We start from the raw sequence: 72089 nt of genomic DNA, 5'->3' as shown, positions 1-72089 counted from the left end.
TAAGTTTGGTGTGGGTTTTTCTTCTGTTTGCCTCTTCTTGGGCAGATTTAGTGGGTCTCATGGTGGGTGTCTTTTATGTCCCAGTTGTTGTTACTAGTCAACTTTCAGTGGACACTGAGAGCAAAATTGCAACATTATGTTATAATACTTTTATTGCATCAAATGGTTGTTTTATGCAACAGAATAGAGGGTTCTTGGAACTATTGTGTCTGTGTGTTCTACTGAGGATGGGCCTCTGGGAGAAAACACTGACAGGAGATTTACAATGTCTTTTGGGTGATTAAACCTAAAGAGACTGCATTCCAGAGCATGAGTTAATGTTTCTGTTCTATATGGTACCAGGGAGAGATGACCCCAGGGCCAGACCCTGGTCTCTACACAGAGTACTGTTTTTACAGCAGATAGTCTCTGCTGAGAATTTATAAGTATCTTTCATACAAATCTTAACCTTGTGACCCGTTCTATACATCTGTTGTTGGTCATGTAGGTTAAAAGGGGTGTGTCTTGGCTGTAAAAGACCTTTGTACTTTTGTATCGTGGCTCTCAACGAATCATCTGGGGGTGATTCGTCGACCAGCCATCATTTATCGTAGAGCACTCAATTGATTCACTTGTGTATGTGTACGTTGTATTGACCTGCTCCCTTATAAGTGAATAAAGATTGATTTTAAGAATAACTCTGACTTGTGTCATAAGTTTGTCTCCTCATTTGATATTAAAGAAATTAACCACCACATTTGGCGATGGGAATGTGAATCTTGACTTGGTGACCGCTCCTGACGACCTGGGTAAAGGGTGCATGAGGGATCCCTCAAACTTGGGATCTCAGGGAAACCACACAGACCATTTATGATAGTACGGTGCACCTGTAATTGTTTTAAACCTGTAATTGTTTTAAACCTGGACCCCATTTTAGAAGTATTGAAATATGTACATGTATGAGTTACATTATCCTAGGAACTAACCATGAGATAGAAATGTGAAGATATTCCTGCAGGTTAAAATATTGTTGAAAAACAACTAATTGATTAGGTATGTTTGGGAATAGCATTGTGTGACTGTGATATGAGAGTTGTGTGACTGTGGTATGAGAGTTGTGTGACTGTGGATATGAGAGTTGTGTGACTGAGTCTTAATCTGATGTTTGGATAGTAACATAGAGATCTATAGTTCCTCACAGAGATTTATAGTTCCTCCTAGAGATCTATTGTTCCTCACAGAGATCTATAGTTCCTCACAGAGATCTATAGTTCCTCACAGAGATCTATAGTTCCTCACAGAGATCTATAGTTCCTCCTAGAGATCTATAGTTCCTCCTAGAGATCTATAGTTCCTCACAGAGATCTATAGTTCCTCCTAGAGATCTATAGTTCCTCCTAGAGATCTGTAGTTCCTCACAGAGATCTATAGTTCCTCACAGATATCTATAGTTCCTCCTAGAGATCTATAGTTCCTCCTAGAGATCTATAGTTCCTCACAGAGATCTGTAGTTCCTCCTAGAGGTCTGTAGTTCCTCACAGAGATCTGTAGTTCCTCCTAGAGGTCTGTAGTTCCTCACAGAGATCTATAGTTCCTCACAGACATCTATAGTTCCTCCTAGAGATCTATAGTTCCTCCTAGAGATCTATAGTTCCTCACAGAGATCTATAGTTCCTCCTAGAGATCTATAGTTCCTCCTAGAGATCTATAGTTCCTCCTAGAGATCTATAGTTCCTCCTAGAGATCTATAGTTCCTCACAGAGATCTATTGTTCCACACAGAGATCTATAGTTCCTCACAGAGATCTGTAGTTCCTCCTAGAGGTCTGTAGTTCCTCACAGAGATCTGTAGTTCCTCCTAGAGGTCTGTAGTTCCTCACAGAGATCTATAGTTCCTCACAGAGATCTATAGTTCCTCCTAGAGATCTATAGTTCCTCACAGAGGTCTGTAGTTCCTCACAGAGATCTATAGTTCATCCTAGAGGTCTATAGTTCCTCCTAGAGGTCTATAGTTCCTCCTAGAGGTCTATAGTTCCTCCTAGAGATCTATAGTTCCTCACAGAGATCTATAGTTCCTCCTAGAGATCTATAGTTCCTCACAGAGATCTATAGTTCCTCCTAGAGATCTATAGTTCCTCTCAGAGATCTATAGTTCCTCTCAGAGATCTATAGTTCCTCACAGAGATCTGTAGTTCCTCACAGAGGTCTGTAGTTCCTCACAGAGATCTGTAGTTCCTCCTAGAGGTCTATCGTTCCTCACAGAGGTCTGTAGTTCCTCACAGAGATCTATAGTTCCTCCTAGAGGTCTATAGTTCCTCCTAGAGATCTATAGTTCCTCCTAGAGGTCTATAGTTCCTCCTAGAGGTCTATAGTTCCTCCTAGAGATCTATAGTTCCTCACAGAGATCTATAGTTCCTCCTAGAGATCTATAGTTCCCCCTAGAGGTCTATAGTTCCTCCTAGAGGTCTATAGTTCCTCACAGAGATCTATAGTTCCTCTCAGAGATCTATAGAAACTTCCGGGTTTGGAGCGAGTAGTCGTGCTGCACTTCGCTCCGCAGGTAATATTACATTTCACTACATTACAACGGTTTGATTTGTTTGATCTGAGCAATTTTAGCTAGCTACATAGCTGTCTTTGCTGTCGTTGTATCAAAGATAGTGGTGTAGTTTAGAGAAATTTTCGAGGTTAGCTAGCCAGCTATTTTCGTCCGCCGCGACACCGTTTTCCAAACCTAGTCATCACCACAGCCACTGCTAGCTAGCCTACATTATCAATAGCAGCACTGTAGAAACTAAATAAATTACAACGGAACGATTTGATTAGTGTAGTGTTAGCTAGCTACATAGTTGTCTTTGCTGTCTTTGTATCAAAGATAATTGTGTAGTTTACCGCCAACTTTAGAGAAATTATCGAGGTTAGCTAGCCAGCTCGCAGCGGCGCCGTTTTCCTAACAGTCAACTCCACAGCCACCGCTAGTTAGCCAACTTTACCAATAGCAGCACTGTAGCACTGCAGAAACTAATACATTACAACGGAACGATTTGATTAGTGTAGTGTTAGCTAGCTACATAGCTGTCTTTGCTGTCTTTGTGTAGTTTAGAGTAATTTTCGAGGTTAGCTAGCCAGCTATTTTCGTCCGCCGCGACGCTGTTTTCTAAACCTAGTCAAACTTAGTCAACACCACTGCTAGCTAGCCAACTTTACCGACTAGCAGCACTGTAGAAACTCAATACATTACAAAGGAACGTCTTGATTAGTGTTACGTTAGCTAGCTACATAGTTGCCTTTGTATCATGATAAAGGTGTAGTACAGATAAACTATCGAGGTTACCTAGTCCCTGTGCGCACAACCCACATGGAGTTCCAGGTCTCCGGCAGCCTCTGGAACTGCCGGTCTGTGGCCAACAAGGCAGAGTTCATCTCAGCCTATGCTACGCTCCAGTCCCTCGACTTCTTGGCGCTGACGGAAACATGGATTACCACAGAAAACACTGCTACTCCTACTGCTCTCTCCTCGTCTGACCACGTGTTCTCGCATACCCCGAGAGCATCTGGCCAGCGGGGGGTGGCACTGGAATCCTCATCTCTCCCAAGTGGACATTCTCTCTTTCTCCCCTGACCCATCTGTCTATCTCCTCCTTTGAATTCCATGCTGTCACAGTCACTAGCCCATTCAAGCTTAACATCCTTATCATTTATCGCCCTCCAGGTTCCCTTGGAGAGTTCATCAATGAGCTTGACGCCTTGATAAGTTCCTTTCCTGAGGATGGCTCACCCCTCACAGTTATGGGTGACTTTAACCTCCCCATGTCAACCTTTGACTCATTCCTCTCTGCCTCCTTCTTTCCACTCCTCTCTTCTTTTGACCTCACCCTCTCACCCTCTCACCCTCCCCCCTACTCACAAGGCAGGCAATACGCTTGACCTCATCTTTACTAGATGCTGTTCTTCCACTAATCTCATTGCAACTCCCCTCCAAGTCTCCGACCACTACCTTGTATCCTTTTCCCTCTCGCTCTCCTCCAACACTTCTCACTCTGCCCCTACTCGGGTGGTATTGCGCCGTCGCAACCTTCGCTCTCTCTCTCCCGCTACTCTCTCCTCTTCCATCCTATCATCTCTTCCCTCTGCTCAATCCTTCTCCAACCTATCTCCTGATTCTGCCTACTCAACCCTCCTCTCCTCCCTTTCTGCATCCTTTGACTCTCTATGTCCCCTATCCTCCCGGCCGGCTCGGTCCTCCCCTCCTGCTCCGTGGCTCGACGACTCAGTGCGAGCTCACAGAACAGGGCTCCGGGCAGCCGAGCGGAAATGGAGGAAAACTAGCCTCCCTGCGGACCTGGCATCCTTTCACTCCCTCCTCTCTACATTTTCTTCCTCTGTTTCTGCTGCTAAAGCCAATTTCTACCACTCTAAATTCCAAGCATCTGCCTCTAACCCGAGGAAGCTCTTTGCTACCTTCTCCTCCCTCCTGAATCCTCCTCCCCCCTCCCCCCTCCTCCTTCTCTGCGGATGACTTCGTCAACCATTTTGAAAAGAAGGTTGACGACATCCGCTCCTCGTTTGTTAAGTCAAACGACACCGCTGGTCCTGCTCACATTGCCCTACCCTGTGCTTTGACCTCTTTCTCCCCTCTCTCTCCAGATGAAATCTTGCGACTTGTGACGGCCGGCCGCCCAACAACCTGCCCGCTTCACCCTATCCCCCCACTCTCCTCCAGACCATTTCCGGAGACCTTCTCCCTTACCTCACCTCGTTCATCAACTCATCCTTGACCACTGGATATGTCCCTTCCATCCTCAAGAGAGCGAGAGTTGCACCCCTTCTCAAAAAACCTACACTCGATCCCTCCGATGTCAACAACTACAGACCAGTATCCCTTCTTTCTTTCCTCTCCAAAACTCTTGAGCGTGCCGTCCTTGGCCAGCTCTCTTGCTATCTCTTTCAGAATGACCTTCTTGATCCAAATCAGTCAGGTTTCAAGTCTGGTCATTCAACTGAGACTGCTCTTCTCTGTGTCACGGAGGCTCTCCGCACTGCTAAAGCTAACTCTCTCTCCTCTGCTCTCATCCTTTTAGACCTATCTGCTGCCTTTGATACTGTGAACCACCAGATCCTCCTCTCCACCCTCTCCGAGTTGGGCATCTCCGGCGCGAACCACTCTTGGATTGCGTCCTACCTGACAGGTCGCTCCTACCAGGTGGCGTGGCGAGAATCTGTCTCCGCACCACGTGCTCTCACCACTGGTGTCCCCCAGGGCTCAGTTCTCGGCCCTCTCCTATTCTCGCTATACACCAAGTCACTTGGCTCTGTCATATCCTCACATAGTCTCTCCCATCATTGCTATGCAGACGACACACAATTAATCTTCTCCTTTCCCCCTTCTGATAACCAGGTGGCGAATCGCATCTCTGCATGTCTGGCAGACAAATCAGTGTGGATGACGGATCACCACCTCAAGCTGAACCTCGGCAAGACGGAGCTGCTTTTCCTCCCGGGGAAGGACTGCCCGTTCCATGATCTCGCCATCACGGTTGACAACTCCATTGTGTCCTCCTCCCAGAGTGCTAAGAACCTTGGCGTGACCCTGGACAACACCCTGTCGTTCTTCGCTAACATCAAGGCGGTGACCCGATCCTGTAGGTTCATGCTCTACAACATTCGTAGAGTACGACCCTGCCTCACACAGGAAGCGGCGCAGGTCCTAATCCAGGCACTTGTCATCTCCCGTCTGGATTACTGCAACTCCCTGTTGGCTGGGCTCCCTGCCTGTGCCATTAGCCTGTTAGGGCTAGGGGGCAGCATTGACATGGCTGGATAAAAAACATACCTGATTTAATCTGGTTACCACTCCTACTCAGTAACTAGAATATGCATATACTTATTACATATGGATAGAAAACACCCTAAATTTTCTAAAACTGTTTGAATGGTGTCTGTGAGTATAACAGAACTCAAATGGCAGGTCAAAACCTGAGAGATTCCTTTACAGGAAGTGGCCTGTCTGACCATTTGTTGAACTTCTTTTCCATCTCTATCATTTACTAAGGATCTCTGCTCTAACGTGACACTTCCCACGTCGTCCGTAGGCGCTCAGAGCCCGGGAAAAAACAGAATGTCGTCATTCCAGCCCCAGGCTGAAACACATTATCGCCTTTCTCAAGTGGCCGATCAAGAGACACTAGCTTATGCGCGTGACCCCGACCGCCCCCGCCTTTGGGATTTTTTCCTCTGTTTGCCGAAAAGGAGATTCCCTGTCGGAATATTATCGCTTTTCTACGAGAAAAATGTCGTAAAAATTGATTTTAAACAGCGGTTGACATGCTTCGAAGTACGGTAATGGAATACTTAGAATTTTATTGTCACGAATTGCGCCAAGCGCGTGACACTTCTTTACTATTTCGGATAGTGTCTGGAACGCACAAACAAAACGCCGCTATTCGGATATAACGATGGATTATTTTGGACCAAACCAACATTTGTTATTGAAGTAGCTGTCCTGGGTGTGTATTCTGACGAAGACAACAAAAGGTAATGAAATTTTTATAATAGTAAATATGATTATGGTGAGTGCTAAACTTGCCGGGTGTCTAAATAGCGAGCCCGTGATGCCTGGGCTATGTACTTAGAATATTGCAAAATGTGCTTTCACCAAAAAGCTATTTTAAAATCGGACATATCGAGTGCATAGAGGAGGTCTGTATCTATAATTCTTAAAATAATTGTTATGCTTTTTGTGAACGTTTATCGTGAGTAATTTAGTAAAATGTTAGCGAATTCCCCGGAAGTTTGCGGGGGGTATGCTAGTTCTGAACGTCACATGCTAATGTAAAAAGCTGTTTTTTGATATAAATATGAACTTGATTGAACAAAACACGCATGTATTGTATAATATAATGTCCTAGGGTTGTCATCTGATGAAGATCATCAAAGGTGAGTGCTGCATTTAGCTGTCTTCTGGGTTTTGGTGACATTATATGCTGGCTTGAAAAATGGGTGTCTGATTATTTCTGGCTTGGTACTCTGCTGACATAATCTAATGTTTTGCTTTCGTTGTAAAGCCTTTTTGAAATCGGACAGTGTGGTTAGATTAACGAGAGTCTTATCTTTAAATGGCTGTAAAATAGTCATATGTTTGAGAAATTGAAGTAATAGGATTTTTAAGGTTTTGAAAATCGCGCCACAGGATAGCAGTGGCTGTTACGTAGGTGGGACGAATTCGTCCCGCCTAGCCTAGAGAGGTTAAACCCCTACAACTCATCCAGAACTCCGCATCCCGTCTGGTGTTCAACCTCCCCAAGTTCTCTCACGTCACCCCGCTCCTCCGCTCACTCCACTGGCTTCCAGTTGAAGCTCGCATCCACTACAAGACCATGGTGCTTGCCTACGGAGCTGTGAGGGGAACGGCACCTCCGTACCTTAAGGCTCTGATCAGTCCCTACACCCTAACGAGGGCACTGCGTTCATCCACCTCTGGCCTGCTGGCCCCCTACCTCTGCGGAAGCACAGTTCCCGCTCAGCCCAGTCAAAACTGTTCGCTGCTCTGGCACCCCAATGGTGGAACAAGCTCCCTCACGACGCCAGGACAGCGGAGTCAATCACCACCTTCCGGAGACACCTGAAACCCCACCTCTTTAAGGAATACCTAGGATAGGATAAAGTAATCCTTCTAACCCCCCCCCCCCCTCCCCTAAAAAGATTTAGATGTTCTATTGTAAAGTGGTTGTTCCACTGGATATCATAAGGTGAATGCACCAATTTGTAAGTCGCTCTGGATAAGAGCATCTGCTAAATGACTTAAATGTAAATGTATAGTTCCTCTCAGAGATCTATAGTTCCTCACAGAGATCTGTATCAAATACAATTTATTTATATAGCCCTTCTTACATCAGCTGATATCTCAAAGTGCTGTACAGAAACCCAGCCTAAAACCCCAAACAGCAAGCAATGCAGGTGTAGAAGCACGGTGGCTAGGAAAAACTCCCTAGAAAGGCCAAAACCCAGAAAGAAACCTAGAGAGGAACCAGGCTATGAGGGGTGGCCAGTCCTCTTCTGGCTGTGCCGGGGTGGAGATTATAACAGAACATGGCCAAGATGTTCAAATGTTCATAAATGACCAGCATGGTCAAATAATAATAATCATAGTAGTTGTCAAGGGTGCAACAAGTCAGCAACTCAAGAGTAAGTGTTATATATTATATGCAACATTTTGCTGCGTGGCAATACTGTGTTGGGATTCTGAAGGGCATTTATGCAAAAGAGGTAGTCTAGACACTGTATTAATACCATTATGCATTTGAATCCCATCTAGAGCTACCATCTAAGATATTAATTTCCCTCCACAAGGGGGCGGACATGTAACGTTTCCAAAATGGGATAGTATTGTACATGTAACGTTTCCAAAATGGGATAGTATTGTCTATGTAACGTTTCCAAAATGGGATAGTATTGTACATGTAACGTTTCCAAAATGGGATAGTATTGTACATGTAACGTTTCCTAAATGGGATAGTATTGTACATGTAACGTTTCCAAAATGGGATAGTATTGTACATGTAACGTTTCCAAAATGGGATAGTATTATCCATGTAACGTTTCCAAAATGAGATAGTATTGTACATGTAACGTTTCCAAAATGGGATAGTATTGTCCATGTAACGTGTCCAAAATGGGATAGTATTGTCCATGTAACGTTCTGCCCCCTTGTGAGTTAATAGTATTGCATGCTGTAGCAGGCTATATAAAGAGGAAGACCTCCATTGACGATTCAGTTCGTTGTAACATCTGGTCTGGACAGGTCACCGTCCTTAGTTAGTTAGTTAGTTAGTTAACGAAGCTAGTTGTACATGTAGATTGGAAACTTACGTTAATGAGTGTAAAGCCATGTTGTCTTTATGGAAACGATATACAATATATGGGAAAGAATATAGTTGAGGAAATAATCCAAACCTAGTTGTGCCTAGTTAGGACATAACGTTAGCTAGCTAGCTAACGGTACTGTACTGTAGCTCATACAACGCCGACGGTCAAACCCGGCTTTCTAATATTTACGTTCATTAACTATAGTAACGTTATGGAAGATATTCACAGAAAACCATCATTGTCTTCGTTATTCATTATTAATATGTTATATTATTATAATACATTATTTCGAGACATATTCAGAGCCAAACATCAACCCAACGTAACTTTTTTAACTGTTGTCGCATCCAAACTTGTCACCATCGTTTTCAGTTGTAATTGCGAAGTTCCCGGAAGAAGTCCAGCAACAACGGAGGTTCCTCGATGAACCCACCTTCTAACAAGTTCTTTGAAGAACCTTTTGGGGCTGTTTTTCATTGACCAAGAACCCTACGGTTCTTAGGGGATCTGAGAACAACTCCAGTTGAACCCTTCATTTTTAGAGTGTAGTCGGCTCTATTTACTCTCAGATTCAAACATGATGAATAGTATCAACGATCAAGTCAGCTGCTGCTGCTCCAGTACAGTATGAGGTGAGACGGTGAACTGATGTTGAACCGGGCAGTCAGCTGCTGCTGCTCCAATACAGTATGAGGTGAGACGGTGAACTGATGTTGAACCGGGCAGTCAGCTGCTGCTGCTCCAATACAGTATGAGGTGAGACGGTGAACTGATGTTGAACCGGGCAGTCAGCTGCTGCTGCTCCAATACAGTATGAGGTGAGACGGTGAGCTGGGCAGTCAGCTGCTGCTGCTCCAATACAGTATGAGGTGAGACGGTGAACTGATGTTGAACTGGGCAGTCAGCTGCTGCTGCTCCAATACAGTATGAGGTGAGACGGTGAACTGATGTTGAACTGGGCAGTCAGCTGCTGCTGCTCCAATACAGTATGAGGTGAGACGGTGAACTGATGTTGAACTGGGCAGTCAGCTGCTGCTGCTCCAATACAGTATGAGGTGAGACGGTGAACTGATGTTGAATCATAATGATTAAGTTAATTAAAATGAATTAGTGAAACTATTAAAAAATAGTATTTGTCATATTAAATATATTACTCTATTGTTATCATATAGAAACATCATGGAATATTATACATCATATTAAATATATTACTCTATTGTTATCATATAGAAACATCATGGAATATTATACATCATATTAAATATATTACTCTATTGTTGTCACGACAGTGACGGATGGTGGCGCCCCTCCTCGGCCGGGCGGGGCTCGGCGGTCGTCGTCGCCGGCCTACTAGCTACCATCGATCCCTTTTTGTTTCACTTTCGTTTGGTTAGGTCTAGGTAGGCACACACCTGTTTTGGGTTAGTCATTAGTAAGGGGGGGTTATTTAGGTTAGCGTAGGATGTATGTGGTTGTACGTGATTGTGTTGCTTGTCCGGGTTTTGTGTGTTCGTAAGAACGTGTATTGAGTTTTTTCCTTCTGCCAGTGGTTTCTTTTATTTGTGTACACCACCGCAGAATCGTTCAGGGCTGCGCCCCTATACCTTGTCGACCACGTACAGTGCTTCAAATAAAGAAGTGTGGTCACGAACTCTCTCTGTCTCCTGCGCCTGACTCTACCTCTCCTGTTGTTCCTCGAGCCAGCCCGTGACAGAAATCACGTACCGTAACTAAATGGAGTCAGCAGGAGCTTCAGCGCCAGCCATGTCCATGGAGGAAACCGTCGACCAACACTCCACCCTGCTCCACCGGCTGGGGAACGCCATGGATCAGGTGTTGGCGCGCCTGGAGAGCTGGGACCGACGCGCTCTCGGCCCCCTGAACTCGGCAGGCCAACAGCCTGCGCCCCCACCAGCACCCACAGCACCCAGTACCAGTGGGGTGAAACTCGCTCCCCCCAGGGAGTACGATGGAACGGCCGCTGGGTGTAAGGGCTTCTTGCTCCAGTTGGAGTTATACCTGGCGACCGTTCGTCCCTCTCCCTCGGGGGAGGAGAGCGTCAGCGTCCTCGTCTCCTGCCTCACGGGTAAGGCCCTGGAATGGGCAAACGCCGTGTGGGACAGTCCGGACTCAGCCAGGGACAACTACCCAGAGTTCACCCGCCGCTTTCGGGCAGTATTCGATCATCCCCCGGAGGGGAGAGCGGCGGGTGAGCGGCTGTTTCACCTGAGGCAGGAGACGAGGAGCGCGCAGGACTTCGCTCTCGAGTTCCGGACCCTGGCCGCGGGAGCAGGGTGGAATGAGAGGGCCCTTATAGATCACTACCGTTGTAGTTTGAGGGAGGACGTCCGCCGGGAATTAGCCTGTCGGGACACGACCCACACACTGGACCAACTGGTGGATCTGTCCATCCGACTGGACAATCTGCTGGCCGCCCGCGGACGTCCGACCCGGGCCCTGCTCATTCCACCCTCCAGCCCTCCTGCTCCCACGCCTATGGAGATAGGGGGGGCAGCAGCCAGGAAGACTGGAGGGGGAGGTCGCTCCTGCACCTCATGTGGTCGCAGAGGGCACACTGTGGACCGGTGCTGGGGAGACTCCCCTAGGAGTCCAGAGGGCAGGCAGAGCGCTCCTTTGACACCTCAGGTGAGTCAGCACCAGCCTCACCCAGAGCCCCCCGTCCGTCACATGTATGTGTCAGTGTCCTTTCCTTGTTTCTCCCCTCACTCCCGGTTTAAGGCGCTAGTCGATTCAGGCGCAGCAGGGAGTTTTATGGACCGTGGGGTCGCGGCTAAGTTAGGGATTCCCCTGGTCCAGTTGGACCAACCCTTCCCCGTGCACGCCCTAGACAGTCGACCACTAGGGTCAGGGCTGGTCAGGGAGGTCACTGTGCCTCTGGTCATGGTAATGCGGGGGGGTCATGAGGAATGGATTAGTCTTTTCCTCATCGATTCCCCAGCATTTCCAGTGGTTCTAGGGATTCCCTGGCTAGCCACTCACAACCCTAAGATTTCGTGGGGACAGAGGGCTCTTAACCTGTTGGGTCTAGGGGGCAGCATTTGCACGTCTGGATAAAAAAAATGTACCCGATTTAATCTGGTTACTAATCCTACCCAGTAACTAGAATATGCATATACTTATTATATATGGATAGAAAACACTCTAAAGTTTCCAAAACTGTTTGAATGGTGTCTGTGAGTATAACAGAACTCATTTGGCAGGCAAAACCCTGAGACATTTTCTGACAGGAAGTGGATACCTGATGTGTTGTATTGACTTTAAAGCTATCCCATTGAAAAACACAGGGGTTTAGGAATATTTTGGCACTTCCTATTGCTTCCACTAGATGTCACCAGCCTTTACAAAGTGTTTTGAGTCTTCTGGAGGGAGATCTGACCGAACAAGAGCCATGGAACGGTGATGTCCCATTAGACACCTGGCGCGCTACTTCATGTTGGGTACCCTCGTTCCAATACGTTATAAAAGGCTATGCATTCGTCCACCTTGAATATTATTCATGTTCTGGTTAAAAAAGGCCCTAATGATTTATGCTATACAACGTTTGACATGTTTGAACGAACGGAAATATATTTTTTCCCCTCGTTCATGACGAGAAGTCCGGCTGGCTTACATCATGTGCTAACGAGACGGAGATTTTTGGACATAAATGATGAGCTTTTTTGAACAAAACTACATTCGTTATGGACCTGTGATACCTGGAAGTGACATCTGATGAAGAGAATCAAAGGTAATGGATTATTTACATAGTATTTTCGATTTTAGATCTCCCCAACATGACGTCTAGTCTGTATCGCAACGCGTATTTTTCTGGGCACAGTGCTCAGATTATTGCAAAGTGTGATTTCCCAGTAAGGTTATTTTTAAATCTGGCAAGTTGATTGCGTTCAAAAGATGTAAATCTATAATTCTTTAAATGACAATATAATATTTTACCAATGTTTTCTAATTTTAATTATTTAATTTGTGACGCTGACTTGACTGCCGGTTATTGGAGGGAAACGATTTCCTCAACATCAATGCCATAGTAAAACGCTGTTTTTGTATATAAATATGAACTTGATAGAACTAAAAATGCATGCATTGTCTAACATAATGTCCTAGGAGTGTCATCTGATGGAGATTGTAAAAGGTTAGTGTATCATTTTAGCTGGTTTTATGGTTTTGGTGACCCTGTCTTTGACTTGACAAAACATTACACACAACTCTTGTAAATGTACTGTCCTAACATACTCTAAATTTATGCTTTCGCCGTAAAACCTTTTTGAAATCGTAAAACGTGGTTAGATTAAGGAGATGTTTATCTTTCAAATGGTGTAACATAGTTGTATTTTTGAAAAATTTGAATTTTGACATTTATTTGGATTCAAATTTGCCGCTCTTGAAATGCACCTGCTGTTGATGGAGTGCACCACAGGTGGCACGCTAGCGTCCCACCTAGCCCCAAGAGGTTAAGGGGTGGTCAAATGAGTGCTCGGGCAGGTGCATAGGAGTTTCCATCGGTGCGACTACGGTGGAGAGTCCAGACCAAGTATCCACCGTGCACATTCCCTCAGAGTATGCCGATTTGGCTATCGCCTTCAGTAAAACGAAGGCGACCCAATTACCACCTCATCGACGAGGAGACTGTGCGATAAACCTCCAGGTGGGCGCTGCCCTTCCTCGTAGTCACGTTTATCCCCTGTCTCAGGAGGAAACAGCGGCTATGGAGACATACGTCACTGAGTCCTTGAGGCAGGGATACATTCGGCCATCTCACTCACCCGTCTCCTCGAGCTTCTTTTTCGTGAAGAAGAAGGAGGGAGGTCTGCGCCCGTACATTGACTATAGAGGTCTAAATGCCATCACAGTGGGTTTCAGTTACCCACTACCTCTCATCGCCTCGGCGATGGAGTCATTTCACGGGGCGCGCTTCTTCACGAAATTGGATCTCAGGAGCGCATATAATCTGGTGCGTATCCGAGGAGGGGACGAGTGGAAAACGGCATTTAGTACCACATCTGGCCATTATGAGTACCTCGTCATGCCGTATGGGTTAAAGAATGCTCCCGCAGTCTTTCAATCCTTTGTGGATGAGATTCTACGGGACCTGCTCGGTCAGGGTGTAGTGGTGTACATCGATGACATTCTGGTCTACTCCACTACACGCGCCGAGCATGTGTCTCTGGTGCGTAAAGTGCTTGGGCGACTGGTGGAGCATGACCTATACGTCAAGGCTGAGAAATGTGAGTTTTCCAAACCAGCCGTCTCTTTCTTGGGGTATCGCATTTCCTCATCAGGGGTAGTGATGGAATGTGACCGCGTTTCAGCCGTGCGTAATTGGCCGACTCCCACCACGGTGAAGGAGGTGCAGCGGTTTTTGGGATTTGCCAATTACTACCGGAGGTTTATCCGGGGCTTTGGTCAGGTGGCGGCTCCCATTACCTCACTGTTGAAGGGGGGCCCGGTGCGGTTGCAGTGGTCCGCGGAGGCGGACAGGGCCTTTAGTCGTCTGAAGGTTTTGTTCACCGACGCTCCGGTGCTGGCGCACCCGGACCCCTCTTTGCCCTTCATAGTGGAGGTGGACGCGTCCGAGGCTGGGGTAGGAGCCGTGCTGTCCCAGCGCTCGGGCGCCCCCCCAAAGCTCCGCCCCTGCGCCTTCTTCTCTAGGAAGTTGAGTCCGGCGGAGCGTAACTATGATGTGGGGGACAGGGAGCTGTTGGCTGTGGTCAGAGCCCTGAAGGTGTGGAGACATTGGCTTGAGGGGGCACGTCACCCTTTTCTCATCTGGACTGACCACCGCAATCTGGAGTACATCCGGGCGGCGAGGAGACTGAACCCGCGTCAAGCCAGGTGGGCGATGTTCTTTACGAGATTTCGGTTTAACATCTCGTATATCCCAGGTTCCCGGAACACTAAGGCCGACGCACTGTCTCGTCTCCATGACGCCGAGGAACGGTCCACCGATCCCACGCCCATACTTCCAGCCTCCTGCCTGGTGGCACCGGTGGTCTGGGAGGTGGACGCGGACATCGAGCGGGCGTTACGGACGGAGCCTACTCCTCCGCAGTGTCCAGTGGGTCGTAAGTACGTTCCGCTCGATGTTCGCGATCGGCTGATTCGGTGGGCTCACACGCTTCCCTCCTCGGGTCACCCAGGGGTTGAGCGGACAGTGCGTGGTCTTAGTGGGAGATACTGGTGGCCCACCTTGGTGAGGGACGTGAGGCACTATGTCTCCTCCTGTTCGGTGTGCGCTCAGAGTAAGGCTCCCAGGCACCTGCCTAGAGGGAAATTACAACCCCTCCCGGTTCCACAACGACCATGGTCCCACCTGGCGGTGGATTTCTTGACCGATCTCCCGCCGTCTCAGGGCAACACTACGATCCTGGTCGTTGTGGACCGGTTTTCTAAGTCCTGCCGTCTGCTTCCGTTACCCGGTCTTCCTACGGCCCTGCAGACCGCAGAAGCCTTATTCACCCACGTCTTCCGGCACTACGGGGTGCCCGAGGATATCGTCTCAGATCGAGGCCCCCAGTTCACGTCCAGAGTGTGGCGGGCGTTTATGGAGCGACTGGGGGTTTCGGTCAGTCTGACCTCGGGGTTTCACCCCGAAAGTAATGGGCAGGTGGAAAGGGTAAACCAGGAGGTGGGCAGGTTCCTGCGGTCCTACTGCCAGGACCGGCCAGGGGAGTGGGCAAGGTTCGTGCCATGGGCCGAAATGGCTCAGAACTCTTTGCGCCACTCCTCCACCAACATATCACCATTCCAATGTGTGTTGGGTTATCAGCCGGTCCTGGGGCCATGGCATCAGAGCCAGACGGAGGCCCCTGCGGTGGAGGAATGGGTTCAGCGCTCAAGGGAGACCTGGAACGCTGTGCAGGAATCCCTGGAACGAACCAGGGTACGACAAAAAGCGAGCGCTGACCGGCACCGCAGCGAGGCCCCGGTGTTCACCCCAGGGGAGAGAGTCTGGCTCTCGACCCGGAACCTGCCCCTCCGCCTGCCCTGCCGGAAGCTGGGTCCGCGGTTTGTGGGGCCATTTAAAGTCCTGAGGAGAATAAACGAGGTGTGTTACAGATTACAACTTCCTTCTTATTATCGCATTAACCCCTCGTTTCATGTGTCTCTCCTCAGGCCGGTGGTAGCTGGTCCGCTGCAGGAAAATGAGGTACGGGAGGTCCCTCCACCCCCCCTGGACATCGGGGGGCCCCCGGCGTACACAGTCCGGTCCATCTTGGACTCCAGACGCCGGGCGAGGGGCCTGCAGTACCTCGTGGACTGGGAGGGGTACGGCCCGGAGGAGAGGTGCTGGGTACCGGTGGAGGACATACTGGACCCAGCGCTCATCCGGGAGTTCCACAGCCTCCATCCGGATCGCCCTGCGCCTCGCCCTCCGGGGCGTCCTCGAGGCCGGCGTCGGCGCGCTGCGGGAGCCGCGCGTCAGGGGGGGAGTACTGTCACGACAGTGACGGATGGTGGCGCCCCTCCTCGGCCGGGCGGGGCTCGGCGGTCGTCGTCGCCGGCCTACTAGCTACCATCGATCCCTTTTTGTTTCACTTTCGTTTGGTTAGGTCTAGGTAGGCACACACCTGTTTTGGGTTAGTCATTAGTAAGGGGGGGTTATTTAGGTTAGCGTAGGATGTATGTGGTTGTACGTGATTGTGTTGCTTGTCCGGGTTTTGTGTGTTCGTAAGAACGTGTATTGAGTTTTTTCCTTCTGCCAGTGGTTTCTTTTATTTGTGTACACCACCGCAGAATCGTTCAGGGCTGCGCCCCTATACCTTGTCGACCACGTACAGTGCTTCAAATAAAGAAGTGTGGTCACGAACTCTCTCTGTCTCCTGCGCCTGACTCTACCTCTCCTGTTGTTCCTCGAGCCAGCCCGTGACAATTGTTATCATATAGAAACATCATGGAATATTATACATCATATTAAATATATTACTCTATTGTTATCATATAGAAACATCATGGAATATTATACATCATATTAAATATATTACTCTATTGTTATCATATAGAAACATGATGGAATATTATACATCATATTAAATATATTACTCTATTGTTATCATATAGAAACATCATGGAATATTATACATCATATTAAATATATTACTCTATTGTTATCATATAGAAACATCATGGAATATTATACATCATATTAAATATATTACTCTATTGTTATCATATAGAAACATCATGGAATATTATACATCATATTAAATATATTACTCTATTGTTATCATATAGAAACATCATGGAATATTATACATCATATTAAATATATTACTCTATTGTTATCATATAGAAACATCATGGAATATTATACATCATATTAAATATATTACTCTATTGTTATCATATAGAAACATCATGGAATATTATACATCATATTAAATATATTACTCTATTGTTATCATATAGAAACATCATGGAATATTATACATCATATTAAATATATTACTCTATTGTTATCATATAGAAACATCATCATCCTTGGTACATCCCTACCCTAAACCCTAACCTTAACCCCTACCTTAACCATTTTAAATGTCAACTTCAACGGGCTAGGGACGTCCCAAGGATGTATCTCTACCTGAAAATACATGATCTAAGTGATTGATAGTTGGTATTCAGCAGTCATAAAGCCTTATTTACTTTTTACATTTTTTACATTTTAGTCATTTAGCAGACGCTCTTATCCAGAGCGACTTACAAATTGGTGCATTCACCTATAATATCCAGTGGAACAACCACTTTACAATAGTGCATCTAAATCTTTTATGGGGGGGGTTAGAAGGATTACTTTATCCTATCCCAGGTGTCTCCGGAAGGTGGTGATTGACTCCGCTGTCCTGGCGTCGTGAGGGAGCTTGTTCCACCATTGGGGTGCCAGAGCAGCGAACAGTTTTGACTGGGCTGAGCGGGAACTGTGCTTCCTCAGAGGTAGGGAGGCGAGCAGGCCAGAGGTGGATGAACGGAGTGCCCTTGTTTGGGTGTAGGGCCTGATCAGAGCCTGAAGGTACGGAGGTGCCGTTCCCCTCACAGCTCCGTAGGCAAGCACCATGGTCTTGTAGCGGATGCGAGCTTCGACTGGAAGCCAGTGGAGAGAGCGGAGGAGCGGGGTGACGTGAGAGAACTTGGGAAGGTTGAACACCAGACGGGCTGCGGCGTTCTGGATGAGTTGTAGGGGTTTAATGGCACAGGCAGGGAGCCCAGCCAACAGCGAGTTGCAGTAATCCAGACGGGAGATGACAAGTGCCTGGATTAGGACCTGCGCCGCTTCCTGTGTGAGGCAGGGTCGTACTCTGCGAATGTTGTAGAGCATGAACCTACAGGATCGGGTCACCGCCTTGATGTTGGTGGAGAACGACAGGGTGTTGTCCAGGGTCACGCCAAGGCTCTTAGCACTCTGGGAGGAGGACACAAGGGAGTTGTCAACCGTGATGGCGAGATCATGGAACGGGCAGTCCTTCCCCGGGAGGAAGAGCAGCTCCGTCTTGCCGAGGTTCAGCTTGAGGTGGTGATCCGTCATCCACACTGATATGTCTGCCAGACATGCAGAGATGCGATTCGCCACCTGGTTGTCAGAAGGGGGAAAGGAGAAGATTAATTGTGTGTCGTCTGCATAGCAATGATATGAGAGACCATGTGAGGATATGACAGAGCCAAGTGACTTGGTGTATAGCGAGAATAGGAGTGGGCCAAGAACAGAGCCCTGGGGGACACCAGTGGTGAGAGCACGTGGTGCGGAGACAGATTCTCGCCACGCCACCTGGTAGGAGCGACCTGTCAGGTAGGACGCAATCCAAGCGTGCGCGGTGCCGGAGATGCCCAGCTCGGAGAGGGTGGAGAGGAGGATCTGATGGTTCACGGTATCAAAGGCAGCAGATAGGTCTAGAAGGATGAGAGCAGAGGAGAGAGAGTTAGCTTTAGCAGTGCGGAGAGCCTCCGTGACACAGAGAAGAGCAGTCTCAGTTCAATGACCAGTCTTGAAACCTGACTGATTAGGATCAAGAAGGTCATTCTGAGAGAGATAGCAAGAGAGCTGGCCAAGCACGGCGCGTTCAAGAGTTTTGGAGAGAAAGGAAAGAAGGGATACTGGCCTGTAGTTGTTGACATCGGAGGGATCGAGTGTAGGTTTTTTCAGAAGGGGTGCAACTCTCGCTCTCTTGAAGACGGAAGGGACGTAGCCAGCGGTCAAGGATGCGTTGATGAGCGAGGTGAGGTAGGGGAGAAGGTCTCCGGAAATGGTCTGGAGAAGAGAGGAGGGGATAGGGTCAAGTGGGCAGGTTGTTGGGCGGCCGGCCGTCACAAGACGCGAGAGTTCATCTGGAGAGAGAGGGGAGAAAGAGGTCAAAGCACAGGGTAGGGCAGTGTGAGCAGGACCAGCAGTGTCGTTTGACTTGTCAACCTTCTTTTCAAAATGGTTGACGAAGTCATCCGCAGAGAGGGAGGAGGGGGGGGAGGGGGAGGAGGATTAAGGAGGGAGGAGAAGGTAGCAAAGAGCTTCCTAGGGTTAGAGGCAGATGCTTGGAGTTTAGAGTGGTAGAAAGTGGCTTTAGCAGCAGAGACAGAAGAGGAAAATGTAGAGAGGAGGGAGTGAAAGGATGCCAGGTCCGCAGGGAGGCGAGTTTTCCTCCATTTCCGCTCGGCTGCCCGGAGCCCTGTTCTGTGAGCTCGCAGTGAGTCGTCGAGCCACGGAGCAGGAGGGGAGGACCGAGCCGGCCTGGAGGATAGGGGACAGAGGAAATCAAAGGATGCAGAGAGGGAGGAGAGGAGGGTTGAGGAGGCAGAATCAGGAGATAGGTTGGAGAAGGTTTGAGCAGAGGGAAGAGATGATAGGATGGAAGAGGAGAGAGTAGCGGGAGAGAGAGAGCGAAGGTTGGGACGGCGCAATACCATCCGAGTAGGGGGAGAGTGAGAAGTGTTGGATGAGAGCGAGAGGGAAAAGGATACAAGGTAGTGGTCGGAGACTTGGAGGGGAGTTGCAATGAGATTAGTGGAAGAACAGCATCTAGTAAAGATGAGGTCAAGCGTATTGCCTGCCTTGTGAGTAGGGGGGGAAGGTGAGAGGGTGAGGTCGAAAGAGGAGAGGAGTGGAAAGAAGGAGGCAGAGAGGAATGAGTCGAAGGTAGACGTGGGGAGGTTAAAGTCACCCAGAACTGTGAGAGGTGAGCCATCCTCAGGAAAGGAACTTATCAAGGCGTCAAGCTCATTGATGAACTCTCCAAGGGAACCTGGAGGGCGATAAATGATAAGGATGTTAAGCTTGAAAGGGCTGGTAACTGTGACAGCATGGAATTCAAATGAGGAGATAGACAGATGGGTCAGGGGAGAAAGAGAGAATGTCCACTTGGGAGAGATGAGGATTCCAGTGCGAGGAGAGAGCAGTAGGAGTAGCAGTGTTATCTGTGGTGATCCATGTTTCCGTCAGCGCCAGGAAGTCTAGGGACTGGAGGGTAGCATAGGCTGAGATGAACTCAGCCTTGTTGGCCGCAGACCGGCAGTTCCAGAGGCTGCCGGAGACCTGGAACTCCACGTGGGTCGTGCGCGCTGGGACCACCAGGTTAGAGCGGCAGCGGCCACGCGGTGTGGAGCGTTTGTATGGCCTGTGCAGAGGAGAGAGAACAGGGATAGGCGGACACATAGTAGACAAGCTACAGAAGAGGCTACGCTAATGCAAATGAGATTGGAGTGACAAGTGGACTACACGTCTCGAATGTTCAGGAAGTTAAGCTTACGTTGCAAAAATGTTATTGACTAAAATGATACAGTACTGCTGGCTGGTGGAGTAGGCTAGCTAGCAGTGGCTGCGTTGTTGACTTTGAACGTGTAGCTGGCTAGGTAACCTCGGTAGTTTCAGTACTACACCTTGTCATGATACAAAGCAACTTTGTAGCTAGCTAGCTAACATAACACTAATCAAGACGTTCCTTGTAGTGTATTTAGTTTCAACAATGCTGCTCGTCGGTAATAGTTGGCTAGCTAACCTCGATGGCTGGCTAGCTAACAATTATCAATTAACAATTATCAAGCTATGACAAAGACAACTAGGTAGCTCGCTAGGTAACACTGCACTAGTCAAATCGTTCCGTTGTGAAGTATTAGTAACTACAGCGCTGCTAGTCGGTAACGGATGGCTATCTGGCAGTGGGTTAATGATGACTAGGTGTGTTGAGTAAGTCTGGCGCCGCGTCGCGGCTGGCTAGCACACCTCGATAATACTCAAACTCAAGCTACACAATTATCTTAGATACAGAGACAGCACAGACAACTATGTAGCTGGCTAACTAACACTAACACCACACTAATCAAGTCGTTGCGTTGTAATGTAATAGTTTCTGCGGTGCTGTTAGTCGGTAGAAGTTGGCTAGCTAACAGTGATGACTAGCTAGCTAGCAGCTAGCAGTGTTGACTACGTTAGGAGGACGAAGATAGCTAGCCTCGATAATTACTCAGTTACTCTAAACTACACAATTATCTTTGATACAAAGACGGCTATGTAGCTAGCTAAGAAGAATTGCTCAGATCAAACAAATCAAGCCGTTGTAATGTAGCGAAGTGGAATATTACCTGTGGAGCGAAGCGTGGTGCGACTGCTCGCTCCAAACCGGAACCAACAATCAGACCGGAACCAACAATGTTTAGACATTAAAGTAGCCTTCCCTGTAGCTCAGTTGGTAGAGCATGGTGTTTGCAACACCAGGGTTGTGGGTTCGATTCCCACGGGGGGCCAGCACAGAAAAAAAAAAAAAAAAGAAAAAAAAAAATAATGTATGAAATGAAATGTATGCATTCACTACTGTAAGTCGCTCTGGATAAGAGCGTCTGCTAAATGACTAAAATGTAAATGTAAAATGTAGACTGTTGTTCATGTTTTGTTGGGTTCAAGTGTACTAGGGAATAGATTGCTTTCTTGTTCTTGACTTCTCTCCCAGACATGTTTAGGGTTGGAACTACCTTGCTGGGTGTTCTAGTGCCTCTAGCTTGGAGTTGTATTATCTTTCCTTTTTTGTGATGACACAGCCACAGTGTTTCACTTTTTAATGTGTATACTATTGCTTACTAGGTGTGTCCAATCAATTTTGTAACCACTCCCTCTCCAATTAGGGCTGATTGGAAAAGCTGTTAAAAAGAGGACATTGTATCATTTCTTTGTACTCCCTGACGAAGGCCATGCAGCCGAAACGCGTTGGATTTTTTTTTAAACATTGTTTCTATTGAACCTGCCATACTAATAAAGGCATTTTAATCAATTATATGAAGAGTGCCTTGGTCCTCCTTTCTTTTTGATGACCAACTCACCCCTTTTACCAAAGAGCACCTTCTGTCTACCAACATTTACTATTGTGTACCTCAGTAGCGCTTCCCTTCCTCATTTTTCTACTAGTTGAAAATAACTTCTATTTCACATTATAATCAACTACAATGCTTCACCTTCACCAATATAAACATGGTGTCTACTGGCTGTCAACAATTATAAACAAGAAAAAATATATATATTCTCCCCACTAGCTTCTACAATACTCCTCTTCCTAAAACTCCCTAGCTTCTAGAACTCTCATCCCCTTGGAACGAGCCCAAACAAAACTCATCTCCGACACGGAAAAACGTGTAGTCAAAATAAATTGTGATCTATAGCAACGCACTAGCAAAACGCAAAAAAACTAATCTTTTTGACTGCCCACCCTTGAGACAATCAGAAACCAAGTTGTCCTTACCACAGACATGTCTGATTTCAAGAGGAAACTCCTGCAATATCCGTAGTAACTTTCCACCTCACTGCAGAGCTTCTCTCCCTTTTCAGGGTTCACTAGATAGGCATGTTGTTGGAACGGGGCCCAGTCCCCAATGTCATGCTCTAGTACATTTGTGTTGGCACATCTGAGAATGAACCCTGATATTCTAAAAACAGGGCAACAATGTCATTATAATTGTACCAAAAAAATTGTCAGTTGGTTGCATAAATAATTATCACTACTAAATGTTACATGAAATGTAAATATTTGATTGCATAGTCATATTTTCAACGTCATTTTGCTAGATGGGATATCCCCAATGTCAAAACAGTTTTAACGTGTCCAAATCAATAACCAATATGCAGAAACAGTTTGTGATAAATTGAAAACCTAAACATAAAATGTGCTATATACACAAACATCTGCCACAATAATCATATTACTTGTAATTTTTAAAACAAGCACCTTATAAACTGCACAAGCACCAGAAACGCTGTTGTTTTGACAAGTAGCAATAAATCATTGATATCGATTAGGGGGGAAATCAGGTTGTACGTGCTGTTAAAACTAACACAACTAAACAACACATGGAAATGGGAGATATATTTTACCTCGCTGATTAGAGGACAACCTGCAGAAGACAGTCAGCTACATTTTGGAGTGATGCATTTAAATTTAGGGGTCCCTAAACAAAGGAACACAACACTTATTTGTCATAACTCATCGATATCATGTGGATTTTTTTTTCTTTTTACCGTTGTTTTACCAGTTAAGTTGACTGAGAACACATTCTCATTTACAGCAACAACCTGGGGAATAGTTACAGGGGAGAGGAGGGGGATGAATGAGCCAATTGTAAGCTGGGGATGATTAGGTGGCCGTGATGGTATGAGGGCCAGATTGGGAATTTAGCCAGGACACCGGGGTTAACACCCCTACTCTTATAATAAGTGCAATGGGATCTTTAATGACCTCAGAGAGTCAGGACACCCGTTTAACGTCCCATCCGAAAGACTGCACCCTACACTGGGCAGTCACTGCCCTGGGGCATTGGGATATTGTTTAGACCAGAGGAAAGAGTGCCTCCGACTGGCCCTCCAACACCACTTCCAGCAGCATATGGTCACCCATCCAGGGACTGACCAGGACCAACCCTGCTTAGCTTCAGAAGCAAGCAAGCAGTGGGATGCAGGGTGGTATGCTGCTGGCAACAATTGTGCGAAAGGAGGAAGATGAGGTTGCACGTCCTGTTAAAACGAACAGCTCAAAAACCACACGGAATCTGGGGATAATGTGTACATCCCTGGTTAGAGGACAATTTGTAGAAAACAGCTCGCTACATTTTGAAGTGTTGCATTTTGATTCAAGTGGGTCACCAACATGGTAAGTGTAACACAACTCTTTTTGTGTTAGTCACTTTTTGTTAAATCACATAAATAGTAACTCTTCCATTTCAGAGCCTGGATTTTCCACCTGAGGTTAATATCCATATCATGTTGAAATCAATAGAACAGGGGACAAACTTTTAGGGTTCTACATTGTGACACTATTAAAATACTCCTTCTACAATGTTAAAACATTCTACATTGTGACATTTCATTGATATCATGAAACAACTCATTCATGTATGTATTTTCTGGTGTTTGATCAGAGGTCTTTTATCTGTGAATCTCTTGTCACACTGATCACAGCTATAAGGTTTCTCTCCTGTGTGTGTTCTCTGGTGTTTAGTCAGAGTGCTAGATGTAGTAAAACTCTTCCCACATTGACCACAGCTATAAGGTTTCTCTCCTGTGTGTGTTCTCTGGTGTTGAGTCAGAGTGCTAGATGTAGTAAAACTTTTCCCACATTGACCACAGCTATAAGGTTTCTCTCCTGTGTGTGTTCTCTGGTGTTTAGTCAGAGTGCTAGATGTAGTAAAACTCTTCCCACATTGACCACAGCTATAAGGTTTCTCTCCTGTGTGTGTTCTCTGGTGTTGAGTCAGAGTGCTAGATATAGTAAAACTCTTCCCACATTGACCACAGCTATAAGGTTTCTCTCCTGTGTGTATTCTCTGGTGTAGAGTCAGAGTGAAAGATGCCGCAAACCTCTTCCCACATTGACCACAGATATAACGTTTCTCTCCTGTGTGTGTTCTCTGGTGCACTGTCAGCAACACTTCCCACATTGATCACAGCTATAAGATTTCTCTCCTGTGTGTGTTCTCTGGTGTGCAGTCAGACTTCCAGATAGACCAAAACTCTTCCCACATTGAGTACAGCTATAAGGTTTCTCTCCTGTGTGGATTCTCTGATGAATTTTATGAGGATAAAAAAACAATAACAACTGAAAGACTAATGAGCATTGTAAGGAAATGCCATTGATTAAAATATCAACAATATGCTATATCCAACCCACAATATAACTTGTTTTTTAGGAGGGGCTCTGAAAGACACTATGGGGGTGTCCACTGGAAGTTGACTAGTAACAACAACTGGGACCTAAAAGACACCCACCATGAGACCCACTAAATCTGCCCAAGAAGAGGCAAACAAAAGAAAAACCCACACCAAACTTAAAGACAGGAAACAAACCAAAAAGGTGGAGCAACTAAAGGTGTTGACTCTCCACATGTATCAAGACAACTGGAGCACTGGGCCAGACACTCTTAAATAGAACCTGGACCAGCTCAGGTGAAACACCTTCCCACTAACGAGATGGACAAGCCAGCACAGGTGTAACACATACTGACTAACGAGGTGACACCAATCAGTGCGTCCTACGTGCTAACGAGCTAGACCTGCTAACGAGCTAGACGTGCTAACGAGCTAGACGTGCTAAAGTCCAACCTCAAAACATAAATGGAAAAACCAAAGCCTGTAACACCTTAAGACAACAAATATATCCTATATTTTTGTTGGAAAAGTTTGCTCACCACCAACAGAAAACAACTTCCATTTCACATTATAATCAACTACAATGCTACATTTTGGAGTGATGCAGTTAAATTTAGGGGTCCCTAAACAAAGGAACACAACACTTATTTGTCATAACTCATCGATATCATGTTGAAATCAATTGTGCCGAGAGGAGGGAGATGAGGTTGCAAGTCCTGTTAAAACTAACAGCTCAAAAACCACACGGAATCTGGGAATAATGTGTACATCACTGGTTAGAGGACAATTTGTAGAAAACAGCCAGATACATTTTGATTCAAGTGCGTAACCAACATGGTAAGTGTAACACAACTCTTTTTTTGTTAGTCACTTTTTGTTAAATCTCATAAATAGTAACTCTTCCATTTCAGAGCCTGGATTTTCCCCCTGAGGCTAATATCCATATCATGTTGAAATCAATAGAACAGGGGACAAACGTTTAGGGTTCTACATTGTGACATCATTAAAATACACCTTCTACAATGTTAAAACATTCTACATTGTGAGATTTAATTTCATTGATATCATGAAACAATTCCTTCATGTATGTATTTTCTGATGTTTGATCAGATATCTTTTATCAGAGTATCTCTTCCCACATTGAACACAGCTAGAAGGTTTCTCTCCTGTGTGTCTCCGCTGGAGTAAAGTCCGACAGCTAGACGTAGTAAAACTCTTCCCACATTCACCACAGCTATATGGTTTCTCTCCTGTGTGTGTTATCTGGTGTTGAGTCAGAGTGCGAGATAGAGCAAAACTCTTCCCACAAAGACCACAGCTATAAGATTTCTCTCCTGTGTGTGTTCTCTGGTGTAGAGTCAGAGTTCTAGATGCAGCAAACCTCTTCCCACATTGACCACAGATATAAGGTTTCTCTCCTGTGTGTGTTCTCTGGTGCACTGTCAGCACTCCAGATCCACCAAAACTCTTCCCACATTGGTCACAGCTATAAGGTTTCTCTCCTGTGTGTGTTCTCTGGTGCACTGTCAGCACTCCAGATCCACCAAAACTCTTCCCACATTGATCACAGCTATAAGGTTTCTCTCCTGTGTGTATTCTCTGGTGTGATACCAGATGGCCAAATGTAGTAAAACTCTTCCCACATTGATCACAGCTATAAGGTCTCTCTCCTGTGTGGATTCTCTGATGAATTTTAATGCCTGATGGGGAGGTGAATCTCTTCCCACAGTCAGAGCAGCAGTGAGTTCTCTTCCCTGTGGATGTCTGCAGGTGTTTATTGAGGTGTCCTAATGTGGAGAGACTCTTCTCTGCCTCTTCAGCATCATGAGGTTGTTGAGGCTCCCCAGAGGATCCACGATAGTCCCATATCTCTCCTGTGTGAACAACAAAGTCAGACAGATGATTAAAGGCCCACAACAGCGGTAATCCACTGTAAAAGGTGATGCCAACAGCGGAGCCATGATGTTGGACAACAATTGACTTCTGTCATGAATGTTAAAATAATTTGACAATTGTCTTAAAATGAGCAAGAAAACTCATATTTGGTCTTGTTTTCACATTAGTAGTAACATCGATGATTGTAGGCTAGAAATAAGTTATTCATGTTGTTGAAACTCTAAGCAGTGTGCCAGACGACTTTTGGTCTCCAATATAGGCCCCTTTCTGTGTTTGCTAAAATTGCGGCACGAGGGCAATTTGATTGTAGAAACTCCTCCCTGCTAATGAGGAAACCGATAGTTACGGATGTACTATATCTGCCTGGAGCAAAAATGGTGAGCAAAGATTTTAGTTTTTCACAATGTATTCTGAATGTGAATGGGGGAAAACTCAGGGGAGTAACCTCCATTTCCAGGTTGCTTAGGAGTTCATTTCACACTACTTTGGATTATAATTGTAAGGATATTTTTGAATGTCCTGTTTAATAAAATGTTTGCTAAAGCATTAAGAATTATGTGTAATTATTGAAGAACTGCGTTAATGACAGTATCCATTTGGGTGTTGTCAATAAAGTTAAGATTTTATTTATTTATTTAACCAGGTAGGCCAGTTGAGAACAAGTTCTCATTTACAACTGCGACCTGGCCAAGATAAAGCATAGCAGTGCGACACAAACAACACAGAGTTACAAGTGGGATAAACAAACGTACAGTCAATAACACGACAGAAAAATCTATATACAGTGTGTGCAAATGGATTAAGGAGGTAAGGCAATAAATAGGCCATAGTAGCAGAGTAATTACAATTTAGCAAATTAACCTCTATGGGCTAGGCGGGACGAATTCGTCCCACCTACGTAACAGCCACTTGAAGCCTGTGGCGCGATTTTCAAAACCTTAAAAATCCTATTACTTCAATTTCTCAAACAAATGACTATTTTACAGCTATTTAAAGACAAGACTCTCGTTAATCTAACCACACTGTCCGATTTCAAAAAGGCTTTACAACGAAAGCAAAACATTAGATTATGTCAGCAGAGTACCAAGCCAGAAATAATCAGACACCCATTTTTCAAGCTAGCATATAATGTCACAAAAACCCAGAAGACAGCTAAATGCAGTACTAACCTTTGATGATCTTCATCAGATGACAACCCTAGGACATTATGTTATACAATACATGCATGTTTTGTTCAATCAAGTTCATATTTATATCAAAAACCAGCTTTTTACATTAGCATGTGACGTTCAGAACTAGCATACCCCCCGCAAACTTCCGGAGGAATTCGCTAACATTTTACTAAATTACTCACGATAAACGTTCACAAAAAGCATAACAATTATTTTCAGAATTATAGATACAGACCTCCTCTATGCACTAGATATGTCCGATTTTAAAATAGCTTTTTGGTGAAAGCACATTTTGCAATACTCTAAGTACATAGCCCAGGCATCACGGGCTAGCTATTTAGACACCCGGCAAGTTTAGCACTCACCATAATCATATTTACTATTATAAAAGTTTGATTACATTTTGTTGTCTTCGTCAGAATGCACACCCAGGACTGCTACTTCAATAACAAATGTTGGTTTGGTCCAAAATAATCCATCGTTATATCCGAATAGCGGCGTTTTGTTCGTGCGTCCCAGACACTATCTGAAATGGTAAATCAGGGTCGCGCGCATGGCGCAATTCGTGACAAAAAAAATCTAAATATTCCATTACCGTACTTCGAAGCATGTCAACCGCTGTTTAAAATCCATTTTTATGCAATTTTTCTCGTAAAAAAGCGATAATATTCCGACCGGGAATGTCCATTTAGCTAAACTGAGGAAAGTAAACAAAGCTTTCGGTCGACGCGGGCACGCGCCTGAGTCTCACAGTACTGTAACCAGCCACTACCCAAACGCGCTACTTTGTTTCAGCCAGAGCCTGCAAAGCCACGATTCAGCTTTTTGCCGCCTTCTGAGACCCTATGGCAGCCGTAGGAAGTGTCACGGGACAGCTAAGATCCTCACTCTTCAATAAACAGAGACAAGAAGAACGACACCTTGTCAGACAGGCCACTTCCTGCCTGAAACCTTGTCAGGTTTTTGCCTGCCAAATGAGTTCTGTTATATTCACAGACACCATTCAAACAGTTTTAGAAACTTTAGGGTGTTTTCTATCCATATGTAATAAGTATATGCATATTCTAGTTACTGGGTAGGAGTGGTAACCAGATTAAATCGGGTACGTTTTTTATCCAGCCGTGTCAATACTGCCCCCTATCCTAAACAGGTTAACACTGGAGTGATAGATGTGCAGATGATGTGCAAGTAGAGTTACTGGGGTGCAAAAGAGCAAAAAAAGTATATAAAAACATGGGGATGAGGTAGGCAGTTGGATGGGCTATTTACAGATGGGCTGTGTACAGCTGCAGCGATCGGTAAGCTGCTCAGATAGCTGATGCTTAAAGGTAGTGAGGGAGATATAAGTCTTTAAAGTCAGCGATTGTTGCAATTCCTTCCATTTTTTTACATTTTAGTCATTTAGAAGACGCTCTTATCCAGAGCGACTTACAGTAGTGAATGCATACATTTTTTTCCTGTTCCAGTGATTGGCAGCAGAGGACTGGAAGGAAAGTCGGCCAAAGGAGGTGTTGGCTTTGGGGATGACCAGTGAGATATACCTCCTGGAGCGCATGCTATGGGTGGGTGTTGCTATGGTGACCAGTGAGCTGAGTTAAGGCGGCCTAGCAAAGACTTGTAGATGACCTGGAGCCAGTGGGTTTTGCGACGAATATGTAGCGAGGGCCAGTCGACGAGAGCATACTGTTCGCAGTGGTGGGTGCTATATGGGGATTGGTGACAAAACGGATGGCACTGTGATAGACTGCATCCAGTTTGCTGAGTAGAGTGTTGGAGGCTATTTTGAAAATGACATCGCCGAAGTCAAGGATTTATAAGATAGTCAGTTTTACGAGGGTATGTTTGGCAGTGTGAGTGAAGGAGGCTTTGTTTGCGAAATAGGAAGCCAATTCTAGATTTAATTTTGGATTGGAGATGCTTAATATTTTAATATGAGTCTGGAAGGAGAGTTTACCAGACACTTAGAATATGTGGACAACAACAAATACCTAAGTCAGAATCGTCCAGAGTAGTGATGCTAGTCAGGCGGCGGGTGCAGAGAAGATTGGTTGAAGAGCATGCATTTAATTTTACTAGCAATTAAGAGCAGTTGGTGGCCACAGAAGGAGTTTGGTATTGCATTGAATGGCATTGAAGCTCATTTGGAGGTTTGTTAATCTGTTATGGATAGGGGGCAGTATTTTCACGGCCGGATAAAAATGTTACCCGATTTAATCTGGTTATCACTCCTGCCCAGAAACTAGAATATGCATATAATTGTTAGCTTTGGATAGAAAACTACCTAAAGTTTCTAAAACTGTTTGAATGGTGTCAGAGTATAACAGAACTCATATGGCAGGCCAAAACCTGAGAAGATTCTATACAGGAAGTGCCCTCTGACCATTTCTTGGCCTTCTATAGCCTCTTTATCGAAAACAGAGGATCTCTGCTGTAACGTGACATTTTCTAAGGCTCCCATAGGCTCTCAGAAGGCGCCAGAATGTTGAATGATGACTCTGTAGTCCCTGGGCTAAAAACAGTAGCGCATTTGGATAGTGGTCGATCTGAGAACAATGACACGGGTGCGCGCATGCACGTGAAGACACCATTTCTTCTGTCAGTCTTTGAACGAAAACAATGTCTCCCGGTCGGAATATTATCGCTATTTTACGAGAAAAATCGCATAAAAATTGATTTTAAACAGTGTTTGACATGCTTCGAAGTGCAGTAATGGAATATTTTGAAATCTTTTGTCACGATACGCGCCAGCGCATCACCCTTCGGATAGTGTCTTGAACTCAAGAACAAAACGCCGCTATTTGGATATAACTATGGATTATTTGGAACCAAAACAACATTGAGTGTAAAGTACAAGTCCTGGGAGTGCATTCTGACGAAGAACAGCAAAGGTAATCCAATTTTTCTTATAGTAAATCTCAGTTTGGTGAGTGCCAAAATTGGTAGGTGTCAAAATAGCTAGCCTGTGATGGCCGGGCTATCTACTCAGAATATTGCAAAATGTGCTTTCACCGAAAAGCGGACACCGCGATTGCATAAAGGAGTTCTGTATCTATAAATCTTAAAATAATTGTTATGTTTTTTGTGAACGTTTATCGTGAGTAATTTAGTAAATTCACCGGTAGTTTTCGGTGGGTATGCTAGTTCTGAAAGTCACATGCTAATGTAAAAAGCTGGTTTTTGATATAAATATGAACTTGATTGAACAAAACATGCATGTATTGTATAACATAATGTCCAAGGAGTGTCATCTGATGAAGATCATCAAAGGTTAGTGCTGCATTTAGCTGTGGTTTTGGTTTTTGTGACATTATATGCTAGCTTGAAAAATGGGTGTCTGATTATTTCTGGCTGGGTACTCTCCTGACAATCTAATGTTTTGCTTTCGCTGTAAAGCCTATTTGAAATCGGACAATGTGGTTAGATTAACGAGTCTTGTCTTTAACCTCTCTAGGCTAGGCGGGACGAATTCGTCCCACCTACGTAACAGCCACTGCTATCCTGTGGCGCGATTTTCAAAACCTTAAAAATCCTATTACTTAAATTTCTCAAACATATTACTATTTTACAGCCATTTAAAGACAAGACTCTCGTTAATCTAACCACACTGTCCGATTTCAAAAAGGCTTTACAACGAAAGCAAAACATTAGATTATGTCAGCAGAGTACCAAGCCAGAAATAATCAGACACCCATTTTTCAAGCCAGCATATAATGTCACCAAAACCCAGAAGACAGCTAAATGCAGCACTCACCTTTGATGATCTTCATCAGATGACAACCCTAGGACATTATGTTATACAATACATGCATGTTTTGTTCAATCAAGTTCATATTTATATCAAAAACCAGCTTTTTACATTAGCATGTGACGTTCAGAACTAGCATACCCCCCGCAAACTTCCGGGGAATTCGCTAACATTTTACTAAATTACTCACGATAAACGTTCACAAAAAGCATAACAATTATTTTAAGAATTATAGATACAGACCTCCTCTATGCACTCGATATGTCCGATTTTAAAATAGCTTTTTGGTGAAAGCACATTTTGCTATATTCTAAGTACATAGCCCAGGCATCACGGGCTCGCTATTTAGACACCCGGCAAGTTTAGCACTCACCATAATCATATTTACTATTATAAAAGTTTCATTACCTTTTGTTGTCTTCGTCAGAATACACACCCAGGACTGCTACTTCAATAACAAATGTTGGTTTGGTCCAAAATAATCCATCGTTATATCCGAATAGCGGCGTTTTGTTCGTGCGTTCCAGACACTATCCGAAATAGTAAAGAAGTGTCACGCGCATGGCGCAATTCGTGACAATAAAATTCTAAGTATTCCATTACCGTACTTCGAAGCATGTCAACCGCTGTTTAAAATCAATTTTTACGACATTTTTCTCGTAGAAAAGCGATAATATTCCGACAGGGAATCTCCTTTTCGGCAAACAGAGGAAAAAATCCCAAAGGCGGGGGCGGTCGGGGTCACGCGCATAAGCCAGTGTCTCTTGATCGGCCACTTGAGAAAGGCGATAATGTGTTTCAGCCTGGGGCTGGAATGACGACATTCTGTTTTTTCCCGGGCTCTGAGCGCCTATGGACGACGTGGGAAGTGTCACGTTAGAGCAGAGATCCTTAGTAAATGATAGAGATGGAAAAGAAGTTCAACAAATGGTCAGACAGGCCACTTCCTGTAAAGGAATCTCTCAGGTTTTGACCAGCCATTTGAGTTCTGTTATACTCACAGACACCATTCAAACAGTTTTAGAAAATGTAGGGTGTTTTCTATCCATATGTAATAAGTATATGCATATTCTAGTTACTGGGTAGGAGTGGTAACCAGATTAAATCGGGTATGTTTTTTATCCAGCCGTGTCAATGCTGCCCCCTAGCCCTAACAGGTTAAAATGGTGTAAAATAATCATATGTTTGAGAAATTTAAGTTATAGCATTTTTGAGGTATTTGTATTTCACGACACGCGATTCCACTGGCTGTTGACCTCGCCTAGACAGGTTAACCTCTCTCGGGTATGTGGGACGAATCGTCCCACCTAGTCAACAGCCAGTGGAATCGAGTGGCGCGAAATACGAAAAACCTTAAAAATGCTATTACTTCAATTTCTCAAACATATGACTTTATGTGATTCATATGATGTATGTCGTGACAAAAAATTTCAAAATATTCCATTACGCTGTTTAAAATCAATTTTTATGCTATTTTTCTCGTAAAATAGCGATAATATTCCAACCGGGCGTAGTTGTTTTCGGTCAAAGGCTGAAAGAAAAACATGGCCACTTCTCGGGGCCGCGCATCTCCTGTCTCTGAGCCACCAGCCTGACCCCTCACAAACAGCACTCCTGTACCTAGCCCAGAGACAGCAGAGATCTCATTCCACTTTCTGGCACCTTCAGAGAGCCTATGGGAGCCTTAGAAATTGTCACGTTACAGCAGAGATCCTGTATTTTCGACAGAGATGCTACAGAAGCACAAGAAATGGTCAGAGAGGGCACTTCCTGTATGAAATCTTCTCATGTTTTGGCCTGCCATATGAGTTCTGTTATACTCACAGACACCATTCAAACAGTTTTATAAACTTTAGAGTGTTTGCTATCCAAATCTACTAATTATATGCATATTCTCGTTTCTGGAAAAGAGCAGTAACCAGTTTAAATCGGGTACGTTTTTTATCCGGCCGTGAAAATACTGCCCCCTACCCTAGAGAGGTTAACACAGTGTCCAAAGAAGGGCCAGATGTATACAGAATGGTGTCGTCTGAGTAGAGGTGGATCAAGGAATCACCCGCAGCAAGAGCAACATCGTCGGTATATACAGAGAAAAGAGCCGGTCCGAGAATTGAACCCTGTGGTACCCCCACAGAGACTGCCAGAGGTCCGGACAACAGGCCCTCCGATTTGACACATTGAATTCTATCTAAGAAGTAGTTGGTGAACCAGGCGAGTCAGTCATTTGAGAAACCAAGACTGTTGAGTCTGCCGATAAGAATACAGTGATTGACAGAGTCGAAAGCCTTGGCCAGGTCGAAGAAGAGGGCTGTACAGTACTGTCTTTTATCGATGGCGGTTATGATATCGTTTAGTACCTTGAGTGTGGCTGAGGTGCACCCGTGTCCAGCTCGGAAACCGGATTGCACAGCGGAGAAGGTACGGTGAGATTCGAAATGGTCAGTGATCTGTTTGCTAACTTGGATGTTGATGACTTTAGAAAGGCAGGGCATGATGGATCTAGGTCTGTAACAGTTTGGGTCTAGAGTGTCACCCCCTTTGAAGAGGGGGATGACCGCGGAAGTGTTCCAATCTTTAGGAATCTCGGACGATACGAAAGTGAGGTTGAACAGACTAGTAATAGGGGTTGCCACAATGGCGGCGGATAATTTTAGAAAGAGAGGGTCCAGGTTTTGCAACTCTTTCAGAACATCAGCTATCTGGATTTGGGTGAAGGAGAAGATGGGGAGGTTTGGGCAAGTAGCTGCGGGGGGTGGGGAGCTGTTGGCCGGGGTTGGGGTAGCCAGGAGGAAAGCATGGCCAGCCGTCGGGAAATGCTAATTGAAATTCTCAATTATTGTGGAGTTATCGGTGGTGAGTGTTTCCTAGCCTCAGTGCAGTGGGCAGCTGGGAGGAGGTGCTCTTATTCTCCATGGACCTTACAGTGTCCCAAAACTTTCTGTTTGAAAAAGCTAGCCTTTGCTTTCCTAACTGACTGTGAATTGGTTCCTGACTTCCCTGAAAAGTTGCATATCGTGGGCAGTATTCAATGCTAGTGCAGTACGCCACAGGATGTTTTTGTGCTGGTCGAGGGCAGTCAGGTATGGAGTGAACCAAGGGCTATATCTGTTCTTAGTTCTACATTTTTTGAAAGGGGCTTATTTAAAGCATCAGACAAGTTACGTACATATAGTTCATTTTATTAAAACACATGGAGCGATTGGTAGAAAGAACAGATGACTCTTGGTTGACCAAGATGTATTTTAGGTGGGGACAGCACTAGAACATGATGTTGGGGCTCCCGAGTGGCACAGCGGTCTAAGACACTGCATCTCAGTGCTAGAGGCGTCACTACAGGCTGTATCACAACCGGCCGTGATTGGGAGTCCCATAGGGTGGTGCACAATTGGCCCAGCGTCGTCCGGGGTAGGCCATCATTGGAAATAAGAATTTGTTCTTAACTGACTTGCCTAGTTAAATAAAGGTTACATTTAAATAAATAAGTGTTTTTTGACAAACCGTTTTTTACAAACCCGTCAAGGCTCCAAATTTGAGAAGGGTTTAAAACAAAGGTTTCAAACCAATGCATGAATGTTATTGAATCTAGGTATGTTTCGCCTTTAATGTAATGACATGAAAAACAATTGGCTGAATATTATACAATGACTTATCAACAGCTGTAATAATTTGACCCGCACAGGAAATCTACACTGGTAATTCTATAATATACTATATAGCCTAGAAACCTGGTTAAACTATCAATATGACATCATGGATGAATTCTAGAATATACTATATAGCCTAGAAACCTGGTTAAACAATCATTATGACATCATGGATGAATTCTAGAATATACTATATAGCCTAGTAACCTGGTTAAACTATCATTATGACATCATGGATGAATTCTAGAATATACTATATAGCCTAGAAACCTGGTTAAACAATCATTATGACATAATGGATGAATTCTAGAATATACTATATATTCTAGAAACCTGGTTAAACTATCATTATGACATCATGGATGAATTCTAGAATATACTATATAGCCTAGAAACCTGGTTAAACTATCATTATGACATCATGGATGAATTCTAGAATATACTATATAGCCTAGAAACCTGGTTAAACTATCATTATAACATCATGGATGAATTCTAGAATATACTATATAGCCTAGAAACCTGGTTAAACTATCATTATGACATCATGGATGAATTCTAGAATATACTATATAGCCTAGAAACCTGGTTAAACTATCATTATAACATCATGGATGGCCAGTCTTTGTATTTATAGTGTAGTCCATTCAGGGGGTAGTCCTGAGCTGAACTCAATCCTGGATCCAGCGACTGTCAAGACAACACCTTATAACTGTTACGCCAAGATGTCTGAACTTCTTGACGAGGTCGCTAGGTGTTGGGTTACGGTTGCTACAATAGCTTTCTCTATGAATTTGAGAGTGGTTACACTTCTCCTTCCCCCATCCCTCAGCTGTTTACCAAACCAAGCCTCTGGGCAGCCATTTTGTTGCTGTTTAAAAACCCACACAACCCAGCAATCTGCAGTTCAAACAATAACAAATCTGTAATTCCACCACTGTTTTGGTAATAAGATGATGATGGGGTTGGAGAAAAGTAACTACAGACAGACAGACCTATGGATGCAAGGACTGACCATCCATGATATCAACATTATAGTTTTAACCATGTTGAGGCTATACAGTGTTGATTTACATTGTTTCTAGACATTAGAGTAAAAAAAGCTTATTTGGGGTTCTGATGGGGTACAACAGTTGAACTAAGGTCATGAGACGTGTTATATTCTTCAAGAATACATGGCTATAAAAAAAATCATTAAAAAGTCACAATATGGATGTAACAATTGCAGATTTCCCCTTTAACACCACACATCAGTTAAACAACTGCAGAGTTTGTGCCTCTGTATTTAAGACAGTACTTACTAGTGTTAATCAGGGCCCGTTCATCGTTAGAACCATTGGATGCCTTAACATGCCTTTGGGAAACCGGGCCCAGAAATCCAGATTCTTCCTCTTCTTCCTTCTTCGATGTGAGTCATCTCCCCCTCCTCCTCTTTCACTCCAAAAACTGCATCCTCCTCTTCTTTTACTGTAACATCCTCCTCCTCTTTCACTCTGAACACGTCTTCCTCTTCTTTCACTGTAACATCTTTCTCTTCTTCTTTCACGGTAACAGCCTCACCCTCTACTTGTTTGTGTATTGAAACAGCCTCCTCTTCCTCCTCCTCTTTGACGAGAGCTTCTTTCTCCGTCCAGCAGACATCTTCTTTAGCAGGAGGAGAGTAGCTTAGTGAGCACATGGTCGGGGATGTTAGCTAGCTAGGCTAATGCTAACTTAACCAGCCCGCTAGCTGACCAATAACAAAAACACCGTAAATATGAAATTAAATCGGATAACTAACTAGACGACAGAAGTGGGTTTAAAACACAGTGGCTAATATACACTAAAGCATCTAAAGAGCTTTATTGTTCGGCTATTTTGTCTAGCGAGCTACCGTGGTGTCTGACTAACTGTTGCTACTGTTGAAAGAAGCTTTCCGTCCACTAGATTATACGTCACACCACAGCATTACCTTAAATTCCCAGACCGCCATCTGCTGACTGGAGTGGGTAACGCAGTTGAGTAAAATGTTTATTTTATTGTCAGACAAAAAGTTAAAGTGTAGGAAGCATGAGTTTTTACTCACCAGCGTAACAACACAGTGTGGTTAAAGACCTAGTAAGCTAGTTGTAGTCACGATATGGTTACCTATAAGTACAAACAGCTATGTTTTTGCATTATTACAAATGTATTAACTTATTTCGGGAAATCTTCTAAACTACCCACAATGCACTATTTCCCAACGTCATATGTATTATCAACTCTATGCTACCGAGTTTGTATGCCAGTGTAACGGTGTAATGAAGTTACATTTAAAAAATGTATTTAACCATTATTTAACCAGGCAAGCCAGCTAAGAACAAATTCTTATTTACAATGACGGCCAAACCCCTGCCAAACCCCGGCCAAACCCCTGCCAAACCCTAACCCAGACGATGCTGGGCCACTGTGCGTTGCCCTATGGGACTCCCTGTCACGGCCTGTTATGATACAGCCTAGTTTTGAACCAGGGTCTGTAGTGATGCCTCTAGCACTGAGATGCAGGACCTTAGATCGCTGCTCGTGTCTTTACATTACAGTCAGTGATAAAGGTATGGGATTCTGGGTAATCCAAAGCAGATTTATGGAGAATTTGAAAATTGAGTGGTCCTGGGATAGAAATGTATGAAGTTGACATTAGATCATAAACCATCCACTTTTTAAATCATAAATTAGCAATTTATGTTTTAGTAACTTCTGTTGTTGGTTTGGCCTCTCTTTATATGTTATTTGCCGAATCTCAGTTTTCCATGTGGGTTTTATGCTAAAGTTCCCTCTATCAAGTTGGTAGCAAACTGGAAAATGCATCTTCTTTAGGAGTGCTATTTATATCCTGATCATTCATCCTCACTGCATCTTCTTTAGGAGTGCTATTTATATCCTGATCATTCATCCACACTGCATCTTCTTTAGGAGTGCTATTTATATCCTGATCATTCATCCACACTGCATCTTCTTTAGGAGTGCTATTAATATCCTGATCATTCATCCACACTGCATCTTCTTTAGGAGTGCTATTTATATCCTGTCGACTACTGATCATTCATCCACACTGCGTCTTCTTTAGGAGTGCTATTTATATCCTGATCATTCATCCACACTGCATCTTCTTTAGGAGTGCTATTTATATCCTGTCGACTACTGATCATTCATCCACACTGCGTCTTCTTTAGGAGTGCTATTTATATCCTGTCACTACTGATCATTCATCCACACTGCGTCTTCTTTAGGAGTGCTATTTATATCCTGATCATTCATCCACACTGCATCTTCTTTAGGAGTGCTATTTATATCCTGATCATTCATCCACACTGCATCTTCTATAGGAGTGCTATTTATATCCTGATCATTCATCCACACTGCGTCTTCTTTAGGAGTGCTATTTATATCCTGATCATTCATCCACACTGCATCTTCTTTAGGAGTGCTATTTATATCCTGATCATTCATCCACACTGCATCTTCTTTAGGAGTGCTATTTATATCCTGATCATTCATCCACACTGCATCTTCTTTAGGAGTGCTATTTATATCCTGATCATTCATCCACACTGCATCTTCTATAGGAGTGCTATTTATATTCTGATCATTCATCCACACTGCATCATCTATAGGAGTGCTATTAATATCCTGATCATTCATCCACACTGCATCTTCTTTAGGAGTGCTATTTATATCCTGATCATTCATCCACACTGCATCTTCTTTAGGAGTGCTATTTATATCCTGATCATTCATCCACACTGCATCTTCTTTAGGAGTGCTATTTATATCCTGATCATTCATCCACACTGCATCTTCTTTAGGAGTGCTATTTATATCCTGATCATTCATCCACACTGCATCTTCTTTAGGAGTGCTATTTATATCCTGATCATTCATCCACACTGCATCTTCTTTAGGAGTGCTATTTATATCCTGTCGACTACTGATCATTCATCCACACTGCATCTTCTTTAGGAGTGCTATTTATATCCTGATCATTCATCCACACTGCATCTTCTTTAGGAGTGCTATTTATATCCTGATCATTCATCCACACTGCATCTTCTTTAGGAGTGCTATTTATATCCTGATCATTCATCCACACTGCATCTTCTTTAGGAGTGCTATTTATATCCTGTCGACTACTGATCATTCATCCACACTGCATCTTCTTTAGGAGTGCTATTTATATCCTGATCATTCATCCACACTGCATCTTCTTTAGGAGTGCTATTTATATCCTGATCATTCATCCACACTGCATCTTCTTTAGGAGTGCTATTTATATCCTGATCATTCATCCACACTGCATCTTCTTTAGGAGTGCTATTTATATCCTGATCATTCATCCACACTGCATCTTCTATAGGAGTGCTATTTATATCCTGATCATTCATCCACACTGCATCTTCTTTAGGAGTGCTATTTATATCCTGATCATTCATCCACACTGCATCTTCTTTAGGAGTGCTATTCATATCCTGATCATTCATCCACACTGCATCTTCTTTAGGAATGCTATTTATATCCTGATCATTCATCCACACTGCATCTTCTTTAGGAGTGCTATTTATATCCTGATCATTCATCCACACTGCATCTTCTTCCGGAGTGCTATTTATATACTGATCATTCATCCACACTGCATCTTCTTTAGGAGTGCTATTTATATCCTGATCATTCATCCACACTGCATCTTCTTTAGGAGTGCTATTTATATCCTGTCGACTACTGATCATTCATCCACACTGCATCTTCTTTAGGAGTGCTATTTATATCCTGATCATTCATCCACACTGCATCTTCTTTAGGAGTGCTATTTATATCCTGATCATTCATCCACACTGCATCTTCTTTAGGAGTGCTATTTATATCCTGTCGACTACTGATCATTCATCCACACTGTGTGTCTCATCAATGCAGGTAATTTATGACATGTATAAAGTATGTGTTTTATAAACTCATGAACACCAGCCAGTTTATCAGCCGGTTCTGTTAGTTTAGGTGGATTATACTTCTTCACCACCAGAGGGGGACGTTGAGTAATATTTCAGGTTAATTTGATATATTTTGATACTAAAATGGATGACAGTTTATTCTGATGTTGTGAATATGAGATTACACATGGAAACTATGTATTTATTTTATTATAGTAAATTAGGAATTATTAGGAACTGTTAAATCCACTATATGATCATAATAACTTTGACAGACATCTTGATTGTTTTTTGTTAGTATATTATAGGGCAGATTTATGGAGAATTGCTGTGGGAGTGCTATTTATATCCCGTCACTACTGATCATTCATCCATACTGTGTGTGTCCCATCATTTCAGCTTTGGAAATAAATGAACTATCCATCCATTGCTCCTTCCTGTGTTGACTCACTGACTTGAGAGACGGGACCAGGAAGGTCACACTAGGTTGATATCTAGCTCAAGCTTGTAAACGTTAGTCACACCTCATGCTTTTCATGAACTGTGTGGTTGTGTTATCTAGAGGGAACCCGTTAGCACAGTAGCTCTGGTGCCTCTTGCCGTGGGATATCAACCTGCTTGCTCGTTTTTTTGGTTTTTTTGTTGACACAACAGGCTGAAAAGCGTCAATGCTTCAGGAAGCTTTGTTTCCCCATCACTACTTTTCAGCATGTTCTCTGTGAAGTCGACTACGGGAGTTTTGTCACTTTTTCCACCTTGGCTTACTGCTAGCGCACTAGCTGACTGACTTCTGGAATCTATCTATTTTGGATGTTGAGGATTTTCCCAGCCATCATTCTGTATGTCTCTGCTCTTTTGATCTGCAGTTATGTTTTAGTTGGGTTTTGTTAATCGGGTTCTAACTGGTCTCTTGTAGTTGGGCTCCAGCTCGCTGACCATAACTAGTTGGCTAAATAGCTAATGTTAGCTGGCTGGCTAAGATAACTGCATATAGCTAACATTCTTTGATATTTGGTTAGATAGCGTTATGTATTTCCAAAACGTTGGTTTAAACGATTGGTTTAATTTGAAGTTCTTTCTGTTGTTGTTTACATCACAGGGAATAGACCGGTCTTCCATATTACATCACACCTGCCTTTGGCATTCTTCTGAATTCTTATTGGTTTTATGTAATAACTCCAAAAATAGAACAGTGAGGTGTAACTTTGCATTGGGACTTAAAACAATTTTTGGGAAAAATATTTTATTTGATCTTTTATAAACTTTACCATAACCTAACCATTTTATTTCTCTCCGTCTCACCCACTTTACATGTGTAGATAATAAAGCATTTGACCTTTCCACTGCGTTAACAATGGAGGATTGGTTGATTTCCAGTTGAAATATTTAAGATGATTAACGAGAAAAGTATTGTCCAACCATCGGGTAACTTGTTTCATGCTTATCAAAGGTGAGGGTGAATTTCAGATGTTTACTGCTTGTATTGATGAAGGAGTGGAATCGATGAAGTTCCTCTGCTGTCCCCTGGAATAGATGGAACACGTCATCAATGAAGACTTTTTCAGAGCCTGATGAGCTGCTAGAATGGATTGTTAGGGCTGACAATCACATTCTTCTCTAACAACCCCACATACAGATTGGCATAATTTAGGGTGACCAAATTTTAGTTTTCCAAAAAGAGGACATGTCCGGGAAAAAGAGGACGTATGGTCACCCTACTGTAAATGCAATATATTTGGAAAAAATCCCATTATTTTCCAGTGTTTCTTTGATGTATTGCGCGATCGTATCAGCTGTCTCATTTGGAGTGTTTTTAACTTCGACTAATTTACTTTGCACGCCACCATTCTTCCAATCAAAATACTGAATAAGCAGAGGGAATATTTCCACAGCACCGTGATTGCTCCCATCAGTAGAAACACCACAGTAAGGTATGTCTTCTAGTGCTTTCTGAGCTATGTCGACAGAATGTGGTGCTATCACAGCGTTAACAATTGCTTCGGTCTTAGTACGAGCGCTTGAAAGCGGTCAAAGCAATGCAAAACCCCCAAAACGCACACAACGAATGGAGACTGTAGGAAGCAAAAGCCGAATCCCGGACATTTTAGGCGATTTAGAAATCCCGGCCGGACGCATTTTTTTTGGTCCAAAAAGAGGACATGTCCGGGAAAAAGAGGACGTATGGTCACCCTACATAATTAGATGCTATTTTTAAACTACAATGACCATAATGCACTGCGTGCCTACTTGTCTTGTCTGTGTTTATTTTACACCTGCTATGTAAAAGAGACAGAATAATGCACGATGGTCAATGCTATCTGGGATCCTTGGGACATCCCTACCCTAAACCCTAACCTTAACCCCTACCTTAACCATTTTAAATGTCAACTTCAACTGGCTATGGACGTCCCAAGGATGTATCTCTACCTGAAAATACATGATCTAAGTGATTGATAGTTGGTATCGTCTTCCTAAAACTCACTAGCTTCTAGAACTCTCGTCTTCCTAAAACTCACTAGCTTCTAGAACACTCGTCTTCCTAAAACTCACTAGCTTCTAGAACACTCGTCTTCCTAAAACTCACTAGCTTCTAGAACTCTCGTCTTCCTAAAACTCACTAGCTTCTAGAACACTCGTCTTCCTAAAACTCACTAGCTTCTAGAACACTCGTCTTCCTAAAACTCACTAGCTTCTAGAACACTCGTCTTCCTAAAACTCACTAGATTCTAGAACTCTCCTCTTTCTAAATCCCACTAGCTTCTAGAACTCTCGTCTTCCTAAAACTCACTAGATTCTAGAACTCTCCTCTTCCTAAATCCCACTAGCTTCTAGAACTATCCTCTTTCTAAATCCCACTAGCTTCTAGAACTCTCGTCTCCTTGGAACGAGCCCAAACAAAACTCATCTCCAATACGGAAAAACATGCAGTCAAAATAAATAAAGATCCATAGCAACGCACTGGCTAAACGCAAAACACAAATCTTATATGCATTTGGGGGGAAATCAGGTTGAACCTGCTCTTGAAACTAACACAACAAAACAAAAAACACATGGAAATGGAGATATATTTTACCTCACTGGTTAGAGGACAACCTGCAGAAGACAGTCAGCTACATTTTGGAGTGATGCATTTAAATGTAGGGGTCCCTAAACAAAGGAACACAACACCTATTTGTCATAACTCATCGATGTCATGTGGATTTTTTTTTCTTTTTACCGTTGTTTTACCAGTTAAGTTGACTGAGAACACATTCTCATTTACAGCAACAACCTGGGGAATAGTTACAGGGGAGAGGAGGGGGATGAATGAGCCAATTGTAAGCTGGGGATGATTAGGTGGCCGTGATGGTATGAGGGCCAGATTGGGAATTTAGCCAGGACACCGGGGTTAACACCCCTACTCTTACAATAAGTGCAATGGGATCTTTAATGACCTCAGAGAGTCAGGACACCCGTTTAACGTCCCATCCGAAAGACGGCACCATACACTGGGCAGTCACTGCCCTGGGGCATTGGGATATTGTTTAGACCAGAGGAAAGAGTGCCTCCGACTGGCCCTCCAGCACCACTTCCAGCAGCATATGGTCTCCCATCCAGGGACTGACCAGGACCAACCCTGCTTAGCTTCAGAAGCAAGCCAGCAGTGGGATGCAGGGTGGTATGCTGCTGGCAACAATTGTGCGAAAGGAGGAAGATGAGTTTACACGTCCTGTTAAAACGAACAGCTCAAAAACCACACGGAATCTGGGAATAATGTGTACATCCCTGGTTAGAGGACAATTTGTAGAAAACAGCTCGCTACATTTTGAAGTGTTGCATTTTGATTCAAGTGGGTCACCAACATGGTAAGTGTAACACAACTCTTTTTGTGTTAGTCACTTTTTGTTAAATCACATAAATAGTAACTCTTCCATTTCAGAGCCTGGATTTTCCCCCTGAGGCTAATATCCATATCATGTTGAAATCAATAGAACAGGGGACAAACGTTTAGGGTTCTACATTGTGACATCATTAATATACACCTACTACAATGTTAAAACATTCTACATTGTGACATCATTAAAATACTCCTTCTACAATGTTAAAACATTCTACATTGTGACATTAATTCATTGATATCATGAAACAACTCCTTCATGTATTTTCTGATGTTTGATCAGATGTCTTTTATCGGAGTATCTCTTGTTACATTGTTACAAAACTCTTCCCACATTGACCACAGCTATAAGGTTTTTCTCCCGTGTGTGTTCTTTGGTGTGAAACTAGGCTGGTTAGCCAAGCAAATCTTGTCCCACATTGATCACAGCTATAAGATTTCTCTCCTGTGTGTGTTCTCTGGTGTGATGTCAGCTGGCCAGATTGACCAAAACGCTTCCCACATTGACCACAGCTATAAGGTTTCTCTCCTGTGTGTGTTCTCTGGTGTATCTTCAGTTCGCCAGATTGAACAAAACTCTTGCCACATCGAGTACAGCTATAAGGTTTCTCTCCTGTGTGTCTTCTTTGGTGTATCGTCAGATGGTTAGATTTAAAAAAAAACTTCCCACATCGAGTACAGCTATAGGGTTTCTCTCCTGTGTGTGTTCTCTGGTGAAGAGTCAGATTGCGCAAGCAAGTAAAACTCTTCCCACACTCATCACAGATATACAGTTTCTCTCCTGTGTGTATTCTCTGGTGTGATATCAGGCTGCTTCGATGAGTAAAACACTTCCCACATTCATCACAGCTGTATGGTTTCTCTCCTGTGTTCTCTGGTGTGTTATCAGGTTGATTAGCTGAGTAAAACTCTTCCCACATTGATCACAGCTAAAAGGTTTCTCTCCTGTGTGTGTTCTCTGGTGTAATTTCAGGCTGGTTGAACGAGTAAAACTCTTCCCACATTCATCACAGCTAGAACGTTTCTCTCCTGTGTGTATTCTCTGGTGTGATATCAGGCTGCTTCGATGAGTAAAACTCTTCCTACATTCATCACAGCTAGAACGTTTCTCTCCTGTGTGTATTCTCTGGTGTGATATCAGGCTGCTTCGATGAGTAAAACACTTCCCACATTGATCACAGCTAAAAGGTTTCTCTCCTGTGCGTGTTCTCTGGTGGAATTTCAGGCTGGTTGATTGAGTAAAACTCTTCCCACATTGATCACAGCTAAAAGGTTTCTCTCCTGTGTGTGTTCTCTGGTGTAATTTCAGGCTGGTTGAAAGAGTAAAACTCTTCCCACATTCATCACAGCGATAAGATTTCTCTCCTGTGTGTGTTCTTTGGTGTACAATAAGATGGCTAGATGTATCAAAACTCTTCCCACATTGAGTACAGCAATAAGCTTTCTCTACTGTGTGGCTTCTCCGATGAATTTTAATGCCTGATGAGGTGAATCTCTTCCCACAGTCAGAGAGGTTAATTATCTTCCCTGTGGGTCTCTGCAGGTGTTTCTTGAGGTGTTCTGATCTGGAGAGGCTCTTCTCTGCCTCGTCAGCATCATGAGGTTGTTGAGGCTCCCCAGAGGATCCACGATAGTCACGTCTCTCTCCTGTGTGAACGACAAAGTCAGACAGATGATTAAAGGTCCACAACAGCAGTAATCCACTGTAAAAGGTCATGCCAACAGCGTAGCCATGTTGGACAACAATTGACATCTGTAATGAATGTAATGATTACTTGACATTTGTCTTAAAATGAGCAACAATAGTCATATTTTGTCTTGTTTTCACAGTAGTAGTAACATCTAAGATTGGAGGCCCTTTTCTATGTTTGCTGGTGAGAAAAGATTTTTGCTCAGGGGAGTAACCTCCATTACCAGGTTGCTAATGAGTTCATTTCACACTACTTTGGATTATAATTGTCAGGCTCGCTTGAATCTCCTGCTTAATATAATGTTTGTGTCGTCATCGCAAATCAACCGCTTTGTACTTAAAAAACACTTCAACCAGTAAAATGCTCTTTGGCTTTTCCATCAGCCTGACAATGAGGGTTTGTACACTGTTTGCCAAATTGGCCCATAACTTCACCTAACAACAACATAGACCTACTGTAGGACCCATAACTTCACCTAACAATAACATAGACCTACTGTAGGACCCATAACTTCACCTAACAATAACATAGACCTACTGTAGGACCCATAACTTCACCTAACAACATAGATCTACTGTAGGACCCATAACTTCACCTAACAATAACATAGACCTACTGTAGGACCCATAACTTCACCTAACAATAACATAGACCTACTGTAGGATCCATAACTTCACCTAACAATAACATAGACCTACTGTAGGATCCATAACTTCACCTAACAACAACATAGACCTACTGTAGGACCCATAACTTCACCTAACAATAACATAGACCTACTGTAGGATCCATAACTTCACCTAACAACAACATAGACCTACTGTAGGACCCATAACTTCACCTAACAATAACATAGACCTACTGTAGGACCCATAACTTCACCTAACAATAACATAGACCTACTGTAGGACCCATAACTTCACCTAACAACAACATAGACCTACTGTAGGATCCATAACTTCACCTAACAACAACATAGACCTACTGTAGGACCCATAACTTCACCTAACAATAACATAGACCTACTGTAGGACCCATAACTTCACCTAACAACAACATAGACCTACTGTAGGATCCATAACTTCACCTAACAATAACATAGACCTACTGTAGGACCCATAACTACACCTAACAACAAATATAGGAAAATAGCTCTGTGTGTTGAACAATAGCCTATCCATCAAGGAACAGTTCTCTACACATTATGAGCTAAGTATCTCCGTTTCCAAACGGACTAACGAGACCCTACAGTAAATCAAGCAGACAATAACACATTATAAACATCAATTTGTTAGGGATGTTGGATCCAACATGGAGCACGGCATAACTGTCTTTACCAGAGTAATGAATGAAGAAGCACTTTGGTTGTTGTTGCATGTCGTGATGTTTGTAATTTGACTGGCATTCAGAAAAGTATTTCCTGGATCTTCTGATAGTTGATCATGTGACTGTAACTAAACATCTACAGTATTAAGTATTATGTGTAATTATTGAAGAACTGCGTTAATGACAGTATCCATTTGAGTGTTGTCAATAAAGCTAAGATAAAAAAAAAAAATGTATTTCACCTTTATTTAACCAGGTAGGCCAGTTGAGAACAAGTTCTCATTTACAACTGCAACCTGGCCAAGATAAAGCAAAGCAGTGCGACAAAAAAAAACAGAGTTACACGTTGGATAAACAAACGAACAGTCAATAACACAATACAAAAATCTATATATAGTGTGTGCAAATGAAGTACGGAGGCAAGGCAATAAATAGGCCATAGTAGTGAAGTAATTACAATTTAACACTGGAGTGATAGATGTTCAAGTAGAAATACTGGTGTGCAAAAGAGCAAAAAAACGTAAATAAAAACATGGGGATGAGGTAGGCAGTTGGATGGGCTATTTACAGATGGGCTGTGTACAGCTGCAGCGATCGGTAAACTGCTCAGATAGCTGATGCTTGAAGTTAGTGAGGGAGATATATGTCTCCAACTTCAGCGATTTTTGCAATTCGTTGCAGTCATTGGCAGCAGAGAACTGGAAGGAAAGGTGGCCAAAGTAGGTGTTGGCTTTGGGGATGACCAGTGAGATATACCTCCTGGAGCGCGTGCTATGGGTGGGTGTTGCTATGGTGACCTGTGAGCTGAGTGAAGGTGGCCTAGCAAAGACTTATAGATGACCTGGAGCCACTGGGTTTGGCGACGAATATGTATACCAGGTCGATTAGAAAGGCCTGCTCGCAGAAGTGTTCTAGGGAGCATTTGACAGTGATGAGGGGTGGCCGTTTGACCGCAAACCCATAACGGATGCAGGCGATGAGGCAGTAATCGCTGAGATCCTGATTGAAAACAGCAGAGGTGTATTTGGAGGGCAAGTTGGTCAGGATAATATCTATGAGGGTGCCCATGTTTACAGATTTAGGGTTGTACCTGGTGGGTTCCTTGATAATTTGTGTGAGATTGAGGGCATCTAGCTTGAATTGTAGGACGGCCGGGGTGTTAACATCACTAGGGTAGGGAGCACTGTTTTCACCTCCGGATGAAAAGCGTGCCAAAGTAAACTTAGTAGATTTGGATAGAAAACACTCTAAAGTTTCCAAAACTGTTAAAATAATGTCTGTGAGTATAACAGAACTGATATGACCGGCGAAAACCTGAGAAAAATACATCCAGGAAGTGGGATTTGTTGTTGTTGTAGTTTTCCATTGACTGCCTATACAGATTCCATTGACTTAGGTCTCAAATTGCACTTCCTATGGCTTCCACTAGATGTCAACAGTCTTTAGAAATAGTTTCAGGCTTGCATCCTGAAAAATGAGAGTGTAAGACCACTCTGAATGAGTGGACCATTCAGTATCTCAGAGATTTTTCATGCGCGAGACCGAGAGCGCACCTTTCTTGTTTACCTTTTATATTGACGACGTTATTGTCCGGTTGAAATGTTATATATTATTTAGGCTAAAAACAACCTGAGGATTGATTATAAACATCGTTTGACATGTTTCTACGAACTTTACTGATACTTTTAGGATTTTTCGTCTGGCTGTTGTGATTGCCTTTGAGCCTGTGGATTACTGAACAAAACGCATGAACAAAACGGAGGTTTTTGGATATAAAGAGAGACTTTATCGAACAAAACAAACATTTATTGAGTAAATGGGAGTCTTGTGAGTTGCAACGATATGAAGATCATCAAAAGTAAGTGATTCATTTTATCGCTATTTCTGACTTGTGTAACTCCTCTACTTGGCTGGTAACTGTTTGTAATGATTTGTCTGCTGGGCGCTGTTCTCAGATAATCGCATGGTATGCTTTCACGGTAAAGCCTTTATGAAATCTGACACCGTGGTTTGATTAACAAGAAGTTAATCTTTAAACCGATGTATAACACTTGAATGTTTTATGAATGCTTATAATGAGTATTTCTGTTTTTGAATTTGGTGCTCTGCAATTTCACTGGATGTTGGCCATGTGGGACGGTAGCGTCCCACACCCCCTAGAGAGGTTAAGCATATCCCAGTTTAGGTCACCTAACAGAACAAACTCTGAAGATAGATGGGGGCCAATCAATTCACATATGGTGTCCAGGGCAGCTGGGAGCTGAGGGGGGTCTGTAACAGGCGGCAACAGTGAGAGACTTATTTCTGGAGAGATTCATTTTTTTAATTAGAAGCTCGAACTGTTTGGGCTTAGACCTGGAAAGTATGATAGAACATTGCAGGCCATCTCTGCAGTAGATTGCAACTCCTCTCATTTTGATGGAAAATGTTGTAGTTGGGGATGGAAATTTCAGAATTTTTGGTGACCTTCCAAAGCCAGGATTCAGACACGGCAAGGACATCAAGGTTGGCGGAGTGTGCTAAAGCAGTGAGTAAAACAAACTTAGGGAGGAGGCTTCTGATGTTAACATGCATGAAACCAAGGCTTTTACGGTTACAGAAGTCAACAAATGAGAGCGCCTGGGATAACGTCTACATCACCAGAGGAGTAGGATGAGGGTACGGCAAAAGGCTTTCAGAACTGGTCGGCTCCCTCCAGTCAGGTCATGTTGAAGACTGGCTCCCTCCAGTCAGGTCATGTTGAAGACTGGCTCCCTCCAGTCAGGTCATGTTGACGACTGGCTCCCTCCAGTCAGGTCATGTTGACGACTGGCTCCCTCCAGTCAGGTCATGTTGACGACTGGCTCCCTCCAGTCAGGTCATGTTGACGACTGGCTCCCTCCAGTCAGGTCATGTTGACGACTGGCTCCCTCCAGTCAGGTCATGTTGACGACTGGCTCCTCTCGTCATTTGTGTGTCTTATTTATTTAATCAAACAGCGTGCTTAAAGCATCAGACAAGTTCAGTACATACAGATTTTATAAAAACACATGGGGTGATTGGTAGAAAGAACAGATGACTCTTGGTTGACCAAGATGTATTTTAGTTGGGGACAGCACTAGAACATGATTTTGGGGCTCCCGAGTGGCGCAGCGGACACTGCATCTCAGTGCTTGAGGCTTCACTACAGACACCCTGGTTCAAATCCAGGCTGTATCACAACCGGCCGTGATTTGGAGTCCCATAGGGCGGCGCACAATTGGCCCAGCGTTGTCCGGGGTAGGCAGGCATTGTAAATAAGAATTTGTTCTTAACTGACTTGCCTAGTTAAATAAAGGTTACATTTAAATACATTTAAAAAAATAGAGTTTCATGACAAACCATTTTTTACAAATCCGGCAAGGCACCAATTTTGAGACGGGTTTAAAACAAAGGTTTCAAACCAATTCATGAATGTAATTGAATCTAGGTATGTCTTGCCTTTAATGTAATGGCATGAAAAACAATTGGCTGAATACTATACAATGACTTATCAACAGCTCTAATAATTTGCCTCCACAGGAAATCTACACTGGCAATTCTAGAATATACTATATAGCCCAGAAACCTGGTTAAACTATCATTATGACATCATGGATGAATTCTAGAATATACTATACATCCTAGAAACCTGGTTAAACTATCATTATGACATCATGGATGAATTCTAGAATATACTATATATCCTAGAAACCTGGTTAAACTATCATTATGACATCATGGATGAATTCTAGAATATACTATATATCCTAGAAACCTGGTTAAACTATCATTATGACATCATGAATGAATTCTAGAATATACTATATATCCTAGAAACCTGGTTAAACTATCATTATGACATCATGGATGAATAAATTTGAGTGGTTACACTCCTCCTTCCCCCATCCCTCAGCTGTTTACCAAACCAAGCCTCTGGGCAGCCATTTTGTTACTGTTGAAAAAACCCACACAACCCAGCAATCTGCCGTTCATACAACAACAAAACTGTAATTCCACCACTGTTTTGGTTATAAGATGATTATGGGGTTGGAGAAATGTAACTACTTTCAAATTCATAGACAGACCTATGGATGCAAGGACTGACCATCCATGATATCAACATTATAGTTTTAACTATGTTGAGGCTATACAGTGTTGGTTTACATTTCTAAACATTGGAGTAAAAAAAAGCTTATTTGGGGTTCTGATGGGGTACAACAGTTGAACTAAGCTCATGAGGCATGTGTTATATTCTTCAAGAATCAATGGTTATACATAAATAATTTTAAAAGTCTAAATATGGATGTAGCTGTTGAATATTTCCGCTTTAACACCACACATCAGTTCAACAACTGCAGAGTTTGTGCCTCTGTATTTAAGACAGTACTTACTAGTGTTAATCAGGGAACGGTTTCTCAAAACCATCTTATGGCTAAGTTCACCGTTAGAACCATTGGACGTCTTAAGATGCGTTTGGGAAACCGGGGCCAGATGTCCAGTTTCCTCCTCGATCGATGTAACAGTCATCTCCCCCTCTTCCTCTTTCACTCCATAAACTGCATCCTCCTCTTCTTTTACTGTAACATCCTCCTCCTCTTTCACTCTGAACGAGTCTTTTTCTTCTTTCACAGTAACGGCCTCACCCTCTACTTCTTGTTTTACTGTGATGTCCTCATCTTCTTTAGCAGGAGGAGAGTAGCTCAGTGACCGCATGGTTGGACAAGTTAGCTAGCTAGGCTAATGCTAACTTAACCAGCCCGCTAGCTGAATAATAACAACAACACCGTAAATATGAAATTAAAACGGATAACTAACTAGACGACAGAAGTGGGTTTAAAACACAGTGGCTAATATACACTAAAGCGTCTAATGAGCTTTATTGGTTCGGCTATTTTGTCTAGCAAGCTACCGAGGAGGCTTAATAACTGTTGCTGCTGTTGAAAGAAGAGTTCCGTCCACTACATTATACGTCACACCAACAGCATCGCCTTAAATTCCCAGACCGCCATCTGCTGACTGGAGTGGGTAACGCAGTTGAGTAAAACGTTTATTTTATTTTCTGACAAAAAGTTAAAGGGGAGGAAGCGTTCGTTTTTACTCACCCGTGTAACAACACAGTGTGGTTAAAGACTTAGTAACTTAGTTGTAGTCACAATCTGGTTACCTATAAGTACAAACAGTTATGTTTTTGCGTTGTTACATATTTCTTAAACTTATTTCCGGATATCTTCTAAACTACCCACAATGCACTATGTGCTACAGAGTTTGTATGCTAGCTCGGTATCTAGCTCCAGCTTGTAAACGTCAGCCACACCTCATGCTTTCATATACTGTGTGGTTGTGTTATCTAGTGGGAACGCATTAGCACGGTAGACTCTGCTGCCTTGTTGTCAGTAGGGATGTTACTTTTGATACCGGAGCTACGAGGCCTGCGTCCAAATCGATAAGCAGTAAACTTCAAAGCAGTGTACCGATGCCTGTATCACTTTATCAGCAGCACGTCTTCAATGACGTCTGAAGCTTCATTTCATCAAACAACCACCTGATTGGTTTGGTATTGGGCTTGTTCGACACTGCAGGCGACTGCAGACTGACTGATCTACAAATCCCCTGTTGCTGCTGTTGAAAGAAGCGTTCCGTCCACTACATTATACGTCACACTAACATCACCTTAAAGCCCCACATGATGTATTGTTACACCATGTAAGATTAGTATAGACCTAGTCTGTTCATTATATACATCTACATGATGTATAGTTACACCATGTAGGAGCAGTATAGACCTAGTCTGTCCATTATATACATCTACATGATGTATTGTTACACCATGTAGGAGCAGTATAGACCTAGTCTGTTCATTATATACATCTACATGATGTATTGTTAGTCCATGTAGGAGCAGTATAGACCTAGTCTGTTCATTATATACATCTACATGAAGTATTGTTACACCATGTAGCAGCAGTATAGACCTAGTCTGTTCATTATATACATCTACATGATGTATTGTTACACCATGTAGGATCAGTATAGACCTAGTCTGTTCATTATATCCATCTACATGATGTATTGTTACACCATGTAGGAGCAGTATAGACCTAGTCTGTTCATTATATACATCTACATGATGTATTGTTACACCATGTAGGAGCAGTATAGACCTAGTCTGTTCATTATATACATCTACATGATGTATTGTTACACCATGTAGGAGCAGTATAGACCTAGTCTGTTCATTATGTACATCTACATGATGTATTGTTACACCATGTAGGAGCAGTATAGACCTAGTCTGTTCATTATATACATCTACATGATGTATAGTTACACCATGTAGGAGCAGTATAGACCTAGTCTGTTCATTATATACATCTACATGATGTATTGTTACACCATGTAGGAGCAGTATAGACCTAGTCTGTTCATTATATACATCTACATGATGTATTGTTACACCATGTAGGAGCAGTATAGATCTAGTCTGTTCATTATATACATCTACATGATGTATTGTTAGTCCATGTAGGAGCAGTATAGACCTAGTCTGTTCATTATATACATCTACATGAAGTATTGTTACACCATGTAGCAGCAGTATAGACCTAGTCTGTTCATTATATACATCTACATGATGTATTGTTACACCATGTAGGATCAGTATAGACCTAGTCTGTTCATTATATCCATCTACATGATGTATTGTTACACCATGTAGGAGCAGTATAGACCTAGTCTGTTCATTATAGACATCTACATGATGTATTGTTACACCATGTAGGAGCAGTATAGACCTAGTCTGTTCATTATATACATCTACATGATGTATTGTTACACCATGTAGGAGCAGTATAGACCTAGTCTGTTCATTATGTACATCTACATGATGTATTGTTACACCATGTAGGAGCAGTATAGACCTAGTCTGTTCATTATATACATCTACATGATGTATAGTTACACCATGTAGGAGCAGTATAGACCTAGTCTGTTCATTATATACATCTACATGATGTATTGTTACACCATGTAGGAGCAGTATAGACCTAGTCTGTTCATTATATACATCTACATGATGTATTGTTACACCATGTAGGAGCAGTATAGACCTAGTCTGTTCATTATATACATCTACATGATGTATTGTTAGTCCATGTAGGAGCAGTATAGACCTAGTCTGTTCATTATATACATCTACATGAAGTATTGTTACACCATGTAGCAGCAGTATAGACCTAGTCTGTTCATTATATACATCTACATGATGTATTGTTACACCATGTAGGATCAGTATAGACCTAGTCTGTTCATTATATCCATCTACATGATGTATTGTTACACCATGTAGGAGCAGTATAGACCTAGTCTGTTCATTATATACATCTACATGATGTATTGTTACACCATGTAGGAGCAGTATAGACCTAGTCTGTTCATTATATACATCTACATGATGTATTGTTACACCATGTAGGAGCAGTATAGACCTAGTCTGTTCATTATGTACATCTACATGATGTATTGTTACACCATGTAGGAGCAGTATAGACCTAGTCTGTTCATTATATACATCTACATGATGTATTGTTACACCATGTAGGAGCAGTATAGACCTAGTCTGTTCATTATGTATATCTACATGATGTATTGTTACACCATGTAGGAGCAGTATAGACCTAGTCTGTTCATTATATACATCTACATGATGTATAGTTACACCATGTAGGAGCAGTATAGACCTAGTCTGTTCATTATATACATCTACATGATGTATTGTTACACCATGTAGGAGCAGTATAGACCTAGTCTGTTCATTATATACATCTACATGATGTATTGTTAGTCCATGTAGGAGCAGTATAGACCTAGTCTGTTCATTATATACATCTACATGATGTATTGTTACACCATGTAGGAGCAGTATAGACCTAGTCTGTTCATTATGTACATCTACATGATGTATTGTTACACCATGTAGGAGCAGTATAGACCTAGTCTGTTCATTATGTACATCTACATGATGTATTGTTACACCATGTAGGAGCAGTATAGACCTAGTCTGTTCATTATATACATCTACATGATGTATTGTTACACCATGTAGGAGCAGTATAGACCTAGTCTGTTCATTATGTATATCTACATGATGTATTGTTACACCATGTAGGAGCAGTATAGACCTAGTCTGTTCATTATATACATCTACATGATGTATAGTTACACCATGTAGGAGCAGTATAGACCTAGTCTGTTCATTATATACATCTACATGATGTATTGTTACACCATGTAGGAGCAGTATAGACCTAGTCTGTTCATTATATACATCTACATGATGTATTGTTACACCATGTAGGAGCAGTATAGACCTAGTCTGTTCATTATATACATCTACATGATGTATTGTTAGTCCATGTAGGAGCAGTATAGACCTAGTCTGTTCATTATATACATCTACATGAAGTATTGTTACACCATGTAGCAGCAGTATAGACCTAGTCTGTTCATTATATACATCTACATGATGTATTGTTACACCATGTAGGATCAGTATAGACCTAGTCTGTTCATTATATCCATCTACATGATGTATTGTTACACCATGTAGGAGCAGTATAGACCTAGTCTGTTCATTATATACATCTACATAATGTATTGTTACACCATGTAGGAGCAGTATAGACCTAGTCTGTTCATTATATACATCTACATGATGTATTGTTACACCATGTAGGAGCAGTATAGACCTAGTCTGTTCATTATGTACATCTACATGATGTATTGTTACACCATGTAGGAGCAGTATAGACCTAGTCTGTTCATTATATACATCTACATGATGTATAGTTACACCATGTAGGAGCAGTATAGACCTAGTCTGTTCATTATATACATCTACATGATGTATTGTTACACCATGTAGGAGCAGTATAGACCTAGTCTGTTCATTATATACATCTACATGATGTATTGTTACACCATGTAGGAGCAGTATAGACCTAGTCTGTTCATTATATACATCTACATGATGTATTGTTAGTCCATGTAGGAGCAGTATAGACCTAGTCTGTTCATTATATACATCTACATGAAGTATTGTTACACCATGTAGCAGCAGTATAGACCTAGTCTGTTCATTATATACATCTACATGATGTATTGTTACACCATGTAGGATCAGTATAGACCTAGTCTGTTCATTATATCCATCTACATGATGTATTGTTACACCATGTAGGAGCAGTATAGACCTAGTCTGTTCATTATATACATCTACATGATGTATTGTTACACCATGTAGGAGCAGTATAGACCTAGTCTGTTCATTATATACATCTACATGATGTATTGTTACACCATGTAGGAGCAGTATAGACCTAGTCTGTTCATTATGTACATCTACATGATGTATTGTTACACCATGTAGGAGCAGTATAGACCTAGTCTGTTCATTATATACATCTACATGATGTATTGTTACACCATGTAGGAGCAGTATAGACCTAGTCTGTTCATTATATACATCTACATGATGTATTGTTACACCATGTAGGAGCAGTATAGACCTAGTCTGTTCATTATATACATCTACATGATGTATTGTTAGTCCATGTAGGAGCAGTATAGACCTAGTCTGTTCATTATATACATCTACATGATTTATTGTTACACCATGTAGCAGCAGTATAGACCTAGTCTGTTCATTATATACATCTACATGATGTATTGTTACACCATGTAGGATCAGTATAGACCTAGTCTGTTCATTATATCCATCTACATGATGTATTGTTACACCATGTAGGAGCAGTATAGACCTAGTCTGTTCATTATATACATCTACATGATGTATTGTTACACCATGTAGGAGCAGTATAGACCTAGTCTGTTCATTATGTATAGTTGATGTATAGTTGATGTATATACATCTACATGATGTATTGTTAGTCCATGTAGGAGCAGTATAGACCTAGTCTGTTCATTATATACATCTACATGATGTATTGTTACACCATATAGGAGCAGTATAGACCTAGTCTGTTCATTATATACATCTACATGATGTATTGTTACACCATGTAGGAGCAGTATAGACCTAGTCTGTTCATTATATACATCTACATGATGTATTGTTAGTCCATGTAGGAGCAGTATAGACCTAGTCTGTTCATTATATACATCTACATGATGTATTGTTACACCATGTAGCAGCAGTATAGACCTAGTCTGTTCATTATATACATCTACATGATGTATTGTTACACCATGTAGGATCAGTATAGACCTAGTCTGTTCATTATATCCATCTACATGATGTATTGTTACACCATGTAGGAGCAGTATAGACCTAGTCTGTTCATTATATACATCTACATGATGTATTGTTACACCATGTAGGAGCAGTATAGACCTAGTCTGTTCATTATGTACATCTACATGATGTATTGTTACACCATGTAGGAGCAGTATAGACCTAGTCTGTTCATTATATACATCTACATGATGTATTGTTACACCATGTAGGAGCAGTATAGACCTAGTCTGTTCATTATATACATCTACATGATGTATTGTTACACCATGTAGGAGCAGTATAGACCTAGTCTGTTCATTATATACATCTACATGATGTATTGTTAGTCCATGTAGGAGCAGTATAGACCTAGTCTGTTCATTATATACATCTACATGATGTATTGTTACACCATGTAGCAGCAGTATAGACCTAGTCTGTTCATTATATACATCTACATGATGTATTGTTACACCATGTAGGATCAGTATAGACCTAGTCTGTTCATTATATCCATCTACATGATGTATTGTTACACCATGTAGGAGCAGTATAGACCTAGTCTGTTCATTATATACATCTACATGATGTATTGTTACACCATGTAGGAGCAGTATAGACCTAGTCTGTTCATTATGTACATCTACATGATGTATTGTTACACCATGTAGGAGCAGTATAGACCTAGTCTGTTCATTATATACATCTACATGATGTATTGTTACACCATGTAGGAGCAGTATAGACCTAGTCTGTTCATTATATACATCTACATGATGTATTGTTACACCATGTAGGAGCAGTATAGACCTAGTCTGTTCATTATATACATCTACATGATGTATTGTTAGTCCATGTAGGAGCAGTATAGACCTAGTCTGTTCATTATATACATCTACATGATGTATTGTTACACCATGTAGCAGCAGTATAGACCTAGTCTGTTCATTATATACATCTACATGATGTATTGTTACACCATGTAGGATCAGTATAGACCTAGTCTGTTCATTATATCTATCTACATGATGTATTGTTACACCATGTAGGAGCAGTATAGACCTAGTCTGTTCATTATATACATCTACATGATGTATTGTTACACCATGTAGGAGCAGTATAGACCTAGTCTGTTCATTATAGACATCTACATGATGTATTGTTACACCATGTAGCAGCAGTATGGAGGTCAGTGGGGGACAAAATTGTTGACACCCTTGATAAAGATGAGATAAACGACTCTATTAAATAAATAATTAAAATACTGAGCTATATTGTATGTAAAAAATACAGAAATTATATTATTTTATACTAATAGAATTGCTCAGAGAAAGAGATTTAGTTTATCATGTAATTCTCAAAAGGTAGGGGTCTGAATTATTGCCTCCCATGTTTTCAAAACTCCAGCACCCTCCCCTTGGGAGAATAACGACACTGAAATGTTTAATGAGATTAGAGAACACATTGGGTGGGACCTTAGACCCTTCCTCCATACAGAATCTCTCCAGGTCCTTGATTTATTTAGTCTGTCTTATGGACTGCCCTGTTCAATTCAAACCACAGGTTTTCAATGGAGTTCAAGTCCGAAGACTGAGTTGGCCATAGAACATTTTTGATTTTGTGCCCAATTTACAGTTTCTTTGTTTTGCTGGAAGATCCACTTATGGCCAAGTTTCAGCCTCCTAGCAGAGAGGTAACCAGGTTTTGGGCTAAAATATCCTGGTAGTGGTTAAAGTTGATTTATTTTATACATTTTTGCTCATCTTTATCAAGGGTATTAATAACTAGGTGCTTATTTTGATATCTTGTTTTTTGACTGAGTCAAATAGGGACATTGATCTGATTAACACCAGTAAATACAGTGAGTACTATCTAATAAAACAGGGACATTGATCTGATTAACACCAGTAAATACAGTGAGTACTATCTAATAAAACAGGGACATTGATCTGATTAACACCAGTAAATACAGTGAGTACCATCTAATAAAACAGGGACATTGATCTGATTAACACCAGTAAATACAGTGGAGTAGATGTAGAGTTTGTTTTAAATTCTCATAAAAAACGGAATTAATCAAACAGCACTTGTTGCTTTTTGTACGTGTTGATATAATATTAATATTTAATGGAGAGAAAAAAACGTTTCCCTAAACTGCTTTATAATATTATAATTCAATGAAGAATAAAAATAGTTTTCCCTCCTCAACTGCGTTTCCTCCCTCCAGACAGCAGATGGCGATATGTGTCTTTCAGGCGATGTTTCTAGTGTGACGTATAATCTAGTGGACGGAACGCTTCTTCAACAACTGCAGCCACCTCGGTAGCTCGCTAGCCGACAAAGTCGGAACATTCAAGTTCTTTAGACAATTTCGTGGTTTATTTGTCACTTTGCTTTAAACATACTTATGTGGAAACAACTAGATACCCCATTTAATTTAATATTTACGTTGTAAGTCAACTAGCTGGCTGGTTAAGTTAGCACTAGCCTAGCTAGCTAACATCCCCGACCATGAGTTCACTAAGCTACTCTCCTCCTGCTAAAGAAGAGGTCTGTTGGACGGAGAAAGAAGCTCTCGTGAAAGAGGAGGAGGAGGAGGAGGCTGTTACAATACAAAAACAAGTAGAGGGTGAGGCTGTTACCGTGAAAAAAGAAGAGAAAGACGTTACAGTGAAAGAAGAGGAAGACGCGTTCAGAGTGAAAGAGGAGGAGGATGTTACTGTGAAAGAAAAGGAGGAAGATGCAGTTTTTGGAGTGAAAGATGAAGAGGGGGAGATTACTGTCACATTAGAGGAGCACGAAGAAGAGAAGACTGGAGAACTGATTAACACTAGTAAATACAGTGAGTACTATCTAATAAAACAGGGACATTGATCTGATTAACACCAGTAAATACAGTGAGTACTATCTAATAAAACAGGGACATTGATCTGGTTAACACCAGTAAATACAGTGAGTACTATCTAATAAAACAGGGACATTGATCTGATTAACACCAGTAAATACAGTGAGTACTATCTAATAAAACAGGGACATTGATCTGATTAACACCAGTAAATACAGTGAGTACTATCTAATAAAACAGGGACATTGATCTGATTAACACCAGTAAATACAGTGAGTAGTATCTAATAAAACAGGGACATTGATCTGATTAACACCAGTAAATACAGTGAGTACTATCTAATAAAACAGGGACATTGATCTGATTAACACCAGTAAATACAGTGATTACTATCTAATAAAACAGGGACATTGATCTGATTAACACCAGTAAATACAGTGAGTACTATCTTATAAAACAGGGACACAAACTCTGCAGTTGTTGAACTAATGTGTGATTTTTAAAAGGGCATTCTACACTCAAATATGTTTTTGTACTGTATGAATTGTTCATGACGTCCTCCAGGGATTTTTAAACTTTTCCTGTTGAAAAGTGATATAAATACAGTAAAGTATAAACACACTAATGGGAAACAAATAAATGTTTTGAGTAAAATAGTGTTTTTTTTAACAACTGCAAACTAGAAGGAGTGAATGATGTCATAGTAAGGCCTCCAAGGAGTTGGCTTGATGGGAAGTCGTGATGTCATCCAATAGGAGACTGATCTTCATGTGAATATTCATTATTATTTTAAAATCCTTCCTGTTCTGTCAAGTTGGTTGTTGATCATTGCTAGAAAGCCGTTTTCAAGTCTTGCTATAGACTTTCAAGATGATTTAAGTCCAAACTGTAACTAGGCCACTCAGGAACATTCAATGTCATCTTGGTAAGCTCCTCCAGTGTAGATTTGGCCTTGTGGTTTAGGTTATTGTCCTGTTAGGACAGTTTTTTGTATTCAGATCTCTGAAATGCTCTCTACCTACGTAACATTTAGTGTCTCCTTATGTTACGCTGGGAAAACAGTTTTCATGGGAACAGAAATCCTAAATCATTTCAGAGTTTACTAAATCCAATGGTTCTAACCGAGAGTCACCTTAACTTTATTGACAACACCCAAATGGATACTGTCATTAACGCAGTTCTTCAATAATTACACATCATTCTTAATACTGTAGCTGTTTAGTTACAGTCACATGTTCAACTATCATCAGCTGATCCAGGAAATCATTTTCTGAATGACAGTCACATGACAGAAGCCACAACATGCAACAACAACCAAAGTGCTTCTTCATTCATTACTCTGGTAAAGACAGTTATGCCGTTCTCCATGTTGGATCCAACATCCCTAACAAATGGATGTTTATAATGTGTTATTGTCTGGTTGATTTACAGTAGGGTCTCGTTAGTCTGTTTGGACACAGAGATACACTCCACGTTGGATCCAACATCCCTACTTTGCTCATAATGTGTAGAGAAATGTTCCTTGATGGATAGGCTATTGTTCAACACACAGAGCTATTTTCCTATATTTGTTGTTATGGGCCCTACAGTAGGTCTATGTTGTTGTTAGGTGAAGTTATGGGCCCTACAGTAGGTCTATGTTGTTGTTAGGTGAAGTTATGGGTCCTACAGTAGGTCTATGTTGTTGTTAGGTGAAGTTATGGGTCCTACAGTAGGTCTATGTTGTTGTTAGGTGAAGTTATGGGTCCTACAGTAGGTCTATGTTGTTGTTAGGTGAAGTTATGGGTCCTACAGTAGGTCTATGTTGTTGTTAGGTGAAGTTATGGGTCCTACAGTAGGTCTATGTTTTTAGGTGAAGTTATGGGTCCTACAGTAGGTCTATGTTGTTGTTATGGGTCCTACAGTAGGTCTATGTTATTGTTATGGGTCCTATAGGACACTGTGTGTCATGCAACAACAACCAAAGTGCTTCTTCGTTCATTACATAGGTATGATTGTTGTTAGGTGAAGTTATGGGCCAATTTGGCAAACAGTGTACAAACCCTCATTGTCAGGCTGATGGAAAAGCCAAAGAGCATTTTACTGGTTGAAGTGTTTTTTTAAGTACAAAGTGGTTGATTTGCGATGACGACACAAACATTATATTAAGCAGGAAATTCAAACAAGCCTTACAATTATAATCCAAAGTAGTGTGAAATGAACTCATCATCAACCTGGAAATGGAGGTTACTCCCCTGAGTTTTCCCCCATTCACATTCAGAATACATTGTGAAAAACTAAAATCTTTGCTCACCATTTCAGATATACTACATCCATAACTAGTGGTTTCCTCATTACCAGATATACTACATCCATAACTAGTGGTTTCCTCATTACCAGATATACTACATCCATAACTAGTGGTTTCCTCATTACCAGATATACTACATCCATAACTAGTGGTTTCCTCATTAGCAGATATACTACATCCATAACTAGTGGTTTCCTCATTACCAGATATACTACATCCATAACTAGTGGTTTCCTCATTAGCAGATATACTACATCCATAACTAGTGGTTTCCTCATTACCAGATATACTACATCCATAACTAGTGGTTTCCTCATTACCAGATATACTACATCCATAACTAGTGGTTTCCTCATTAGCAGATATACTACATCCATAACTAGTGGTTTCCTCATTACCAGATATACTACATCCATAACTAGTGGTTTCCTCATTACCAGATATACTACATCCATAACTAGTGGTTTCCTCATTACCAGATATTCTACATCCATAACTAGTGGTTTCCTCATTACTAGATATACTACATCCATAACTAGTGGTTTCCTCATTACCAGATATACTACATCCATAACTAGCGGTTTCCTCATTACCAGATATACTACATCCATAACTAGTGGGTTCCTCATTAGCAGGGAGGAGTTTATGCAATCAAATTGTGTGTGCATCGCCCTCGTGCCGCAATTTTATTAAACACAAAAAGGGGCCTACATTGGATACAAAGAGTTGTCTGGCACACTGCTTCGAGTTTCAACAACATGAATAACTTATTTCTAGCCTACCATCATCGATTTTACTACTAATGTGAAAACAAGACAATATATGACTATTCTTGCTCATTTTAAGACAATTGTCAAATAATTTTTACATTCATTACAGACGTCAATTGTTGTCCAACATCATGGCTCCGCTGTTGGCATCACCTTTTACAGTGGATTACCGCTGTTGTGGGCCTTTAATCATCTGTCTGACTTTGTTGTTCACACAGGAGAGAGGCGGGACAGTTGTGGATCCTCTGGGGAGTCTCAACAACCTCTTGATGCTGAAGAGGCAGAGAAGAGTCTCTCCAGATCAGAACACCTCAATAAACACCTGCAGAGATCCACAGGGAAAAAATCTCACTGCTGCTCTGACTGTGGGAAGAGATTCACCTCATCAGGCATTAAAATTCATCAGAGAATCCACACAGGAGAGAGACCTTATAGCTGTACTCAATGTGGGAAGGGTTTTGCAGCATCTAGCAGTCTGACTCTACACCAGAGAATACACACAGGAGAGAAATCTTATAGCTGTGGTCAATGTGGGAAGAGTTTTAGTCAATCTGGCCATCTGACAGTGCACCAGAGAATACACACAGGAGAGAAATCTTATAGCTGTAATCAATGTGGGAAGAGTTTTACTACATCTGGCCAGCTGACTTTACACCAGAGAACGCACACAGGAGAGAAACCTTATAGCTGTGATCAATGTGGGAAGAGTTTTACTAGATCTGACCATCTGACTTTACATCAGAGAACGCACACAGGAGAGAAACCGTATAGCTGTGGTCAATGTGCGAAGAGTTTTGTTAAATCTAGCCAGCTGACAGTACACCAGAGAACACACACAGGAGAGAAACTCTATAGCTGTGGTCAGTGTGGGAAGAGTTTTACTGAGTCTGGTGGTCTGACTAAACACCAGAGAACACACACAGGAGAGAAACCTCATACCTGTGACCAGAGATAATCTGATAAAAAAAATCTCTGATCAAATATCAGAAAATACATACATGAAGAAGTTGTTTCATGATATCTATGAATTAATGTCACAATGTAGAATGTTTTAACATTGTAGAAGGAGTATTTTAATGATGTCACAATGTAGAATCCTAAACGTTTGTCCCCTGTTCTATTGATTTCAACATGATATGGATATTAGCCTCAGGGGGAAAATCCAGGCTCTGAAATGGAAGAGTTACTATTTATGTGATTTAACAAAAAATGACTAACAAAAAAAGAGTTGTGTTACACTTACCACGTTGGTGACCCACTTGAATCAAAATGCAACACTTCAAAATGTAGCTAGCAGCTTTCTACAAGTTGTCCTCTGACCAGGGATGTACACATTACCTCCAGATTCCATGTGGTTTTTCAGCTGTTCGTTTTAACAGGATGTGCAACCTCATGTCCCTCCTCTTGCATAATTGATTTCAACATGATATCGATGAGTGATGACAAATAAGTTCCTTTGTTTAGCGACCCCTACATTTAAATGTATCACTCCAAAATGTAGCTGACTGTCTTCTGCAGGTTGTCCTCTAACCAGTGAGGTAAAATATATCTCCCATTTCCATGTGTTTTTTAGTTGTGTTAGTTTCAACAGCACGTACAACCTGATTTCCCCCCTAATCGATATCAGTGATTTATTGCTACTTGTCAAAACAACAGCGTTTCTGGTGCAGTTTATAAGGTGCTTGTTTTAAAAAATACAAGTAATATGATTATTGTGGCAGATGTTTGTGTATATAGCACATGTTATGTTTAGGTTTTCAATTCATCCCAAACTGTTTCTGCTTATTGGTTATTGATTTGGACACGTTTAAACTGTGTTTTGACATTGGGGATATCCCACCTAGCAACATGTAATTGAAAAGACGTTGAAAAGAAGACTATGCCAAGTTTTTTCAGTGACTTGAAAACAACTTAATTTCAACTTAGTTGCAGGTAGCCTAGTGGTTAGAGCGTTGGGCCGTCATTGAAAATCAGAATTTGTTCATAACTGACTTATTGACAATTATTGCCTACCGGGGAACAGAGGGTTAACTGCCATGTTCAGGTGCAGAACGACAGATTTACCTTGTCAGCTCGCGATTCAATCCAGCAACCTTTCGGTTACTGTTAAATGAAGGTTAAAATAAAGAAATAAATACACATGGACGCAGTATAATCATTTGGTCTGTAATCAATTTTATTAACAATCCTACATCAATCCAGTATTTCTTCACAACATTCAAGCGTTAATTGTCTTTATTCCACTACTGAAGAATCATGTCTCACATCACCTCATATTTCAAACATTCAGCCTGACAAAATATACGTTTTATTATTCCATGCCTCACCATTAAGTTAATTATTGCCAATACATATTAACCAAGGGGTGTACATTTGATCACAATTTATTTGGACTTTTTCCGTATTGGAGATGAGTTTTGTTTGGGCTCGTTCCAAGTGGACCAGAGTTCTAGAAGCTAGTGAGTTTTAGGAAGACGAGAGTTCTAGAAGCTAGTGAGTTTTAGGAAGACGAGAGTTCTAGAAGCTAGTGAGTTTTAGGAAGACGAGAGTTCTAGAAGCTAGTGAGTTTTAGGATTCTATAGAAAGAAGAGAAAAAGGAGAAAAAAATATTTCAATTGTATATTATTATTTAGAAATACGTGTGTTTTTCTTGTTTTTAATTGTTGACAGGAGGTGAAGCATTTTAGTTGATTTTAATATGAAATGGAAGTTGTTTTCTGTTGGTGGTGAGCAAACTTGTCCAACAAAAATATAGGATATATTTGTTGTCTTAAGGTGTTACAGGCTTTGGTTTTTCCATTTATGTTTTGAGGTTGGACTTTAGCTCGTTAGCACGTATAGCTCGTTAGCACGTCTAGCCCGTTAGCACGTATGGCCCGTTAGCACGTCTAGCTCGTTAGCACGTCTGGCTCGTTAGCACGTCTAGCTCCGTCAGCGCGTCTAGCTCGTTAGCGGGTCTAGCTCGTTAGCACGTCTAGCTCCGTCAGCACGTCTAGCTCGTTAGCCCGTCTAGCTCGTTAGCCCGTCTAGCTCGTTAGCACGTCTAGCTCGTCAGCACGTCTAGCTCGTTAGCACGTAGGACGCACTGATTGGTGTCACCTCGTTAGTCAGTATGTGTTACACCTGTGCTGGCTTGTCCATCTCGTTAGTGGGAAGGTGTTTCACCTGAGCTGGTCCAGGTTCTATTTAAGAGTGTCTGGCCCAGTGCTCCAGTTGTCTTGATACATGTGGAGAGTCAACACCTTTAGTTGCTCCACCTTTTTGGTTTACTTCCTGTCTTTAAGTTTGGTGTGGGTTTTTCTTTTGTTTTCCTCTTCTTGGGCAGATTTAGTGGGTCTCATGGTGGGTGTCTTTTAGATCCCAGTTGTTGTTACTAGTCAACTTCCAGTGGACACCCCATAGTGTCTTTCAGAACCCCTCCTAAAAAACAAGTTATATTTTGGGTTGGATGTTGCATCCAATTAATATTTTAGTCAATGTCATTTCCTTAGAATGCTCATTAGTCTTTCAGTTGTTAGTCTTCTGTTTGTTGTGTACTAAATATTTTCATTTTTATTTATTTTTTCCTGTGAAGCCATTGTGTTGCATAAAACTTAATTTGATTTCAACAAATGAACCCAATGACTGACCAATCAACAAACTCTTGGTCCCTCTTAGTATGAAAAACAGTATCAATCCCACTTTTCCAGCCTGCTGAAGGCGTGGTGGAGTGGTAAACACCACCCCCGGCTCTACCAGGGGCTTGAGGTGGTCTCCCACAGCTCTGCTTATGTCATGTTCTGTGGCCTTGCTGTTCCATTTCTTGACTGCCCCTGTAACACAGAAACACATTTAGTCATATTATATAAAACACAGAGCCGGTTTCACATAGAAGGCTTAAGCTTAGTCCCAGACTAAAATGCTTGTTTGAGCTGTCTTAACTCAAAGCGACTTGCACAGACTTATCTTAAAATAGTCGTAGATTTAGACTGTTCTGGACAAATCAAAGGCGATTGCAAGAGGGAGGATTAGAGCTACTCCAGGACTAAATGGAAGATTAAATGAATCTTTCAAAGAGGCAGGTTTAACTTCTACTTAGTGCTGTTTGTGAGGGAGCCTGGATGATGTGGAATGTCTAAAGGAAGACCAGCATGCACTACAGAGGCCAGACCAGTACTTGTGGATAGGAGGAATCCATTACATTACCTTGAGACCGCTTTCGTATGTACAAAGAAAATGCATTGGAGCACTGGGCCAGAAACTCTTAAATAGAACCTGGACCAGCTCAGGTGAAACACCTTCCCACATATCTCTGCTTGAGCCTAGACTTTCCTCTCTGTCTCAAAGAGGAAGGCCTTCACCCAATTCTCTCCAAGTTCTGATCACTGTGAGGTTTTTGGCATCTGGAATCTTTCATTGTGAAACTGGTGATTTGTGTCGGTGCCAGTGAAGCAACTGTGTGTTTAATAGTTCACAAAGTCTGCAGGAGGAGTCTTTACATCTAGTTTCCTGATGCTGCTGGCCAAGCCAACTATAAAGTCTGCAGGAGGAGTCTTTACATCTAGTTTCCTGATGCTGCTGGCCAAGCCAACTATAAAGTCTGCAGGAGGAGTCTTTACATCTAGTTTCCTGATGCTGCTGGTCAAGCCAACTATAAAGTCTGCAGGAGGAGTCTTTACATCTAGTTTCCTGATGCTGCTGGTCAAGCCAACTATAAAGTCTGCAGGAGGAGTCTTTACATCTAGTTTCCTGATGCTGCTGGCCAAGCCAACTATAAAGTCTGCAGGAGGAGTCTTTACATCTAGTTTCCTGATGCTGCTGGTCAAGCCAACTATAAAGTCTGCAGGAGGAGTCTTTACATCTAGTTTCCTGATGCTGCTGGCCAAGCCAACTATAAAGTCTGCAGGAGGAGTCTTTACATCTAGTTTCCTGATGCTGCTGGTCAAGCCAACTGTAAAGGGCAATATGAATATCTGAATGTGGGCAGTTCCCAGGAGTGATTGGCTGGTTAGATGGATGTCATGTTCCCATCAAGTTTCCATCAACTCCTGATACTGAGGAGTACCGTAACCATAACAACTGGTTTACCATCAACTCCTGATGCTGAGGGGTACCGTAACCATAACAACTGGTTTACCATCAACTCCTGATGCTGAGGAGTACCGTAACCATAACAACTGGTTTACCATCAACTCCTGATGCTGAGGAGTACCGTAACCATAACAACTGGTTTACCATCAACTCCTGATGATGAGGAGTACCGTAACCATAACAACTGGTTTACCATCAACTCCTGATGCTGAGGAGTACCGTAACCATAACAACTGGTTTACCATCAACTCCTGATGCTGAGGAGTACCGTAACCATAACAACTGGTTTACCATCAACTCCTGATGCTGAGGAGTACCGTAACCATAACAACTGGTTTACCATCAACTCCTGATGCTGAGGAGTACCGTAACCATAACAACTGGTTTACCATCAACTCCTGATGCTGAGGAGTACCGTAACCATAACAACTGGTTTACCATCAACTCCTGATGCTGAGGAGTACCGTAACCATAACAACTGGTTTACCATCAACTCCTGATGCTGAGGAGTACCGTAACCATAACAACTGGTCAACCATCAATGTTCACGGTGGATGAACTCCTAATTTAGAGTTCTCAAACATTGTTGCCCGTTGGAAAGGTGCAACTCAGGATGGAAGGATTTCCCTCAACTCTTCATTGGTCTCAGTTTCAGAGAGGACAACATAGTGGACAACTACCTGGTGACAGTGGATATTAGGGTGAGAAACATGGTCTACTAATAGTTACTACATAGTAACATGGTCTACTAATAGTTACTACATAGTAATATGGTCTACTAATAGTTACTACATAGTAACATGGTCTACTAATAGTTACTACATAGTAACATGGTCTACTAATAGTTACTACATAGTAATATGGTCTACTAATAGTTACTACATAGTAACATGGTCTACTAATAGTTACTACATAGTAATATGGTCTACTAATAGTTACTACATAGTAACATGGTCTACTAATAGTTACTACATAGTAATATGGTCTACTAATAGTTACTACATAGTAATATGGTCTACTAATAGTTACTACATAGTAATATGGTCTACTAATAGTTACTACATAGTAATATGGTCTACTAATAGTTACTACATAGTAACATGGTCTACTAATAGTTACTACATAGTAACATGGTCTACTAATAGTTACTACATAGTAACATGGTCTACTAATAGTTACTACATAGTAATATGGTCTACTAATAGTTACTACATAGTAACATGGTCTACTAATAGTTACTACATAGTAACATGGTCTACTAATAGTTACTACATAGTAACATGGTCTACTAATAGTTACTACATAGTAACATGGTCTACTACTAGTTACTACATAGTAACATGGTCTACTACTAGTTACTACATAGTAACATGGTCTACTAATAGTTACTACATAGTAATATGGTCTACTAATAGTTACTACATAGTAACATGGTCTACTACTAGTTACTACATAGTAACATGGTCTACTACTAGTTACTACATAGTAACATGGTCTACTAATAGTTACTACATAGTAATATGGTCTACTAATAGTTACTACATAGTAACATGGTCTACTAATAGTTACTACATAGTAACATGGTCTACTAATAGTTACTACATAGTAATATGGTCTACTACTAGTTACTACATAGTAATATGGTCTACTAATAGTTACTACATAGTAACATGGTCTACTAATAGTTACTACATAGTAACATGGTCTACTAATAGTTACTACATAGTAATATGGTCTACTAATAGTTACTACATAGTAACATGGTCTACTAATAGTTACTACATAGTAACATGGTCTACTAATAGTTACTACATAGTAACATGGTCTACTAATAGTTACTACATAGTAATATGGTCTACTAATAGTTACTACATAGTAATATGGTCTACTAATAGTTACTACATAGTAACATGGTCTACATTACTACATAGTAACATGGTCTACTAATAGTTACTACATAGTAACATGGTCTACTAATAGTTACTACATAGTAACATGGTCTACTAATAGTTACTACATAGTAACATGGTCTACATTACTACATAGTAACATGGTCTACTAATAGTTACTACATAGTAACATGGTCTACTAATAGTTAGTACATAGTAACATGGTCTACTAATAGTTACTACATAGTAACATGGTCTACTAATAGTTACTACACAGGGTGTTATATTGGGTGGGCGTTCTATGTGCATTTTTCTATGTTGGTTTGTTTCATTGATTTTGGCCGTGTGGCTTCCAATCAGGCACAGCTGTAGAGTGTTGTCTTCTCTCAGGGATGTTATAGCAGATGTGGAGGGAACCCACTCACTGTGTACTGGCTCTTCCAACCTGTTCACATTCCACCCTCACTGTGTGCTGGCTCTTCCAACCTGTTCACATTCCACCCTCACTGTGTACTGGCTCTTCCAACCTGTTCACATTACACCCTCACTGTGTACTGGCTCTTCCAACCTGTTCACATTCCACCCTCACTGTGTACTGGCTCTTCCAACCTGTTCACATTACACCCTCACTGTGTACTGGCTCTTCCAACCTGTTCACATTACACCCTCACTGTGTACTGGCTCTTCCAACCTGTTCACATTACACCCTCACTGTGTGCTGGCTCTTCAAACCTGTTCACATTACACCCTCACTGTGTACTGGCTCTTCCAACCTGTTCACATTACACCCTCACTGTGTACTGGCTCTTCCAACCTGTTCACATTACACCCTCACTGTGTGCTGGCTCTTCAAACCTGTTGGTCATCATCTGGTATACCATCCAGAGGTTGGTCATCATCTGGTATACCATCCAGAGGTTGGTCATCATCTGGTATACCATCCAGAGGTTGGTCATCATCTGATATACCATCCAGAGGTTGCTGCTGCTCTATTTTTCCAGACAGGAAGTCACTCAATTCATCAGTGTTGTCTTGTTTTGGTGGTCCACCACCAGTAGTAAATCTCTCTCTTCTGATCTCTGCTTTCTCTCTTTTTAAAGTCAGTTTAAGGTTCTTCCACAAAGTCTATAGAAGGCAGATATAATTTTATAATAGAAATCATGTCACAAAAATATGAATATGAGAAATGTGAAATCCAGATAATAATGCAGATATCTCACCTCTCGTTGTTGTTTCTTCCTGTAATCCTGATAATAATGCAGATATCTCACCTCTAGTTGTTGTTTCTTCCTGTAATCCTGATAATAATGCAGATATCTCACCTCTAGTTGTTGTTTCTTCTTGTAATCCTGATAATAATGCAGATATCTCACCTCTAGTTGTTGTTTCTTCCTGTAATCCTGATAATAATGCAGATATCTCACCTCTCGTTGTTGTTTCTTCCTGTAATCCTGATAATAATGCAGATATCTCACCTCTAGTTGTTGTTTCTTCCTGTAATCCTGATAATAATGCAGATATCTCACCTGAAGTTGTTTCTTCTTGTAATCCTGATAATAATGCAGATATTTCACCTCTAGTTGTTGTTTCTTCTTGTAATCCTGATAATAATGCAGATATCTCACCTCTAGTTGTTGTTTCTTCCTGTAATCCTGATAATAATGCAGATATCTCACCTCT

The 72089-nt window shown here is 42.0% G+C and overlaps 3 protein-coding genes and 1 pseudogene across 3 annotated transcripts; 1 reads left to right on the top strand and 3 right to left on the bottom strand.

Moving 5' to 3' along the window:
* Positions 1 to 24206: 24206 nt before the first annotated feature.
* Positions 24207 to 24883, bottom strand: LOC145877250 (uncharacterized; annotated as a pseudogene).
* An 837-nt stretch (positions 24884 to 25720) lies between these two features.
* Positions 25721 to 41504, bottom strand: LOC145877257 (uncharacterized). The gene is made up of 2 exons (XM_082972558.1): positions 41492 to 41504; positions 25721 to 26837 (listed from the first exon to the last, which is right to left on the bottom strand). Exons 1-2 carry the CDS (start codon positions 41502 to 41504, stop codon positions 26044 to 26046), a joined length of 807 nt encoding a protein of 268 aa, XP_082828684.1. The 3' UTR covers positions 25721 to 26043.
* Positions 41505 to 44346: 2842 nt separating this feature from the next.
* Positions 44347 to 45954, bottom strand: LOC145877256 (uncharacterized). The gene is made up of 3 exons (XM_082972557.1): positions 45942 to 45954; positions 45137 to 45797; positions 44347 to 45047 (listed from the first exon to the last, which is right to left on the bottom strand). The coding sequence occupies exons 1-3, from the start codon at positions 45952 to 45954 to the stop codon at positions 44546 to 44548; spliced, it is 1176 nt and encodes a 391-aa protein (XP_082828683.1). The 3' UTR covers positions 44347 to 44545.
* Positions 45955 to 59842: 13888 nt separating this feature from the next.
* On the top strand, positions 59843 to 65595 carry LOC145877255 (uncharacterized). The gene is made up of 2 exons (XM_082972556.1): positions 59843 to 60387; positions 63669 to 65595. The coding sequence occupies exons 1-2, from the start codon at positions 60057 to 60059 to the stop codon at positions 64403 to 64405; spliced, it is 1068 nt and encodes a 355-aa protein (XP_082828682.1). The 5' UTR covers positions 59843 to 60056; the 3' UTR covers positions 64406 to 65595.
* Positions 65596 to 72089: the final 6494 nt, after the last annotated feature.

The sequence above is a fragment of the Salmo salar genome, unplaced genomic scaffold, assembly GCF_965601325.2.
Source record: "Salmo salar unplaced genomic scaffold, fSalSal1 ptg000743l, whole genome shotgun sequence".
Lineage (NCBI taxonomy): Eukaryota > Metazoa > Chordata > Actinopteri > Salmoniformes > Salmonidae > Salmo > Salmo salar.
This window is presented reverse-complemented; position numbering and strand designations above follow the sequence as displayed.

Coding starts and splice junctions, on each gene's coding strand:
- LOC145877256 (XM_082972557.1), bottom strand. Junction 45,048..45,136: donor TGTGGGAAGAGTTTTACTCA/GCTAATCAACCT, acceptor TCATCGAAGCAG/CCTGATATCACACCAGAGAA.
- LOC145877255 (XM_082972556.1), top strand. CDS start 60,057: ATGAGTTCACTAAGCTACTCTCCTCCTGCTAAAGAAGAGGTCTGTTGG. Junction 60,388..63,668: donor GATTAACACTAGTAAATACA/GTGAGTACTATC, acceptor TTGTTCACACAG/GAGAGAGGCGGGACAGTTGT.